This window comes from Callorhinus ursinus, unplaced genomic scaffold (genome assembly GCF_003265705.2).
Source record: "Callorhinus ursinus isolate GAN/ISIS: 27379988/994484 unplaced genomic scaffold, GSC_fseal_2.0 scaffold30, whole genome shotgun sequence".
Taxonomy (NCBI): Eukaryota; Metazoa; Chordata; class Mammalia; order Carnivora; family Otariidae; genus Callorhinus; species Callorhinus ursinus.
The window spans coordinates 12073265-12145353 of record NW_027397092.1 but is presented as its reverse complement, the minus strand read 5'-3'; the positions used below and the strand labels follow the sequence as shown (position 1 = coordinate 12145353).

At 39.6% G+C, this 72089-nt stretch overlaps 1 protein-coding gene and 1 long non-coding RNA gene across 5 annotated transcripts; one reads left to right on the top strand and one right to left on the bottom strand.

Moving 5' to 3' along the window:
• Positions 1 to 12733: 12733 nt before the first annotated feature.
• Positions 12734 to 66937, bottom strand: PRRC1 (proline rich coiled-coil 1). 4 transcript variants are annotated; one of them, XM_025860900.2, is made up of 9 exons: positions 66797 to 66937; positions 62327 to 62449; positions 61299 to 61688; positions 59007 to 59167; positions 55859 to 55961; positions 52135 to 52298; positions 45995 to 46098; positions 28250 to 28352; positions 12734 to 16004 (listed from the first exon to the last, which is right to left on the bottom strand). In XM_025860900.2, exons 2-9 carry the CDS (start codon positions 62427 to 62429, stop codon positions 15795 to 15797), a joined length of 1338 nt encoding a protein of 445 aa, XP_025716685.1. In that variant the 5' UTR covers positions 62430 to 62449; positions 66797 to 66937; the 3' UTR covers positions 12734 to 15794. The 4 variants fall into 4 exon arrangements, with proteins under 4 accessions (XP_025716685.1, XP_073734714.1, XP_025716686.1 ...); XM_073878613.1 differs by lacking the exon at positions 12734 to 16004 and adding an exon at positions 16027 to 16315; XM_025860901.2 differs by lacking the exon at positions 12734 to 16004 and adding an exon at positions 24393 to 25200.
• On the top strand, positions 24321 to 30194 carry LOC141370285 (uncharacterized). The gene is made up of 3 exons (XR_012374192.1): positions 24321 to 24419; positions 25139 to 25214; positions 30153 to 30194. It is a non-coding gene; the product is annotated as an uncharacterized lncRNA (long non-coding RNA).
• Positions 66938 to 72089: the final 5152 nt, after the last annotated feature.

The window sequence follows — 72089 nt, the reverse complement described above, 5'->3', positions numbered from 1 at the left end:
CTTTAGCATTTCTTATAAGGTGGGTCAGGTAGTGATGAATTCCTTGAACATGTGTTTTTTCAGGGAAGTCTTTCTCTCTCTCTCTCTCTCCTCATTTCTGAGGGACTGCTTTGCCAGGTATAGACTTCTTGTTTGACAGGTTCCTGTTTCAATATTTGGAATATATCATCACATTCTCTCTTGGTCTGAAATGTTTCTCTTAGAAATCTAATAATCTTATGGGAGTTCCCTTGTAAGTAATTTCTCTCTTTTCTCCTGATGCTTTCAAAATTCTTTGTCTTTGAACAATTTAATTATATTGTGTCTTCGTACAGCCCTATTCAGTTCAATCTCTTTAGGGTCCTTTGGCCTCATGAATTGGATGTCCATTTCTCTCCCAAGTTTGGGGAAGTTTTCAGCCATTATTGCTTAAATATGCTTTAAAGTTCTTTTTTTTTTTAATCTCTATACCCAACATGGGGCTCAAACTCACGACCCTGAGGTGAGATCAAGAGTTGTGTCCTCTACCAACAAAGCCAGCCAGGCACCTCTTTAAATATACTTGCTGTCCTATTCTCTTTCTCTTTTCCTTCTGGAATTCACATAATCACAATATTATTTCTTTTGATGGTATCCTATTATTCCTGTAGGTTTTCTTCAATCTTTTTCATTTTCTCTTTCTAATTTTTTTTGTTCCACTGACTGACTAATACCAGATTTCTTGTTTTCAAGGTCACTGATTGTTTCTACTAAATGGTTGAGTCTGTTTTTGAAGCTCTCTTTTGAATGTTTCAGTTCAGTCATTGTATTTTTCAGCTTTAGGATTTCTGTGTTCTTTGTATATTCTTATAGTTCACTGAAATACTTTAAGAGAATTATTAAGAATTCTATGTTGGACAGTTTATAGTTCTCCCTTTCTTTAGAGTCAAGTCAGCTATTGGAGCTTTATTAGTTTCCTTTGATGGTGTCATGTTTACCACATTTTTTTAAGATTCTAGATTTTTTTACATTAGTATCTGCACATTTAAGTAAGTGGCCTCCTTTATTAGACTTTATAGGTTGGCTTTGGCAGAGACTGTTTTTTACCAATCAGCTCAAGTTGGGTGTCTAGACGTGTCTGCTGCTAATGGCTTTGGGCAAGCAGGGTTTGCTCTCAGGGTCTATTTTTAAACAAGGTTGCTGCCAATGCTCTGAAGTCAGGAAGAAAGGACATGCTGCTGGCTCAAAGGAGTTGGGTAGGGCTACTGACTACATGAGGTTATAGAAGGAGCTATGAATTTTCCCAGGTTTTCTTGTCAGGCTTACCAGACAGGAAGACTAGATACTATATTCAGGGGTAGATGGGGTTATGAATTAGCTTCTCTGCTTTGGAGGAGTAGCAGGATGCAACCCAGGCCCTGCACAGCTTATTGTTTGCTGATACTAATCAGACAAGACTGTGTGTTGAAGTCCCTGGCCAGACAGGACCAACAGTTCTGCTACGCAAATGGGAAAAGCCACAGGCTATGCTCTATATTCAAGTATCACTGTAAGCAGGGCTGTTGGATGCACCGCATAGCCTACCATACGCTTCGGTTAGGTTTTCTGGTAGGGTGGCCTGAAAGCTATATTGAGCAATGGCAGGGATATAAATTAGTTTTTCTACCAAGGTGCAGTAGGAGAACCAGCTCCAAGGCAGGTAAGGCTCATATATATAGATATAGATAGATAGATAGATATAGATAGATATATAGATAGATATAGATAGATATCTATCTATATCTATCTATCTATCTATATCTATCTATATATATATAGTTGTGTCCATTTCTCTGTCCATATAAATACATGTATATGTATATATATATATAGTTAGTTATATATATATAGTTATATAACTATGTAACTTTCCAGTTGTTCCTACCAGGCTTCTTATCAGGTGGGGCTGGGATCTTGACTCATCAGTGGCTGGAGCAATGACTGCTCCCCTACACGGACAAGGGAACACCAGGATGTAGGCCTGGGAAATTCCTCTTAGGAGGATCCAAAATAGGCAGACCTGCACCCCAAAGAGTTCCCTGGTCTGGGTGTACTATGGCTTGGTTCTGATCATGAGCAAAACTACTGGTTGGGACTACTACTTGGGTTCTACAGGTAGGAAGTTAGTTGACCAAGATCTGAGTTATGGTAAGCTTCTCCTTCTCCATCACAATCAGATTTCTGGTGGTGAAGCCCTGCAGACACTCCTGCAATCTCCATGGGGTGAGACCTGAGAGGAGACTCCCAAGAAACAACACTGGGGGGGGGCCTGGAGGCCCAAATAGGGCTCTCTTTGCCCCCTGGATGAACCCTAGCTTCAGGGAAGACCTCAAGGCATGTGTTCCTGTGCCAGCCTAGGGGAAGGACAATGCAGTCAGCATGTAGCCTCTCCTCTTGCCCTGCTAATGCTATTTTTCTGGGTTTCTTTAGTGCAGAGGGGTGCTTCACTCTCACCCTCAAGTTTTAGAGTTCTCTCAGTGGTGTCTTACTCAAGAATAGTTGTTAATTGTGTGTGTGTGTGTGTGTGTGTGTGTGTGTGTGAGAGAGAGAGAGAGAGAGAGAGAGAGTGGGAGTGAAATAAAGCATGTCCAGTGTCACTATCTTGGTTGTTCTTTGTTGTCTTTATTGATAGTAACCATTCTAACAGGTACAAAGTGATACATCATTTTGATTTTAATTTACTTCTCCCTGATCATGAGTAACGTTGAACACCTTTTCATGTTCTTTGAACATCTGTGTTCCTTGGAAAAATGCACATCCAGATCCTCTGCCCTATTTTAATGGGATTTTTTGTCCTTTTGCTATTGAGTTGTATGAATTCTTTCTGTATTTTGGATATTAACCCCTTATTAGATAAATAATTTGCAAATATTTTTCTCCCATGCTATAGGTTGCCTTTTCATTTTGTTGATGGTTTCCTTTGCTGTGCAGAAGCTTTTTAGCTTGATAAAGTCTCACTTGTTTAGTTTTGCTTTTTCTGTCTTGCTTTTGGTGTCAAATCCAAAAAATAATTGGCAAGACCAAAGTTAAGCAGTTTATTGACAATTTTCTTCTAGGAGTTTTATGATTTCAGGTCTTGAAATCTTTAACCCATCTTGAGTTAGTTTTTGTGTATGGTATAAGATAGTGGTTCAGTTTTATTCTTTTCCATGTGGCTGTCCAGTTTTCCCAACACCATTTTTTGAAGAAGCTATCATTTCTTCATTGTATATTCTTGTCTCCTTTATCCTAAAATAATTGATCATATATGTGTGAGTTTATTTCTGGGCTTTCTACTCTATTACATTGATCTACATGTTTTTTCATACCTTTGTGATACTTTTTTTTTATAAAATTTTTTTTAAAGATTTTATTTATTTGAGAGAGAGAGAATGAGAGATAGAGAGCATGAGAGGGAAGAGGGTCAGAGGGAGAAGCAGACTCCCCGCTGAGCAGGGAGCCCGATGCGGGACTCGATCCCGGGACTCCAGGATCATGACCTGAGCCAAAGGCAGTCGCTTAACCAACTGAGCCACCCAGGCGCCCCTGCGATACTTTTTTGATTACTAGATCTGTAATACATTTTGAAATCAGGAAATGTGATGCCTTTAGCTTTGATCTTCCTTCTCAAGATTGTTTTGACTGTTAGGGGTCTTTTGTGGTTCCATAAGAATTTTGATTTTCTATTCTCTTTTTATGAATGCTATTGGAATTTGGATAGGAATTGCATTCAGTCTGTAGTTTGCTTTGGGTACTATGTGTATTTTAACAATATTGATTGTTCAGTTCATGAGCATGAAATATTTTCCTATTTGTATTTTCTTTAATTTACCATATCAGTATCTTATAGCTTTGCATGTACAAGTCTTTTAACCCCTTAGTAAAATTTGTTGCTAAGGTATTTCATTCTTTTTGATGCAGTTATAAATGGGATTGTTTTCTTAATTTCTCTGATAGTTTATTATTACTGTATAGAGATGCAACAGATTTTTGTGTATTGATTTTGAATCCTGCAACTTTCTGAATTTGTCAATTAGTTCTAACAGGTTTTGATGAAGTCTTTAGGATTTTCTATATAGAATATCATGTCATCTGCAAATACTGCCATACTGCCAGTTTTCATTCTTTCTTTTTGATTTGGATGCAATTTATTTCTTGTCAATTGCTCTGGCCAGGACTTCTAATACCATCTTGAATAAAAGTGGTAAGAATGGGTACCTTGCAGTTTCCTATTCTTAGAGGGAAACCTGTCAGCTTTTCACCATTAATATGATGCTAACTGAATTTGTTATGGACTTTACTTTGTATATGGACTTTATTAGGTTGAGGTACATTCCCCCTGTACCCAATTTGTTGAGTGTTTTATCATACACGTATATTGAAATTTGTCAGGTTCTTTTTCTGCACCTGCTGAGCTGACCATATAATTTTATCTTTCATTTTGTTAATGTGGTACATCACATTCATTTGTGAATGGTGAATTATCTTTGCATTTGTGGAATGAATTCCACTTGATCATGGTGTATGATCTTTTTAATGTACTATTAAATTCAGTATGCTTATATTTTGTTCTCTTTTTTACATTTTTTTTTTGAGAGGGAGGTGAGAAGGAGAACAGAAGGAGAGGGAGAGAGAATCCTAAGCAGGCTCCATGCCCAGCAGGAAGCCCAACACGGGGCTTGATCTCACAACCCTGACTGAGATCATGACCTGAGCTGAAATCAAGAGTCAGACACTTAACTGATTTAACCACCCAGGCGCCCCTGTTCTCTCTCTCTCTCTCTCTCTCTTTAGATTTTTAATTTTTATAATAATCTCCACACCCCGTGTGGGGCTCAAACTCAGGACCCTGAGATCAAGAATTCATGCTCCTCCAACTGAGCCAGATAGGCACACCAGTATGCTTATATTTTGTTGAAGATTTTTGCATCTATATTCATCAGGGATATTGGCCTGTAGTTTATTTTCTTGTGGTATTCTTGTCTGGTTTTATTATCAAGATAATGCTGGCCTCATAGAAAGGTTTTGGAAGTAGTCCCTCTTCTTCAATTTTTAGAAAGAGTTTGAGAAGAATTAATATTAATTTTGCTTAAATCTTTGATGGAATTCACCAGTCAAGCCATCTGATGGTCTTTGGATTCTTAGAAGACTATTGATCACTGATTTAATCTCCTTACACTGCTCATATTTCCTAGTCCTGATTCATTCTCAGTAGCTTGCATGTTTTTCAGAATCTGTTTCTCCTATGTTGTTCAGTTTGTTTTATAGTATAGTATAGTAGTGTCTTATGATCCTTTGTATTTCCCTGCTATTGGTTGTAGCATCTCCTCTTTCATTTCTGATTTTATTTGACTCTTTTATTTTTCTTGACGAATCTACATAAGGGATTGTCAGCTTAAAAAAAACAAAAGCTCTTAGTTTCATTGATCTTCTCTATTTTTTGTCCTTATTTCATTAATCTGGTCTTTGTTAGAACCTTGCTTCTACTAACTTCAGTCTTCATTTCTTTTTTCCAGTTTGATGGAGGCATAAAATAGAGCTCTTTGTTTATTTGAGAGCTTTCTTGTCTTTGATGTAGGCATTATTGTTATGACCTTACATCCTAGAACTGCTTTTGCTTTACCCCATGAGTATTGATATGTTGGTATGTATTTTCATTTGTCTCAAGTTACTTTTTATTTTATTTCTTCTTTGACCCATTGGATATGCAGGACCATGTTGTTGAATCTCTACATATTTGTGAATTATCAAGTTTCCTTATAATTGACCTAAGCTGTTACAATCAGGGGCACCAGGATGGTACAGTCGGTTGGGGCATCAGACTCAGTTTTGGCTTGGATTGTGATCTCGGGGTCATGGGACTGAACCCTGCTTGAGGTTCTGTGCTCAGCGCACAGTCTACTTGGGACTCTCTCCCTCTCCTTCCTCTGCTCCTCCCCACCACACAAGTGCTCTCTTTCAAATAAATAAATCTTTAAAAAAGTTTTAAACTGTTACAACCAGAAAAGCTACTTGTTATGATTTCAGTCTCATTAAATGTATTAACACTTTTTTGTTGTCTAATATATGATATATCCTGGAGAATGTTTCATGTGCACTGCTTTTAGGTGGAATGTTTTGTGAACACCTATTAAGTTCATCTTACCTAATATTTCACTTAATCCAGTATTTCCTTATTGGTTTTCAGTCTGGATAATCTGCCACTGATGAGAGTAAATTATTGAAGTTCCCTACTATTTATTCGTCCCTTTTGGTTTGTTAATGTTTGCCTATCTATTTAAGTACTCCTAATTAATTTGGGGTGCATCCTCTTATTTGATCACTTTATTACTGTATAATGATCTTGTCTCTTAATATAATCTTTGTATTAAAGTCTCTTTCCCTGATATAAATATAGCTATATCTGCTTTGTTCTGCTTTCCACTGGCACAGAATGTCTTTTTCTATCCCTTTGCTTTCAGTCTGTGTGTCCTCATAGCTGAAGAGAGTCTCTTATAGGCAGCATATACTTATGTCTTTTTTTTTTTTAATTCATTCAGCCACTCTTTTAATTGGAGAAGTTAGCCCATTTATTTATTTTTTGCTTGAGAGAGACAGACAGCACAAGCAGGGGGAGGGGCAGAGGGAGAAGGTGAGGAAGAAGCAGATTCTCCATTGAGCATGGAGCCAACATGGGGCTTGATCCCAGGACCCCGAGATCATGACTGGAGCAGAATCAGACACTCAACCAACTAAGCCACCCAGGTGCCCCTACTTTTTTCTTAAAATATCTTTGATTTTTAAGTAATTTCAATTTCAGGGGCTTAACATACAACCCTGAGATCAAGAGTCCCATGTTCCACTGATTGAGCCAGCCAGTCACCCCTAGTCCATTAACTTCTAAAGTAATTATTGATAGGTATGGACTTAATGCTATTTTGTTAATGATTTTCTGTCAGTTTTATAATACCTTTGTTTTTATATTCTTTTCTTGCTCTTCTTTTGTGATTTGATGATTTTCCACAGTGATGTGCTTAGATTCCTTTCAGTTTATCTGTTGTGTATCTACTATAGATTTTGGGGATTTTTTATTTACGTATAATTAACATACAGTGATGTATTAGTTTCAGGTGTGCAACATAGTGATTTGACAGTTCTATAAATTACTCAGTGCTCACCACGATAAGCACTGTCACCATACAACATTATTACAATATTGTCTGTATTCCTTATGCAATATTTTTATCTTTGGGACTTATTTTAAAACAGGAAATCTGTACCTTTTACAATCCATGAGTATGGAATATCTATTTATTTGTATTGCCTTAAATTAATTTCATCAGTGTTTTATAGTTTTCAGAGTATAGGTCTTTTACATCTTTGGCTAAGTTTATTCCTATTTTACTTGATGCAACTGTAAATGGAATTGTTTTCTTAAATTCTTTTTCTGTTACTCCATTATAGTGTGTAGAAACAACAGATTTCTGTGTATTGAGTATCCTACAACTTCACTGAATTCATTTGTCAATTATAATGGTTATTTTGTTTTGTTTGGTGTAGTCTTTGGAGTTTTCTATGTATAGTATTGTTATCCACAAATAGGGACAGTTTTACTTCTTCCTTAACAATTTGGATGCCTTTTATTTATTTTTCCTGGTCTGATTGTTGTGGCTAAGACTTCCAGTACTATGTTGAATAAAAGATTGGACATCCTTGTCTTTTTCTTGATTTTAGGGGAAAAGTCTGGTTTTCAAAATCAAGTATGATGTTAGCTATGGGTTTGTCATATATGGCCTTTATTATGTTGAAGTATGTTCCCTCTTAATGCACTTTGTTGAAAGTTTTTATTGTGAATGGATGTCTTACTTTGTCAAATGCTTTTTCTCCATCTATTGAGAGGATCATAAGATTTTTATCCTTTCTCTTGTTAACGTGATGTATCATATTGATTTGATTTGTAGATATTGACTCACCCTTGAATGCATGGAATAAATCCCATTTGATTGTGGTAATATTTACATTTGTTCTATCTTCTCAGTGAATTGATCCATTTATCATTATATTGTGCCATTTGTCTAAATTACAGTCTTTCTTTAAAGTCTATTTTCTCTGATACAAGTAGAGCTTCCCTGATTTTTTTGTTTGTTTGTTTGTTTACCATTTGCTTGAAATACCTTTTCTCATTCCTTTATTCTCAGTCTATGTCTCTTTAAGGCTAGAGTGAGTCTCTTACTTGAAGGCAACACATCATTGGATCTTGTTAATTTTTTTCCCCATAGAGCCATTCTTTGTTTTAGAGAATATAATCCATTTACATTTTAAGTAATTATTGATACTTATTGATAATTATTTGGTATTTGATAATTTTGTCCGTTATTTTCTGGGTGTTTTGAAGATCCATTGTCCATTGTTTCATATCCTCTCTTGTGTTTTGATGTCTTTTGGTATCAGTATGTTTTGAACTGTTTGTAATGTTGTTTTGTGTACTCTAGATTTTTCTCTTGAAGTTACCATGAAGCTTACAAAAAATATCTGAAAATTATATTTTAAACTAAAAATCAACTCAAATAGCATTCTTAAACTTTATGCTTTTCCCACTCCCATTTTAAGTTACTGATGTTATAGTTTGCATATTTTAAAATATTTTATATCTAGTAACAGAATAGTGCATAGTTATTTTTACTATGTTTTAAAACTTTTAAACTAGAAGTATAAGTGCATTATGTACCAACATTCCGTATTACAGAATCTAACTTTCACTGTATGTTTACCAGTGCCAGTGAGTTTTATGCTACCTTCTTTTGTTTTATTTTATGATGTTAATTGGCTTCTTTTTATTTCCACTCAAAGAACTTCCATTAGCATTTCTTGTAAGGTAGATGTAGATGAACTCCCTCAGCTTTTGTTGACTCAGGAAAGTCTTCATTTCTCCTCTATTTCTGAAGAACAGCTTTCCAGGATATAGAATTCTTGGTTGAGTTTTTTCTTTCAATATTTTGAATATATCATCCCATTGTCTCCTGCCTGGAACATTTCTGTTGAGAAATGGATAGTCTTTGGGGGGTTCCTGTGCATGTAACTTTCCTCTTTTCTCTTGATACCTTCAAAGTTATTTATCTCTGACTTTTCACAATTTAATGATAATATGTCTCTGTGCAGCCCTATTTGGGCTCAACCTACTTTGCGTCCTTTGGCTCTTATGTATCTGGATTTCTTTTTCTCTCCCCAGGTTTTGGGAAGTTTTCAGCCATTTTTTGCTTAAACATACTTTGTCACTTACTCTTTCTCTTCTTCTAGAATTCCCATGATGGTGGGTAATATTTCTTTTGATAGTGTCCCATTAATAGTAGGCTTTGTGTGTGTGTGTGTGTGTGTGTGTGTATAAAAATATATATATATATATATATATAATTTTTTTCCTGACTGTAGAATTTCTTATGTTTCTTTCAGTCACAAATTATTTCTTCATGGTCAAATCTACTTTTGAAGCTCTTTTTTGAATTCTTCAATTCAGTCGTCATACTGTTCAGCTCTAGGAATTGTTTGGATTTTTGTTGTTGATAGTTTCTTTCTAAGTGGAACTTGCCATTTTGTGCATGCATTTTTCAAATTTCATTAAGTTGTGTGTTCTTGTTGCTCACTAAACATTTTTAAAAGGATTATTCTGGAAAACAACAGTGGGGGCAAAAAGAAAAAGGTAATTCAGAATTTTTGTCTGATAATTGATAGATCTCCATTTCTTTAGGGTCAGTTATTGGAGCTTCAGGTTTTCTTTGGTGCTTCCTGTTATCTTATTTTTAATGATCCTGGGTTCCTTATTTTGATATTTGCACATTCAAGTAAGTGGTTCCTTCTCCATACTTCACAGGTTTGAGTAGGCCTAGACTTAAGTTCTTCAGCAGTAAGCTCAATATGGCTTTCTGGAAATATCTGCTAGGAACATCCTTGGGGTGGTAGGGCTTGCTATCAGGGTCTAATTTGGGTTGAGGCACCTGTCCAAGCTCTGCGGCTAAGGTGGGGTGTGGCTGTCTGAGAATAGTTGGGTTAAACTGCTGGTTTGATTCCTTGCCCAAGTCAAGTGGTAGTACGGGCTCCACAAGTTGCCAGTTCTCTGGTCAGGCATACTAGACGGTTGGGACTGGGTACTATACTCAGCAGCTGGTGGAACTACGAATAGCTTCCATGCCCAGGCAGGACAGCAGGCCGGAGCCCAGGACATGCATAACTCATTGACTGGGGACCTGAATCAAGTGAAAGTGTACACTGAATTTCCTGGCCAAACAAGGCCGCTGGTTTTTTTCTATAAATGGGTAAAGTCATGGGCTATTGGATGGGCTACCCAGCTTCCCATGGCTAACTTCTCTGGGAAGGCAGGCTGAGGCTTTATTTAGCAATGAGTGAGGCTGTGAATTAGTTTCCCTGTCCTGGCAGAGAGGAAGAACCAGCTCCAAGGCTGGTAAAGCTTTGTCTTCTCTCAAACCAACCCATTTCTCAAATTTCCTAGCTAAACAGGGTTACCAGCCTTGCTCTGCAGACTATCAGCTCTGCCTTCCAGGTGCTCTGCTCAAGAATTGATGGGGTACATAGCTGTCCAGGTGTTTGAGTCTGGCTTTCTGGTTTGGTGGTGTTGGGAGTTTTACTTAATGGTGAGTAGGGTATGAATTAGCTCCTCTGACTGGTAAAGCAGGGGAACCCTCCACACCTGGCACTGGCTTCAATTTGTGGATGATCAGCTTTGCCTGCCATTCTCTCTGCACAAGCATTGCCAGGCTATGCAGCTTCCAGGGGTTCCTGCCGGCCTTTCTGGTCAGATGGGGCTAGGAGTTACACTCAGCAGAGGGCTGGGCTCTGGTTCAGCTACCCTGCCTGGGTGGGGGCAGTCCAGGATCCAGGGCTGGGGAGGCTATTGATTGGAGGACCCAAAGCAGGCAGACCTACACTGTGCTGAATTCCCGAGTCAGACTGTGCCACACACTTGGTTCTGCAGATTAGCAAATTGCTGATCGGGACCACTGCTTGGGTGCTGCAGGTAGGAAATCGGATGCATGATGGTCAAGTCCTGCAGATTTGCCTGCAATTCCTCGGAATCGAGACTACAGTGGGGGCTCCCAAGAAGCAACCCATAATGCTGGGGTAGCTAGATGTCCACCCCGGGATTTCTTTTCCCTGTGGGGGAACCAGAGGCTCAGAGGGGGATCTGTCAGTGGTGCTGTGCCAGCCTTGGCGGGAGGGGCAATATAGGCAAGCGGCTAGCTGGGCCTCTTCCCCTTCTCACGCCGTCTTTCTAGGTCTCTGTGGAGCAGGGCTGCTTCAGCCTCACCCCCTCGTTCTACGATTCTCTCAGTGGTATCTCTCCATGAATAGTTGCTAGTTGCTCTTCCTGCGAGGGAGAGTGAAGTCAGGAGCGACCTATGCTGCTATCTGGGTGATGTCACTCTCTATAAAGTATCTTAGGACGTGAAGAATGAGTCAGGAATGGTATCACAGCAGTGGTTCTCAAAAGCGTGGCCCCTGGAGCAGGAGGACTCAAAATATTAAAATATATTTTACAAGGTATGTGGTCAGTATCTTGCTTGAAGACTAGTTAGACAGTAACAACATTTCTGGCTCTAATCCTAAAAATGATACTCAAATGTAAACCTAGTTTCTGGTTTCTTAAATTTGGGAGAATATTCAGTGACCACAAATATATTCTTATACCAGAAGCAAAGCCCAGAGCAGCAATTAAAACTAAAATGAAAAATACGGAGTCAGAAGTGTTCCTTAAACATAATGTAAAACTGAAAGTATACCAGGGCAAAGTCTCAAGCTGTTGTTCGAATTAAGTTTAGAATTCAACAAATATTTACAGGATTAGCTATGTACCCCTAAGTTCGTGAAGCATGTATGTAGGACGTTTCATAAGCGAATGGTCTGGGAAGTGACAGCCTCCACTTCAGTCATGTGCCTGTAACTCAGTCGCTGGGATGATACTGAGTAAGTAGCTGATCCTGTTTCAGTTACTGCACCTATAAAAAGTTTCTACTCCAGTACCTAACCAGCACTACGCATTTCTGACTTGTTAGTTCCTTTTTCCTACTGCTTTAAATTCTTTGTATGTATTCATGACAAGGATAATTTCAAAAATTTCCTTTATGTGGAAAGTTCTTAGACCTTGATATTGGTCTTGCTAATTTTGTTTCTCTTGCCTAAACTTTTTTCTCCTCCTCCAGTTGATTCTAAAACAAAGTATAAATTTAACAGGGCCTCTCCTGAGTCCCGAATTGGTATTTTTCTAGTGTACTGAAAACAATGTTGTTTTCCTTTGGCGAACAAACAAACAAGACACTCAAATGAACATTTCACGGTCTTTTGTAAAGTACCCCCTTGCCTACCAAATCAAAACAAAAATCTCTGCCCTGAGATCACAGGCTCAGAAGAGCAAATATAATAAGCTTTTCTTTTTTATTTTAAAGAAGATATGTGTGGAAGCTAAGGGTAAATTAAAGCCCCCAGTCAAGACATCTCCTCAGGAACACAGGCCCTAACTTCTTGCCCATCACCTCCATCTCCAGAGTAGTCGCTACCCTAAATATCCTGAGTTCTCTGAACAGGAAGTTAGCGATTCTGGTATATTTGAATTGTTACCACTGCACTTGAAAGATGTGTTTTAAGTTGCTATTCTGTAAGAATTGTTGGCAGCCAGGAGCCCAGTGAGACAATGAAAGTAATGTAGATCCTTCTAACAGAATATTAATATGACTTAGCATTTAAAAAATCACTTTACAACTTTGGGAAATAAAATGAGGTATTATTTATTTATGACATATTTACATACTTACAAAACTGTTCTTATCCAATATATCATCCTGCAGAGTTTCTTAAGAATGAACATCATATTCTGGGAGTAAAAACCCACGTTTCTTAGTAATTTTTGCATAACCCAACATCTTGTGGATCACAAAATACCATCAATTTGGCTTCAGAGAACAAATATCTGTTGAGAATTTTTTGTAGTCAAGGAACAAAGTAAATTCAACCACATAAAGTAATTAAGTTGACCCTGAGTGTATCGCTAATTTGCATAATTTTTGAATACATGCATATCATACTTTCCTTAAACTTACCAGTATACTACCATTTGGTTTAAATTCAGTCATCTCGATTTTCTACCTCATTAATCCTTAAGATAAAAAGGAACAAAGAATGGGGAAGTAATTAAGAGACAAGGAGGAGAAAACTAGAACTGCCTGAAGCTTTCCAACTGTGGCACAGCCCTGGTCCAGGCTTATTAGCCGAAGGGTTTTGAATGGAGTCATCGGAGTTCCTTCTGTCACCTAAGGTTGACATTACATTTCTCTTGCTGCTCATTTTTCCTGGTGGCCTTCACACTGCTTAATTAAAACAAAAAAGTGTACCAGCAGAGAAAATTCACGGAGTGATTCCTGGAGCATTTCAGAGGAACAAAGTATCGCAGACCCAACCACAAGACAGTGCTGAAGAACTGTGTTAGAGACCCGTTTTCCTGCGAAGCTTGAGGGACCAAAAGAGCAAAGAGCCCCGAGTCTGACCGTCCCTCAGAAATGCTAGTGTCGGGAGGGAATGGAGCAGGAAGGGCAAAGAACCAGGGGCGGCTGGGTGACTGGTGAGGGGAAATGTGGCCTCGGACCAAGGGCTCGCATATATCTCGGGCCCACGCTCACCACGGGCCTGCCCGGCTCGAGCCGCCAGGGTGCGTACGAAGTGATGAGTGACTTTTCTTGCCCCTCATACGACAAAGAAATCTAAAGATGAAAAAATAAGCATGAGGTGGGGAAAACAGAGTGTGTGGAGTCAGTCATGCTTGGATGACTTTCAACGGTAACTGGGGGTCAAAAGTGGATCCTGGGTTTATCTTTTTCATGTGCCTTTCCCTAATTCTCCTCACCCCCTCACACTGTTCCAAAGAGCAGAAGGTTCAGCGGATGAACAGGGCTGGGAAAATTACCTGGCTTCACCCAAGCTACAGAATAACTGAAGAATTTGAGGACTGTGGGAAAACTGTCCTCTAAGGGGATGTCCATTGTTTGTGATTCTGTGAAAACAGCCTTCAGAAACATAAACTATCTGAGACTTGGTAAAATAAAAAGAAAAACATTTTTTTTAGGATCGCTAAGATTCCCTATAACGGGAGGGAAAGTGACATATCTGCACCTGCATATTCCAAGTACGGGCATCCTTCATCCCTAATTGTGATTTGTCACCAGGCCAATGCCATGATAAAATCCTGTTAGAAAAGTGTAGCTTTTTTAAAATAAAGGATAAAAGCAAGTGGTACAGAAAGGCCTCTCTTTTTTATTAATCAGATGGAGAAAACATAAAGTGTTGCACAAATAGCAAGAAAAGAGGGGAGAAAAGCATTCTAGCCCTATTATGCCGCAGCAACTGGTTACATGTCTTTTCTCTCCTTACTTTTAATGACAAACAAGTCTTAATTTCACCAAGCAATCATACAGTGCCTGGAAATGAACATATAGTTGTGAAAATAATGCTTCTCATCCTTGGGTAAAAAAGCAAAAATCAAGTAAGTACCCAAAGTAATACAAAGCAAACATTACCTGTAGTGACAGTGTGGGGTAAGAGCTTCAATACCCTTTATAAGATTGTGCTACTTAATTTACAGCCAACGAACTGTATAGACGAGTAAATAAAAATTATATTACATTTGTGTAAGAAACTATCTTCAAAAAGTTATAGGAACTTGCATACATAGAGTCCAAAGTATAAGACAAACTATTTAAATTTTGATTTATATAAATCCAAAAATGCTAAAATATATTATTTGGGATTAGCGGGGGAAGCTTTCACTAAATACAAACATGATGGACTAGATAAACCAGTTGAATATTAAAACAGTTTCACTGAAAATTTCCATAAAGAGTAAAGGCAGAATGGCACCAAGTTAGAAAAGCAGTGTTTAAGGCAAACTAAATATTAAGTAACCTTAACTAAAAGAAGAGGCATACAATTCCATAAATAACAATTCCTCTGAAAAATTTCTCTACGACACTTGAGAATATATGAGTGGAGGCAGAAATAATGGCCGTTGTCAGAGTTCACTTGGAAATACTGAATAGTATTATATAAAAATAACCGAAATGCTTCTGATTTAAAATACCTTCAAATCATGGGCCACTTAGTTGTCATATAGCAAGGGAAAATAAAACATACTACTGCAATGCTTCAGAGTCTAAATCTGTGAAATGCCAAAGCTTACTTTAAAAAAAAAAACTTTTTTTTTTTAGATTATGTGTGTACGTACATGATAACCAAAAAAACCCAAAAAAACAAAAACACATTTGGCCCATGTAAAAAGTATGCATAGAAATGTGCGCCATCTCTCTGCAAGTACGTGTCTGAGGGTCAGCTATTGAACACACAGCTCAACGTCAGACCTGAGATGACCTGCGCACACAAAAAGCATCAAAGACTGAGAAGACAGAAATCATGAAATAAACAATGACATGTTCTTAAACGAGTCGTATCTTCTTAAACAAAATAATCAAGTACATATCATTAAGTTAAATGTAGCACGTGAATTTGCACCTTACAAATTTGGTGTATCAAACTGTCCTATAAAAATATTTATATATTTTGTTTTCTAAGAACTGTGGTACGTGAAATGACACAATCACGGCAAGGATCTGCTTCTTTGCAGCTCCTGGAATGACACCGTGCCTTTCTAGGAAAGATCAAGTGCAGCCTACAGGCAAATTCTCAAGACTGCTGCATCCACTGGAGCTCTCCACCTGGGGATGGGACAAAGTCTTTACCGCCAAGTTCCAAGCGAAGTGGTGTCTGGGCCCTGGGTGAGTCTTCCGTCACACGGTCCTGGGGGGCAGGCGCTGTTTGTACATGCCAGCAATGGCTTTGGCCGCACTATAGATCATCTGCCGGCGAGACATGCCGGTGAATGTCAGGTGCCAGTCGGTCCGCGTCACGTTCACTAAGCTCTTTTCCAGGACTTCACCCACTGTCACCAGAAGGCCTGACCACCTCAGACTGTAGTCCTGGGGAGTGAGGCTTTGAGCCTGGGGAAAAATCAAACTGGGTATGATTTATAGTGCACTGAAAAAAATGACTGGAACTAGCTCTAAGTGACATCCCAACGTCTCTTTATTACTTTTAGTATAGATGATGACAAACCCCAAGAAACAAGAGCTATGCGGGCAGCTCTATGATGTGACAAGGCTACAGAAGAATCAGAACACTACTGCACACACCTCCTCTGTTCAGTGTCCACAGTAAACTCATTTTGTTCAGTGTCCTCTCAGTCTTCATCTGATGATGCCATCTGACAGTGCTCTGTGTCCAAGGGTTTAGGTTCCAGTCCGAGTCCCTGCTGCTTCAGGTTAAGAGGGAGAGGAGTGCTGAGAGCACGCCCCTCCACCGCTAACCCTTCCCATCCTTTTCCACGGGCCCTCCCTCATCAGTGTGTTCTTCTGAGCCTTCCCATCACCTGAAATGTTCACCGACATCTTTTTTTTTAATTTTATGTTACATTAGTCACCCTATATTACATCATTAGTTTTTGATGTAGGGTTCCACGATTCATTGTTTGCGTATAACACCCAGTGCTCCACGCAGAACGTGCCCTCTTTAATACCCATCACCAGGCTGACCCCTCCCCCACCCCCCTCCCCTCTAGAACCCTCAGTTTGTTTCTCAGAGTCCATCGTCTCTCATGGTTCATCTCTCCCTCCGATTTCCCCCCCTTCATTTTTCCCTTCCTTCTCCTAATGTCCTCCAAGCCATTCCTTATGTTCCACAAATAAGTGAAACCATATGATAATTGACTTTCCCTGCTTGACTTATTTCACTTAGCATCATCTCCTCCAGTCCCATCCATGTGGATGTAAAAGTCGGGTGTTCATCCTTTCTGATGGCTGAGTCATATTCCACTGTATATATGGACCACATCTTCTTTATCCATTCATCTGTTGAAGGGCATCTTGGCTCTTTCCACAGTTGGACTATTGTGGACATTGCTGCTGTGAACACTGGGGTGCATATGGCCCTTCTTTTCACTACATCTGTGTCTTTGGGGTAAATACTCAGGAGGGCAATTGCTTGGTCATAGGGTAGCTCTATTTTTAATTTATGAGGAACCTCCACACTGTTTTCCAAAGTGGCTGTACCAACTTGCATTCCCACCAACAGCGTAAGGGGGTTCCCCTTTCTCCACAACCTCTCCAACATTTGTTGTTTCTTTCCTTGTCCATTTTTGCCATTCTAACTGTGTAAGGTGGTATCTCAATGTGGTTTTGATTTGAATTTCCCTGATGGCTAATGATGATGAACATTTTTTCATGTGTCTGTTAGCCATTTGTATGTCTTCTTCAGAGAAGTGTCTTTTCATATCTTCTGCCCAATTTTTGACTTTTTTTTTTTTTAAGATTTTATTTATTTATTTCACAGAGAGAGACATAGCGAGAGCAGGAACACAAGCAGGGGGAGTGGGAGATGGAGAAGCAGGCTTCCCGCAGAGCAGGGAGCCTGATGTGGGACTCGATCCCAGGACCCTGGGATCATGACCTGAGCCAAAGGCAGACGCTTAATGACTGAGCCACCCAGGGGCCCCTTGATTATTTGTTTTTTGGGTGTTGAGTGTGAGAAGTTCTTTATAGATCTTGGATACCAGCCCTTTATCTACAGTGTCATTTGCAAATATCTTCTCCCATTCTGTGGGTTGCTTGTTTTGTTGACTGTTTCCTTTGTTGTGCAGAAGCTTTTTATCTCGATGAAGTCCCAAAAGTTCATTTCTGCTTTTGTCTCACTAGCTTTTGGAGACGTATCTTGAAAGAAGTTGCTGTGGGCAATGTCAAAGAGGTTACTGCCTATGTTCTCCTCTAGGATTTTGATGGACTCCTGTCTCACATTGAGGTCTTTCAACCATTTTGAGTGTATCTTTGTGTGTGGTGTTAGAGAATGGTCGAGTTTCATTCTTCTGCATGTGGCTGTCCAATTTTCCCAGCACCATTTATTGAAGAGACTGTCTTTTTCCCATTGCATGTTTTTTCCTGCTTTGTCGAAGATTATTTGACCAGAGAGTTGAGGGTCCATATCTGGGTTCTCTATTCTGTTCCATTGGTCTGTATGTCTGTTTTTGTGCCAGTACCATGCTGTCTTGGTGATCACCGCTTTGTAATATAGCTTGAAATCGGGCAACATGTTGCCCCCAGCTTTGTTTTTCTTTTTCAACATTTCCTTGGCGATTCGGGGTCTTTTCTGATTCCATACAAGTTTTAGGATTGTTTGTTCCAGCACTTTGAAAAATGTCATTGGAATTTTGATCGGCATGGCGTTGAAGGTGTGGATTGCTCTGGGTAGCATAGACATTTTAACAACGTTTATTCTTCCAATCCATGAGCATGGAATGTTTTTCCATCCTTTTGTGTCTTCTTCAATTTCTTTCGTGAGTGTTCTGTAGTTCCTAGGGTATAGATCCTTTACCTCTTTGGTTAGGTTTATTCCAAGGTATCTTATGGTTTTTGGTGCTATTGTAAATGGAATCATTTCTCTAATTTCTCTTTCTACAGTTGCGTCGTTAGTGTGTAAGAAAGCAACTGATTTCTGTGCATTGATTTTGTATCTTGCCACATTACTGAATTGCTGTATGAGTTCTAGTAATTTGGGGTGGGGGAGTCTTCTGGGTTTTCCACATAAAGTATCATGTCGTCTGTGAAAAGAGAGTTTGACTTCTTTTTTGCCAATTTGAATACCCTTTATTTCTTTTTGTTGTCTGATTGCTGTTGCTAGGACTTCTAGTACTATGTTGAACAACAGTGGTGAGAGTGGGCATCCTTGACGTGTTCCTGATCTTAAGGGAAAAGCTTTCAGCTTTTCCCCATTGTTAATATTTGCTGTCGGTTTTTCATAGATGGATTTTATGAACTTAGGAATGTTCCCTCTATCCCTATACTCTGAAGAGTTTTAATCAGGAAAGGATGTTGTATTTTGTCAAATGCTTTTTCTGCATCAAATGAAAGGACTCTTCTCCCTCCTCTTATTAATGTGTTCTATCACACTGACTGATTTGCGAATGTTGAACCACCCTCACATCCCGGGGATAAATCCCACTTGGTCGTTTTGGATGATCCTTTTAATGTATTGTTGGATCCTATTAGCTAGGATTTTGTTGAGGATTTTGGAATCCATATTCATCAGGGATGTCGGTCAGAAATTCTCTTTTTTGATGGGGTCTTTGCCTGGTTTGGGGATTAAGGTAATGCTGGCCTCACAGAATGAGTTTGGAAGTTTTCCTTCTGTTTCAATTTTTTGAAACAGCTTCAGGAGAATAGGTATTATTTCTTCTTTGAATGTTTGGTAGAATTCCTCAGGGAATCCATCAGGCCCTGGACTCTTGTTTTTTTTTTTTTTTGGAGGTTTTTGATCACTGCTTCAATCTCGTTACTGCTTATTGGCCTATTCAGGTTGTCAATTTCTTCCTGTTTCAGTCTTGGCAGCTTATAGGTTTCCAGGAAGGCCTCCATTTCATCCAGATTGCTCAGTTTATTGGCATATAGTTGTTGATGATAATTTCTAATAACTGTTTCTATTTCCTTGGTGTTAGTCGTGATCTCTCCCCTTTCATTCACAATTTTATTAATTTGGGTCCTTTCTCCTTTCTTTTGGATAAGTCTGGCCAGTGGTTTATCGGTCTTATTAATTCTTTCAAAGAACCAACTTCTAGTTTCATTGATCTGATCTACTGTGTTTCTGGTTTCTAATTCATTGATCTCTGCTCTAATTTTAATTATTTCTCTTCTAATGCGTGGCTTAGGCATTGTTGCTTGTTCTCTAGTTCTTTAAGGTGTAGAGTTAGTTGGTGAATTTGGGATTTTTCCATTTTTTTTGAGTGAGGCTTGGATGGCTATGTATTTCCCCCTTAGGACCGCCTTTGCAGTATCCCATAGGTTTTGGACCGATGTGGTTTCATTCTCATTGATTTCCATAAATTGTTTAAGTTCTTCTTTGTTTCCTGGTGGACCCATTCTTGAGCAGAGTGGTCTTTAGCTTCCAAGTGTTTGAATTTCTGCCAAATTTTTTCTTGTGATTGAGTTCCAGTTTTAAAGCACTGTGGTCTGAGAATATGCAGGGAATAATCTCAATCTTTTGGTATAGGTTGAGACCAGATTTGTGACCCAGTATGCCGTCTATTCTGGAGAAAGTTCCATGTGCGCTCGAGAAGAATGAATATTCTGTTGTTTTAGGGTGGAATGTTCTGTATATATCTATGAGGTCCATCTGGTCCAGTGTATCATTCAAAGCTCTTGTTTCCTTGTTGATTTTCTGCTTCGATGATCTGTCCATTGCTGAGAGTGGAGTATTGAGGTCTCCTACAATTAACGTATTGTTATAGATGGCTGCTCCCACGTTGGGGGCATAGATATTTACAATTGTTAGATCTTCTTGTTGGATAGATCCTTTAAGAATCATACAGTGTCCTTGTCTCTAATTACAGACTTTAGTTTAAAATCTAATTTGTCTGATATAAGAATTGCTACCCCAGCTTTCTTTTGAGGCCCATTGGCATGGAAGATGGATCTCCATCCCTTCACTTTCAGTCTGGATGTATCTTTAGGTTCAAAATGAGTCTCTCGTAGGCAGCATATGGATGGGTCCTGTCTTTTCATCCAATCTGCAACCCCGTGCCATTTTATGGGAGCATTTAGGCCATTCACGTTGAGAGTGATTATTGAAAGACAGGAATTAATTGTCACCATGTTGCCTGTGAAGACGTTGTTTTTATAGACTGTCTCTAAATTTCTGTTGTATATCACTCTTGGGGTCTTTCTCCTTTTATAGAACGCCCCCCCCCTTAATATTCCTTGCAGGGCCGGCTTAGTGGTCACATATTCTTTCAGTTTCTGCCAGTCGTGGAAGCTCTGCATCTCGCCATCCATTCTAAATCACAGCCTTGCTGGATAAAGTATTCTTGGCTGCATGTTCTTCTCATTTAGTACCCTGAATATGTCTTGCCAGGCCCTTCTGGCTTGCCAGGTCTCTGTGGATAGGTTTGACGTTATTCTGATGTTCCTCCCTCTGTAGGTAAATCTCTTCCGCCTAACTGCCCTTAAGATGGTTTCCTTGGTTCTAAGATTTGCAAGTTTTACTATTACATGCCGGGGTGTTGGCCTGTTTTCCTTGATCTTGGGAGGGGTCCTCTCTGCCTCGAGGACGCGAATGTTTGTTTCATTCCCCAGATTAGGGAAGTTCTCAGCTACGATTTGCTCAAATACATCTTCTAGTCCTCTCTCTCTCTCTCCACTCCCTCCGGGATTCCAATTATTCTGACATTGGAACGCTTCATGGTGTCACTTATTTCTCTGATTCTATTTTCATGGATTCTGAGTTGTTTTTCCCTGGCCTCCTCTTTTCCCTTTTTATCTATTATTGTCTTCCAGGTCGCTTCGTTCTTCTGCCTCACTTACCCTAGCTGTTAGATTATCTAGATTGGACTGGATCTCACTGATAGCATTTTTAAGTTCTACCAATTCAGCTTTCATTTCTGCCCTTAGAAACTCTATGTTGCTATTAACTGATTTCTCCATTCTAGCCATTGTCTTCACAATTGCTACCCTGAATTCCACCTCTGACATCTTGGTTAGATCTGCATCCGTTTGTAAATCTGCAGCGTAAGTCATAATCTCTGAGTCCTTTCTATTTTGGGGGTTCCTCCTCCTAGTCATTCTGTTGATGGGTGGTTGAGGGAATGTATAGAGTCCCAATTATTGACCAGAACCCAAGCAAGATGCACCTGTTTTCTAGGGACCTTAGAGTTGCTGGCCTCTTGTTTTCCCAGCCTGTCTTCTGGGGGAGGGGCCTGCCATGCTGTTACTCAGGCAACCCTGTTTGGGCGGAGTTGCCCTGCCCCCCTGTGGAGGGGGATGGGCTCAGTGGGAATCAGTTTTGGGGGCTTTTGTTCTCCGGCAGCTTTGCCTGGCGGCTTTCCGCGTCTCTTCTGTGAGTCAGAGCAGAAGAGACTGTTTCCAACCCTCTGCCTCAGGGCAGAGAGATCGCAGTCTGTTCTTCAGTGAGCTCTCCAGGCCACATTGTCTCTGTTTCTGTCCATGCTGCTATAAACTGCAGCGTCCCGGGCTGTGCACCCCTCCGCAGCGCTCCCAGTCCTGCCTCCAGGTTGGGGCACGTCTCTGCCCTTTGTGCTTCTAAAACCACCAGCCGCCCCCAGTTTGCATGCGCGACACCCCCCCCCGCCCCGCTCTGGGTTTCTGCCCTGGGGGCTGCCCTAAAGTCCTTGCCCCGCCGCTAAAGGTCTGCAAGTCTGTGCCCCGTCCCCAGCACGCGAGGCTGTCGCTCACCGGCGGTGTAGGATCCCCACGGCCAGGCACCCTCCCACTGCCGTTTATCCGATGTCTGCCCACGGAATCACAGCTCCCTGCTCTGTACCTCAAAACCAACCGCCTGTGATACTCTGTAGAGATCCAGATCTTCTTACATCTCGGGCTGGTTTCGTGGGTGCTCAGAGTGGTCTGGAAGATATCCAGCTCAATTCTGGGGACCAGTTGAAATAGGGTCCCCTACTCCTCCATCTTTCCTCTCCCCCTTCATGGACATCTTTACCTATACACTGTCTACTTCATTAGGTGTCTGAGGTTCTAATGTTTGATCAGTTGATTTTTGTGTTGATTTTCCAGCACATATATATTCTAATCAGCTAACAGTTAACAGCATGGTAGCTATTTCTAGCAAACACATTTCAATTCTATTGAAATCCTTTTTTCTCCTTTAATATGTTCATGTTTGAACTGCGTAAATTGGTGAGCTATTGCTTGAACCATCAGGCCGTTTCTGGGATAAACCAATCTTGGCCAGGCTGTTCTGTTCGTGATATTGTGATTTACAATTAAAAATACATACAACTGACCCTTGAACAATGTAGAGGTTAGGGAGAGTGACCACCTGGTGTAGTTGAAAATCCACACTATAACTTCTGACTCCCCCAAAACTTAATTACTAATAGCCTGCTGCTGACCAAAAGCCTTAGCGATAAGTCAATTAACACCCCCTTCGTATATGTATTATATACCATATTCTTAAAGTCAGCGAAGCTACAGAAAAAATGTTAGGAAAATCAAAGAGAGAAACTCAACTCTGCGACAGGAAGAGAGGCTGCAAGTTGATTAAATAACCAATGATGAATGACTGAATCAATCGTGACTATACAATGAAGCCTCCAAAAAAACCCAAAAGGATGGAGTTGGGAGAGCTTCTGGGTTGGTGAACATGTGGAGGTTCAGGCAGAGTGGCAGGCTAGGACAGACACGGAAGTTCTGCACCCTTTCCTGGGACCCTGCCCTCCGCATCTCTTCCATCTGGCTGTTCCCAAGTTCTAGCTTTTCATAATAAGCAACCTAGGGAGTAGAGAGCCTTCCTGAGGAGGAGGGGGTTGTCAGAACCAGTCTGTAGAACCAGTTTATCACCTGGACTTGTCACTGGCATCTGCGATGGGGAGGGGGCAGTCTTGTAGGATGGAGTCCTTATTCTGTGGGATTGGATACTATCTCCAGGTGTAGAGTCAGAATTGAGATGAAATGTCTGACACCAGCTGGTATCCTAAAATTCCTTGGTGGTGTGGAAAAACCCCTCCCACACATAGGAATTGGGTCCGAAACCTCAATAGTTGGTGTCAGAAGAGGTATTTGGCTAGACCAGCCCTGGCTCATTGAAAGGTGTAGCTTAGGAAGAGCAGGGAGGAAAGGATGAGGGCTGAAGAACCTTGGGTTGCTGGGTGGTCACTGCTGGAATGGAGCAGCATCAGGGCTGCACTCTGTCACTAAAGGTAAAGTTAACAATGGAAATTAGAGATGGAGCCATCTCTTGGAAAGTTGGTTTACTGAATACATAAAGAAATGCACACTATTAAGAAAAAGGCAAAACAGTCCAACACTTGGTTGTTGTTATCTACCATAGCTAAAGTAAAAGTAAAAGACAATGCTGGTATGCTAGCAGGGACTAATTTTCTGGGCCATTGCCCCATGTGGAGCTTAACTGAGGAGTATGGCAAAAATCCAAGTGTGCCTGGCGACCTCTACTGGGGCTTGGGAGTAGAATATTTCCATCTGGGGGGCATTTACTAGTAAACATTATTAAAACTACCCCTTTTCACTGAAGGACATAAAATGATTTTGAGATGTGAAATACCCAATACTGAAGGACATAAAATGATTTTGAGATGTGAAATACCCATACCCATAATGTCTAGGATGCTGTTGGAGAAACATCCTAACAGGGATGGCAGTGGTTTATGTAGAGGGTCATGATGCCTAGGGAGACAATCATGAACAAGGCATCTCGTTTTCTCTAGGACTCACTTTGAGGCCATGGGAAAAGCTGTAAGAACCAACTGCCATGTAGACAGTGCCCTGTGAACAACTCTCAACAACGCAGAGCTAGCTGCTCGGTTTGTGGACAGCAATTCCAAGGTGAGCGGACAACAGTGTATCTGGAAGGCCACCACCCTGATGGAGAAAGGTTAAAAATAATCAGCTCTGCATGCTGAAATGCACCCTATTTTCTCAGCAGTGACAGAGAAAATGCCCCATGTTTCGGTTTTTACTGACTCAGAGGCAGCGGCCAATGGTGTGGCCACACGGTGAGGCAGGAAGGTGTAATGGGAACATAACGTATTTAAACGATGCCCCTATGGGGTACAGGCCTCTGGAAATCACTCTGAGAATGTGAGGGTACAGGGAAGTAGGAGACGGTCCCATTGGCACTTCCGGGGTTGGAAGGGGAGCGGGACGGACAGGCCAATATCCCTGCCTGAGGTGGCCACCTGGCGCCACAATAAAAGAACCCAAATAGAAGGTGATATTGTACCAATTTGGATGGCTGAGCATCCTATCTTCAGAGCAAGGAATACACCTGACAGCTCATTCTACTCTGACAGAGAATGGAACCGGGCAGTTGAAAGCCTGGTGGTCTAAAGTGGGGCCGAGAAAGGCATGAAGCTGCTGGCTTACATGACTTCAGGAGCGTGACACACAGCATGAGTGGGATGAAAAGGAGTGTCCCCACTGGACACACCCCTCTGTTTTCCTGTGGATCTGGGGCAGGGGGTGGCCAAGGATGATGGTAATGACTGTGCAATTCTGGCAAAGGGAGGAGGCTGCTGATAAAGTGACTTTTTTTCCTTCCCCAGATCACGTCAACTTTTCATTCCCATGTGATGTTGCAAATCCAGATGTGGGAAACGGATGATTCCTAAGCAAGAAATGGTAAGTCTGTTTTTAACCTTTATGTTACACTTCCTAAGGGCCTGAGGGGCAGGATGTGCCTCTCTCTCTGGCAGAACTGGGGCCACAGCGCAGGTGGCAACACGGCCTGTGGCGGAGCTGGTTCACTACAGGCGTGCGTCCTTCCATCGCACCTTGCTTGAGTGGGCTTTGCAGAGACTGCATTTTTTACAGAGACCTGTGTCAACAGAGTTGCTACACACCTCTCCAACAGCATTTGTTCACTTCTGGTCATATCCAGGTTATTCTCAGAATATTTCAAACTTTTTCCTTATTACAGTGATCTGTGATTGGTAATTACAACTTGCTGAAAGCTCAGATGATGGTTAGAATTTTTAGCAATAACATTTTTTAATTAAAATGTGAACTTTTTAAAATATGCTATTTCAGATTTAACAGACTATAGTATAGTATAAACATAACATATATGCACTGAGAAACCGAAAAACACACTTGCCATACTTCATTGTGATACTGGCCTGATCTCCGCGGTTGGACCCAAACCTGCAGGGTCTGAGCTGTGCCTGCAGTTCGGCCAGAAGTGGACTGAGTGGGGAGGCACTTGCAGTCTAGACTAGTAGTGCTGCCTCCGACAAGACCAACATAGACTAAAAGTAACGTGCGTCCAACAGGTAGAAAGTTTGGGTATAGACTGAAAACAGGATAACCTGTAGCTGTGGGTAAAGGATTGAATTAATGGGTTATATAATGAGGGAAATGAAATGTTATGCTAACACCTCAAAAGAGACTCAGGATAAGAGATGACACAGTCTCTTTGCTCAATTACTCCACCTGTGTACAAGGGTGAAGCCATATTACTGATCCCACTCCTGTTTTAGGAACCTGACAAAATAGAACAGAAGGCTACAAACCTGAGTGGCCTTTCCCTGGGACACATTCTGACAGGATGTGATGACAGTCTGGATAATTATCAATTACTGACTTAATGTGCAAGTTATCTTTTGACCTTTATGATTATTCTGATTATTCTGCTATAAGGAATCTGTTTGAAGACCAGGCCTGGTGTGTAATGCTATGGTTTATAATAAGGAATACATATTTGATCCTGGACCCCAGTTTGTGGCACAGTACTCCTAACAACCTTGTAATTTTTTAAGCAGGAAGACAAAGGTGTCTTTTGTTAGAGATGACATCCTTAAGGATGAGTGCCAAGGAAGGCCACCATGTGATTAGAGGGCTAGAACTTTCTGTCTCATTCTCCCCCACAAGTCAGGGAGGGGTGTGCAAGAGAGGGTCTGGAGGTTGACCCAGTCAACAAATGCCACTGATTCAATCATGCCTATGTAACAAAGTCTCCATAAATCCCCAAAAGGATGGGGGATGGGTTTGGGAGAGCGTCTGAGTTAATGAACATGACAGATTTGCAAATAACGAAGGGGTCAGAGGGCATGGAAGCTCTGTCTCCCCTCCCCATACCTTGCCCTTTGCATCTCTTCCAATTGGCTATTATGAGCTACTCTAGCAAATTAATTGAACCCAAGGAGAGAGGGTCATGAGGACTTCTGGTTTATAGCCAAACAGCTAACAACCTGAACTTATGATGTCTGAAGTGGGTGGCAGGGGAGACAGTCTTATACCTGTAGGATCGGATGCTATCTGTAGGTTAGGGTTAGAGATCCTACAGGTGTAAGACTGTTGAAATGCAGGACACCCAGCCAGTGTTGGAAAATTGCTTGGTGGCATTGGGGGGGGCAACCCCCCATATTATAATTGGTTCTAGAACGCTTTGTAATGTTCTTGTAATACAATTTATAATTTTATCTATTAATTGTAGTATTAATTTTGACATTTAGGTCTGAAGTGATAGTATATTGTAATTTTTTGGGGGGGTAGTTTAGGCTAGTCTCATAAAATAAAATGGAAAACTTTGTCACTATTTTCAGAATGGAAGAAACTGACAGTATTTGCTCTCTCTGAAGTCAAAAAGTCAGTTTCATGTGGTTCATTCAACCTAATATTTGAATCAACTATGGCAATTTTTATTTTCCTAGAAAATCAGCCACTTCATCTAATTTCTTGATTTAACAGTCTGTATAGTATTCACTGAAAATCACCTTCATATTGGGATGAGTTTAATGTTACCATCTATAAATTTCTCTGAACTTTTGAAAGGAAATTAATTAAGTAAAAGGTTCAGTAAAATTTAAAAATTCTTTGGCCTCATGAAAACTGTAAAGCCCTAAGAGAGCCACTGGTTGCTTTCAGGGATTCTATAAACATAAAAGCCAAATTTATACTTGAGAACATTCATGCATTTTCTTGGGAGAGAATCCAATAGCTTTTATCAGATTCTCAAATGCCTAAGACCCAAATCACTTTAAGAGACAGTTTTGAAATGACATTTAAGAACAAATGTGATGAAAATTTTATGAAATGGAAGGAAAACGTCAACAAAATGCCCTTTTACATGGAGTACTAAGTCTCCCACGTAAACCAATATTTACATTCTATTTTGTTCAAGAAAGGACGAAAGGTAAGGAACCAATCATTATACATCATGCTTCCATTCTTCTAAAATCTATGTGACAGGTAAACTAAGAGTTATGCTTTCAACAAACCTAAAGACATGTGCTTTTCACGTAAGGTTTCTAAACAGGTTTCCACTTGTTAACAAAAGACGAACAAATAGACAAAAGACAAAAGATACGGAAGTAATGGGGGAACCAAAATGGTAGATAATGAAAAGTAAACAGACCACTAGCAGAAGATGTAAATCGTTTTTCTGCTCTTACAGTAGTGAACAGAATCATGAAAACAAGAGGAAAATAGTGATTAAGCCTGTCACATATTACCTTTTCAAAGACAGCTGGAAAAGAAAAGGAGGAAGGTACTCAACAACATGAAAGAAATTGGAAACTGAAAAGCAAAGAGAAAAGGCTAAAAGTGAAAAGAAGCTGCAAAATCAAGAATATGTAAGGCCTATCTCACACAAACTTGTATTCTGAAAACAGTATTTCAAGTTTCTCTGGAGTATGATGTAGAAGGAGAAAACGAACCTGCTGTACAAATTCCAAAGGCACGGGTGTGGCCTGTGTAAAGGTCTCTAGGTGAATGCCATGGACGGGGTCCTCCACTATCAAACAGCCAATGTCAAACCACCTGCAACAGAATGATGAGGACTGAGTTGTTTACGTGCCAAATAAAGGTTACGGTGACCAAACAACAACTAGTATCATTCAGATAAAACATTAGAGTTCAAAAAGGAAGTGTTTTTTCTAATCAGTTTTCAAGAGGATAATCCATAAAAAGTATATATAAAATGACCTGCTGGCTTAATTCCAAGAGGAGGGAGGACAACAAAGAAAAAGCACCTGAAACTTATCCACGTAAAGTTTTCCTCCCTGAGACTAAGGGAGGATGGAAAGAGGAGGATTCAAAAAAGCAACAGACAGTCACTCATCTGAATATGCAAATACTTGATCATGGGTAACTTTTTAAAAATGTCACTTGCTAAAATACAGGAAATTTTATTTTACCATCTCTATGGTTACTATGTAGCCCACTTGCAAAGTTACTAGCAAATTAAATAAGCTCATTCAGAGGAAATAACAAATCTTTATTCCTGATAATCTGTCTTTGAAAACACTTCATGAAATCAAGAAAACTTTCTTCCATTTAAAGTTACTCACAAATTATAAAAATACATTTTATAATTGCCTTAAGTCATCTGTAACGCCACCAGCATTTTAGATAACCAGAATTATGCAACCACCAGATGCCATGAAATCATGAGTTTGGATAACAAGAGGATATATAGAGCAAAAAAGTTCAGTCTATTTTTAAAAATATGTAGATCTAATGAAATGTGATAAAATACGAAATGAATTAGGTAACTTCTATTTACATATTCAAAGAAAGAGCAAAGTAAAATATAGAATAACAGTTTTGCTGAGAATTAAAGTAAATGTCTGTAGTATTCCTATCCTAAAACTTGGTTTCAAATAAACAACATTAAATAAGGACATGAATTTTATTTGGCATACTAATCAGTCAGATGCAGATAGTAGAGAACAATCGTGGTGATTAAGCTGTCAGGCATGGACTTCCTGAAAAGCAGACTCACGGAAGGTAAAAGTTCCTTCTGTGATGCTGGTGAATACACATTAGAAGAACTCGAAGGTCCTCCTTGTTATCTGAAATTGTCGTGCTCTTGGCCATATGAACTGGAATATCCCATTTAGTAGCTACAACCGCAACCACGGTCATGCCCAAGAAAACCTCTACCATTTCTCTCACTAGTGCTGCTGGCTGGGGAAACACTGGGCTCGGCTCTCCTCTCCTCGTTACTGTCCTTCAACTCCACGCGCACGCCCCACCCCACCCCACATTCATGGACAGTCACTAAGGCTCTGTCTCCCTCCCTTTCCCTCTCCAAGCAGCTGCTGAAAGAACTCTTGCCGGATCCTACAGGGGTCACTTTTTTAGTCAAAGTGACTAAAAGGCTTAGTCTTTTAGTCTAAAGGGCTTAAGAACTGTGGTTCCAAGATGCTTGGATTTCATTTACCAGCAAAAATCTCGTAACAGAACGTGGGAACTGCCACTCTGTTTTACAAAAGATAGACCATCTACCACCATCGGTCAATTCTCAGGAAAAAAAGGACATTTTAACACACCATGCACACAACCTAAGATTTTTCAACTTGGGTTAACCTGAGAATAAGGATAGTCCATGCTTACACAGGCTTTTGTCCAGGTAAGGTACACGTCATGTTAGTTCTTCTCATACAGCAGGATCTGAGGCAGAATTCAAAGACAGGCAGGTCTGTCCTAGCTCTATTCTGTTAGGGCTAAACCCATTTTGGGATCTCTTCTTTTGAATGCCTGGCTCTTCCTGGATTAGTTTCTTCTCCGTAGTAAGCATGCTTTTGACTTGATCTTCTGTGCACTTACGTCCCACAGGACCACGGCAGACAGAGGAGCCAAAGCAGGAACGATCAAGAGGTATGGATTCTGGCTTTGCTCTCCATTCACACGTCCTCACTCTTGCTCCTCTGTACCCTCCCGCCACAGCCCTTCCATTCTCTCCTCTCTAATCCGCACTAGACACCAGGCATGTCCTAATACTAGGGTTTACCCCTGAACAATGTGGAGGTTTGGGGTTGCTGTGACCCCCTGGTGCAGTTAAAAATCTAACTTTTGACTCTCCAAAAACTTCTAACAGCCTACTTTTAACCAGAATTCTTACTGATAACAGTCTATTAATACATATTTTGTATGTAACATATATAATATACTGTATTCTTACAATAAAGTGAGCTAGAGAAAAGAAAACCACAGGAAGAAAAATACATTTTTAGTACTGAACTGTACCAGAAAAACCCAGGTAAGTGGATCTGTGCAGTTCAAATCCATAATTTTCAAGAGTCAACTGTTTTTTACTATCCCTAATCTTCCTAATATGCTACTGTACTTGTCAGAAGGCATTTGGTAGGAAAAATACCACATACCACATCTAGGTATGATGGGACAGCTGATGGCAGACCAATGCTCCCCCAGTGAAAACCTGGATGAGGTACACAGTTCCTGCACCTAAAGGTGTCAAAGAGCCAATTGGGGCAGGAGGACAAAATGGAGCAACACTGGGGATGGGGAAAGGCTTTCGAAGTGAGGTGAAGACCTTCAGCTGGACCTGAGTGCCACCCAGCCTGAACTCAGCAACTAGACGAGAAGTGAAGGGAAACCCACCACTAACACCTCCCTAAAGGTAGGGAAATGGTTAGAATTTTCTCTGGGGTTGGAGGTGCTCAGGAGCACCATGATGTACGTTCCCTTTCCACCCTGACAATACAGACAGGAGCAGAGTCAGGCATTCTAGCCGGCCGGCTACTTAGTGATCCCTGTGCCCCCAGTGCGCACACACCAGCTCAAGTCAGCCCGCCATGGCAGCCCAAGCACTGGGCACAGCGGGACATGCCAAGGCTCATTTATACACATCGACGGCACAGGGAACATCCCTACGAAAGGTCACCCTTTCAAGACTGGGAGAGGTAAGTGTTTTACCTAAATCACAAAGTCAAAATGAGGAGACAGGAATATGCTTAAATGAAACACAGATTCAGTCTACTGGATAGAGTGCATAAATTCAGAAAATATAAAAAAGAGCCAATCAGAGTTAAATACAATGAGTGAAATGACAAATACACTGGAAGGAAGCAGCAGCAGAGGAGAGGACATGGCAGAGCAGTGATCTGGAAGACAGGGTATCATAAAGCAGCCAAGCCGAAGAACAAAAAGAAAACCAAATGAAGATAGGTCACATGGTCTCTGGGACAACCTTAACCACACTATACATATACTCGCATTATAGGGGTCCCAGAAAAGAGAGAGAAAGGAGCTAAAAATTTCCCTAACCCACGGAAGCAAACAGAGATCCAGGTCCGAGAATCACACCCCAAAGTAAGATGAACCCAAGGAGGTCCACACCAGGAAACATAAACAAAATATCAAAAATTAAAGAGAGGATCTTAAAGCCATCAAGAAGGAAGCACCTAGTTATAGACAATACAAGGGAAACCCCATAAAGCTACCAGCAGATTTCTTAACACAAATTTTGCAGAACAGAAGGGACTGGAATGATCTAGTCAAACTAGAGGAAAAAACCTACAATCAGGAATACTCTACCTGATGAAGAGGTAAGTAATTGATCACCGCTAAACCAACCTTTTAAGAAATGTTAAAAAGACTTTTCTAAGAAAAGAAAAGGCCATGCCTAGAGGTGAAAACTAGAAAAGGAAAAAATTTCACAGGTAAAAGCAAACACACAGTAAAGGAAGTAGATCAATCACACAGCTATTATGAACATTAAAAGGCAAAAGTAGTAAAATCAGGGGGGCGGAGCAAGATGGTGGAGGAGGAGGAGACCTGGATTTCGTCTGGTCTCAGGAATTCAGCTGAATAGGGATCAAACCATTCTGAACACCTACGAACTCAACAGGAGATCGAAGAGTACCAACAACTCTGAACAGAGAAGCGACCACTTACTGGAAGGTAGGACGTGCGGAGAAGTGAATCCGAGGCGATATTCGGGAGGATAGACGGCGGGGGAGGGGCCTCCGCCGGCCGCTTCTCGCAAGTGATAGAGCCGCGGAGCACAAAATCGGAACTTTTAGAAGTCGGCTCGGCTGAGGGACGTCGCTCCAGTGGCTAAGCGGGGGGTGGAACCCTCGCGGGACAGTGTGGTCTCAGGACCCTCGGGGTCACAGAAAGACCGGGGGTGCCTGAGTGCGCCAGAGCTCCCAGGTATCAGAGCGGGGAAGCCGGCTGCAGAGACGGAGCTGAGGCGCGGGCTCTCAGCTCGGGGTTGCCATAAACTGTGATCCGTGGCCCAGTTGGACCACTGCTCCCCCAGCAGGGACCCAACAAGCGGCAGAGGTGGGGACACTCCCCTTCCTTCCCGGGGAGGAGCAGCGCGGGAACGCACCGCAGGGATCTGCTGGGTTTGGAGACTCCACACGGGGTCGGGTGCCAGACATAGAAACGCTCGGTCACAGGCCGGGTGAGCATGGAGTGCGGCCGGAGACCGGGGACACGGGAGTGATTGCTTTTCTCTGGGGGCGCACTGAGGAGCGGGGCCCCGAGTTCTCGGCTCCTCCGGGTGCAGATTGGGAGGCCACCACTTTCACCCTGGTCCTCCAAGGCTGTACCGAGAGCTTGCAGGGAACAAAAGCTCCTGAGAGCAAACCCGAGCAGCTTGCTTAGCCCGGACCGACAAGGGCGGGGCAATTCCGCCTCCGGCAAAGACATTTGGGAACCACGGCAACAGGCCCCTCCCCCAGAAGATCAGCACGAACAGCCAGCAAACCAAGACCAAGTTTACCGATCAAGGAGAACGGGAGAACTCCAGCGCTAGGGGAATACTGCACATAGAATTCATGGCTTTTTTTTACCATGATTCATTAGTTCATCAAAGTTAATTTTTGTTAACTGTTTTTTAATTTTTCTTTTTCCCTTTTTCAACCAACATCTTATCAATCCCTTTTTAAAAAAAAAAAACTTTATTTTTCATTTTCAGAGTCATATTTTATCCCTTCATAGTAGTTACCCTTATTTTTGGCATATATATATAAGTTGTTCTCTCTTTAAAATTTTGAGATACAGTTTCTTCTAACAGATTAAAATATACCCTAAATCACTAGTGTATGGCTTTGTTCTAGTCTCCTGCCTGATCACATTCTCTCCCTTTTTCCTTTTTTTTTTCTTAAATCTTTTTTCAAACAACTTCTTATCAAGTCCTTTTATAAAATCTTTTATAATTTTCATCTTTAGTCATCTTCCATCCCTTCATTGTATCAACCCTTATTTTATACATATATGTCTTTCTTCCTTTAAAATTTTAGGAGGCACTTTTTTCTAACAGACCAAAATACTCCCAAAATCTAGTTGTGGCACTGATCTATGCACCAGCCTAATCATATTTGATCATATTCTGCTTTTTTTGTATTGGTCTGTTTTTGTTTTTATCTTTTTTTTTCTTTTTTTTTTTTCCTCTTTCTTTTTTCTTTCCCTTTCTTTTCCCCTGGTTTCAGGTCTTTTCTGATGTGTATACAGTATATTTGCTGGGGACGTTGTAAACCTGTTAGCATTCTGTTCTCTCATTCATCTGTTCTCCTCTGGACAAAATGACAAGACGAAAAAAATCACCTCAGCAAAAAGAACAAGAGGTAATACCGTCAGCCAGGGACCTACTCAATATGGACATTAGTACGATGTAGGACCTAGAGTTCAGAATCATGACTTTAAAGATACTAGCTGGGCTTGAAAAAAGCGTGGAAGTTATTAGAGAAACCCTTTCTGGAGAAATAAAAGAATTAAAATCTAACCAAGTCGAAATCAAAAAGGCTATTGATGAGGTGCAATCAAAAATGGGGGCACTAAATGCTAGGATAAATGAGGCAGAAGAGAGAATCAGCGATATAGAAGACCAAATGATGGAAAATAAAGAGACTGAGAAAAAGAGAGAGAAACAACTACAGGATCACGAGGGCAGAATTCGAGAGATAAGTGATACGATAAGAGGAAACAACATTAGAATAATTGGGCTCCCAGAAGAAGAAGAAAGAGAGAGAGGGGCAGAAGGTATATTGGAGGAAATAATAGCAGAGAATTTCCCTAATGTGAGGAAGGAAACAGGCAAAAAAATCCAGGAGGCACAGAGAACCCCTCTCAAAATCAATAATAATAGGTCAACACCCCGACATCTAATAGTGAAACTTACGAGTCTCAGAGACAAAGAGAAAATCCTGAAAGAAGCTAGGGAGAAGAGATATGTAACCTACAATGGTAGAAACATTAGACTGGCAACAGACCTATCCACAGAGACCTGGCAGGCCAGAAAGGACTGGCAAGATATCTTCAGAGCACTAAACAAGAAAAATATGCAGCCAAGAATACTATATCCAGCTAGGCTGTCACTGAAAATAGAAGGAGAGATAAAAAGCTTCCAGAACAAACAAAAACTAAAGGAATTTGCAAACACGAAACCAGCCCTCCAAGAAATATTGAAAGGGGTCCTCTAAGCAAAGAGACAGCCTAAAAGCAGCAAAGATCAGAAAGGAACACAGACAACAAACAGTTAACAGTCACCTTACAGGCAATACAATGGCACTAAATTCATACCTTTCAATAGTTACCCTGAATGTAAATGGGCTAAATGCCCCAATCAAAAGACACAGGCTATCAGATTGGATTAAAAAACAAGACCCATCCATATGCTGTCTGCAAGAGACTCATTTTAGACCCAAAGACACCCCCAGATTGAAAGTGAGGGGGTGGAAAACCATTTACCATGCTAATGGACACCAAAAGAAAGCTGGGGTGGCAATCCTTATATCAGACAAACTAGATTTTAAAACAAAGACTGTAATAAGAGATGAGGAAAGGGCACCTGGGTGGCTCAGATGGTTAAGCCTCTGCCTTCAGCTGAGGTCATGATCCCAGAGTCCTGGGATCGAGTCCCGCATCAGGCTCCCTGCTCCTTGGGAGCCTGCGTCTCCCTCTGCTTCTCTCTCTCTCTCTGTCTCTCATGAATAAATAAATAAAAATCTTAAAAAAAAATAAAGATTTAAAAAAAAAAAAAAGATGAGGAAGGACACTATATCCTACTTAAAGGGTCTATCCAACAAGAAGATCTAACAATTGTAAATATCTATGCCCCGAACATGGGAGCAGCCAATTATATAAGGCAATTAATAACAAAAGCAAAGAAACACATTGACAACAATACAATAATAGTGGGGGACTTTAACACCCCCTGACTGAAAGGGACAGATCATCTAAGCAAAAGATCAACAAGGAAATAAAGACTTTAAATGACACACTGGACCAAATGGACTTCACAGACATATTCAGAACATTCCATCCCAAAGCAACGGAATACACATTCTTCTCTAGTGCCCATGGAACATTCTCCAGAATTGATCACACCCTAGGTCACAAATCAGGCCTCAACCGGTACCAAAAGATTGGGATCATTCCCTGCATATTTTCAGACCACAGTGCTTTGAAACCAGAACTCAATCACAAGAGGAAAGTCGGAAAGAACTCAAATACATGGAGGTTAAAGAGCATCCTACTAAAGAATGAATGGGTCAACCAGGAAATTAAAGAAGAATTAAAAAAAATTCATGGAAACCAATGAAAATGGAAACACAACTGTTCAAAATCTTTGGGATACAGCAAAGGCAGTCCTGAGAGGAAAGTATATAGCAATACAAGCCTTTCTCAAGAAACAAGAAAGGTCTCAAATACACAACCTAACCCTACACCTAAAGGAGCTGGAGAAAGAACAGCAAATAAAGCCTAAACCCAGCAGGAGAAGAGAAATAATAAAGATCAGAGCAGAAATCAATGAACTAGAAACCAAAAGAACAGTAGAACAGATCAACGAAACTAGGAGCTGGTTCTTTGAAAGAATTAACAAGATGGATAAACCCCTGGCCAGACTGATCAAAAAGAAAAGAGAAATGACCCAAATCAACAAAATCATGAATGAAAGAGGAGAGATCACAACCAACAACAAAGAAATACAAACAATTATAAGAACATACTATGAGCAACTCTATGCCAGCAAATTAGATAACCTGGAAGAAATGGGTGCATTCCTAGAGATGTATCAACTACCAAAATGGAACCAGGAAGAAATGGAAAACCTGAACAGACCTATAACCACTAAGGAAATTCTCCCAAGAAACAAAAGCCCAGGGACAGATGGCTTCCCAGGGGAATTCTATCAGACATTTAAAGAAAAATTAATACCTATTCTCCTGAAACTGTTCCAAAAAATAGAAATGGAAGGAACACTTCCGAACTCATTTTATGAGGCCAGCATTACCTTGATCCCAAAACCAGACAAAGACCTCACCAAAAAGGAGAATTACAGACCAATATCCTTGATGAACATGGATGCAAAAATTCTCACCAAAATACTAGCCAATAGGATCCAACAGTACATTAAAAGGATTATTCACCACGACCAAGTGGGATTTATCCCTGGGCTGCAAGGCTGGTTCAACACCCGCAAATCAATCAACGTGATACAATACATTAACAAAAGAAAGAACAAGAATCATATGATCCTCTCCATAGATGCAGAAAAAGCATTTGACAAAGTACAGCATCCTTTCTTGATCAAAACTCTTCAGAGTATAGGGTTAGAGGATACATACCTCAATATCATAAAAGCCATCTATGAAAAACCTACAGCGAATATCATTCTCAATGGGGAAAGGCTGAGAGCTTTTCCCCTAAGGTCAGGAACGTGGCAGGGATGTCCACTCTCACCATTGCTATTCAACATAGTATTAGAAGTCCTAGCCACAGCAACCAGAAAACAAAAAGAAATCAAAGGCATCCAAATCGGCAAAGAGGAAGTCAAACTCTCACTCTTTGCAAATGATATGATACTTTATGTGGAAAACCCAAAAGACTCCACCCCAAAACTGCTAGAACTCATACAGGAATTCAGTCAAATAGCAGGATATAAAATCAATGCACAGAAATCAGTGGCATTCCTATACACCAACAACAAGACAGAAGAGAGACAAATCAAGGAGTCGATCCCATTTACAATTGCACCCAAAACCATTAGATACCTAGGAATAAATTTAACCAAAGAGGCAAAGGATCTGTACTCAGAAAACTATAAAATACTCAGGAAAGAAATTGAAGAAGACACAAAGAAATGGAAAAATGTTCCATGCTCATGGACTGGGAGAACCAACATTGTGAAGATATCAATGCTACCTAGAGCAATCTACACATTCAATGAAATCCCCATCAAAATACCATCCACTTTTTTCAAAGAAATGGAACAAGTAATCCTAAAATTTGTATGGAACCAGAAGAGACCCCGAATAGCCAGAGGAATATTGAAAAAGAAAAGCAAAGCTGGCGGCATCACAATTCCGGACTTCCAGCTCTATTACAAAGCTGTCATCATCAAGACAGTATGGTCCTGGCACAAAAATAGACACAAAGATCAATGGAATAGAATCGAGAGCCCAGAAACGGACCCTCAACTCTATGGTCAACTTATCTTTGACAAAGCAGGAAAGAATGTCCAATGGAAAAAAGACAGTCTCTTCAACAAATGGTGTTGGGAAAATTGGACAGCCACATGCAGAAGAATGAAACTGGACCATTTCCTTACACCACACACAAAAATAGACTCCAAATGGTTGAAAGAACTAAACGTGAGACAGGAGTGCATCAAAATCCTAAAGGAGAACACAGGTAGCAACCTCTTCGACCTCAGCCACAGCAACTTCTTCCTAGAAACATCGCCAAAGGCACGGGAAGCCAGGGCAAAAATGAACTATTGGGATTTCATCAAGATAAAAAGCTTTTGCACAGCCAAAGAAACAGTCCACAAAACCAAAAGACAACCGACAGATTGGGAGAAAATATTTGCAAATGACATATCAGATAAAGGGCTAGTATCCAAAACCTATAAAGAACTTATCAAACTCAACACCCAAAGAACAAATAATCCAATCAAGCAATGGGCAGAAGACATGAACAGACATTTTTCCAAAGAAGACATCCAAATGGCCAACAGGCACATGAAAAAGTGCTCAACATCGCTCAGCATCAGGGAAATCCAAATCAAAACCTCAATGAGATACCACCTCACACCCGTCAGAATGGCTAAAATTAACAAGTCAGGGAACGATAGATGTTGGCGGGGATGTGGAGAAAGGGGAACCCTCCTACACTGTTGGTGGGAATGCAAACTGGTGCAACCACTCTGGAAAACAGTATGGAGGTTCCTCAAACAGTTGAAATTAGAGCTACCATTCGATCCAGCAATTGCACTACTGGGTATTTACCACAAAGATACAAATGTAGGGACCCGAAGGGGTACGTGCACCCCAATGTTTATAGCAGCAATGTCCACAACAGCCAAACTGTGGAAAGAGCCAAGATGTCCACCGACAGATGAATGGATAAAGAAGATGTGGTATATATACACAATGGAAGATTATGCAGCCATCAAAAGGAATGAGATCTTGCCATTTGCAACGACATGGATGGAACTGGAGGGTGTTATACTTAGTGAAATAAGTCAATCAGAGAAAGACATGTATCATATGACCTCACTGATATGAGGAATTCTTAATCTCAGGAAACAAACTGAGTGTTACTGGAGTGGTTGGGGGTGGGAGGGAGGGGTGGCTGGGTGATAGACATTGGGGAGGGTATGTGCTACGGTGAGCGCTGTGAATTGTACAAGACTGTTGAATCACAGATCTGTACTTCTGAAACAAATAACACAACATATTTTAAGAAAAAAGAAAAAGAAGAAGATAACAGGAGAGGAAAAATGAAGGGGAGTAAGTCAGAGGGGGAGACGAACCATGAGAGATGATGGACTCTGAAAAACAAACTGAGGGTTCTAGAGGGGAGGAGGGTAGGGGGATGGGTTAGCCTGGTGATGGGTATTAAAGAGGGCACATTCTGCATGGAGCACTGGGTGTTATGAACAAACAATGAATCATGGAACACTACATCAAAAACTAATGATGTAATATATGGTGATTAACATAATAAAAAATTTAAAAAAAATAAAATAAAAACAAAATTAGTAAAATCAATCATATCTACACTAATTAAGAGATCCAGAGATTCACAAAATAAAAAGATACAAAATATGACATCATATACATAAAAGAGGAATGAGTAAAGTGCTTTCTAAATGTGTCTGAACTTAACAGATCAACTTCATAGACTACATAACTTAAAATGTTGTATAGGAATCTCATGATAACTACAAACCCAAAGCCTATTATAAATACACAAAAAATAAAACTACAACATAATACTACAGAAAGCCATCAGTCACAATAAAAGAGAAGGGAACATGGCAGAACTACAGAAACTACAAAACAATGAAATGGTGGTGAAGTCTGCACCTATCAGTAATTACTTCAAATGTAAATGTCTAAATGCTCCAATCAAAAGACATAGGGTGACTGGATAAAAAACAAGACCCATCTACATGCAGCCTAAAGGAGACTCACTTTATACCTACAGACACACGGAGACTTTTAAGTGAAGGGGTGGAAAAAGGTATTTCATGCAAATGGAAGCAAAAAAAACCAAAAACTGGGAAGCATGACATGTATCAGGGCAAACAGATTTTGAAACAAAGACTGTAATAAAAGACGAAGAAGGCATTACATAATAGTAATGGGATCAATCCAACAAGAGAGTAGAATAATGGCAATTATCTGTGTACCCAACACTGGAACATCTAAATATGCAAAACAAGTATTAGCAGATCTCAAGGGAGAAAGTGACAGTAAAACAATAACACTAAGGGATTTTACCCCTCCCCCACTTATATCAATGATCATCCACACAGAAAATCAGTAAGAAAATGGCAGCTTCCAACCAGAAGGATTTATTAACACATCTACATACAACATTCCTTCCAAAACCAACTGAAGACATTCTTTTCAACAGCAAATGGAATGTTCCCAGGATAAATCATATGTTAGGCCAAAAACAAGTCTCAATAAATGTCAGAGAATAAAATCCTATCAAGCACCCTTTCCTACCATAAGGCTATCAAACTGGAAATCAATTACAAGGGAAAAAAAACTAGGAAAAACAGGAACACATGGAGGCCAAACAATATGCTACTTACTAAACCAAAGGGTCAACATAGAAATCAAAGAGGAACTGAAAAAATCCTTGGAAACAATTGAAAATGGAAACCCAATGGCTGAAAATCTTTGGGACACAGCAAAAAGCCTACCTCAACTAAAAAGTTCCACCTTATAACCTAACGGACCTAGGAAAAGAACTAAGCTCAAAGATCATACAAGGAAAAAAATAATAAAGATCAGAGTGGAAAGAAAAACCAAAAAAAAAAAAAAAAAAAAGTCAAGAGCTACTTCTTTGAAACCATAAACAAAATCAACCTTTAGCCAGACTAATCAAGAAAAAAAAGTCAAAAAATTTTAGAGATACTTGTGACTACTATGAAAAATTATATGCCACCAAACTAGACAACCTGGAAGAAATATATACATTCCAAAAAACATACAAGACTGAATCAGGAAGAAACAGAAAATGTGAACAGATTATTTACTAGTAACAAAACTAAGTAATCCAAAAGCCCCCAACAAACAAAATCCAGGACCAGGCAGTTTCACAAGAGAATTCTGAGTTATTTAGAGGTCTATCCAGAAAAACAGAAAAGGAAGGAAAACTTCCAAATTCCAAATTCATTCCACAAGGCCAGCATTACCCTGATAGCAAAATTAGACAAGAACACTACAAAAAAGAAAGTTATAGGCCAATATCCCTGATGAACACAGATGCAAAAATCCTCAAAACATTAGCAAACCAAATTCAACAATACATTAAAATAATCACAACAACTGAGTGGGACTTATTCCAGGGATGCAAGACTGGTTCAACATTTGCAAATCAATGTGATATATCACATTAACAAAACCTGGGATAAAAACCGTATGATCATTTCAGTAATTGCAGAAAGAGCACTTGATAAAATTCAACATCCGTTCATGATAAGAATTCCCAATAAAGTGGGTTTAGAGGGAACACACTCAACATAATAAAGACCATACATGACAAACCCACAGGTAACATCATAATGGTGAAAAACTAAAAGATTTTCCCCTAAGACTGAGACAAAGATGTCCACTCTGACCACTTTTATTCAACAGAGCACTAAGTTCTAGCCACAGAAACCAGACAAGAAAAAATAAATAAAAGGCAACCAAATTGGGTAAGGAAAAAGTCAAACCATCAATAATGAAAGAGAATATGATACTATGTATAGGAAAACTTAAAGACGCCACCAAAAAACTAAACTAATAAACTCAGTGAAGTTGCAAGATATAAAATCAACACATGGAAATCTGGTATATCTCTGTATACTAATAACAAAGTAGCAGAAAGAGAAATTAAGAAAACAGTCCCATTTACAAGTGCATCAAATGAATAAAATACCTAGGAATATATTTAGCAAAGAAGGTGAAAGATGCCGTACTCTTAAAACTGTAAGACAATGAAGAAAAAGGGAAGGTGACACAAATGGAAAGATATTCCATGCTTACGTAGTAAAATCAATAGCATTAAAATGTCCACAGTACCCAAAACAATCTACAGATTCAATGCATCCCTATCAAAATACTGGTAGTATTCTTCACAGAACTAGAGCAAATAATACCAAAATACGTATAAAGCCACAAAAGACCTTGAACAGCCAAAGCAATCTGGAGAAAGCAGCTTGTCACCCTACCATTCAAAGCTCTTCACACATCTGTCTCCAAACCACTTCTTGATTTCCTAAATCCAACAAATGATCAGCAAAGCTAATGTAACCACTGACCCCAGAATCCTCTTCATCATCTTCAAGCTTTTCTTCCACTCAGAATGTCCTATTCCTGCCACTTATCCAAATTTTACCTACTCTTCACAATCCCGCACAAGTCCCAATCACTCACGAATCTCATCTGACGCTACCTCTACACTCAGTTATTTTTCCTCGAATTGTATATAACATTTCCTATCAGCAAAAAATTACACATTATTTTATGCACTTAAAACTGTTCATCTGTGTACATATTTTCTCCCAACTGGCCAACAGTATAACCTCAGAGTTGGAGAACGTTTTTAATATACTATAGCCATAAAGTACCAGGCACAATGCTACTCAATACTAAATAAACAAAAAATGTAACAAAACCAAATGTGATTACAAAAGAGACCAATTTCAACAGCTGGGAAGCTCTTTCAGTATAAATAAATTCAGCATGTTAAAAATAATTTCTTCCATAAAAAAGCCATCTAAAGTACAAAGCCCTTCAAGACCATAACAAATCCTATTCTCTGAATATTCTCCAAACTAAGTAGATAAGCATCATTGCTAGATTTCAAACCTGGTGACTGCCACCAGGCCCTGTTGCACATACCTTCCATTATGCCGAGTAACTGTGTGAATGACTATGTTGGTTACTGGTGATCAATTACCTCTAAGCCAATACAGAATTGTATCCTCTCAAATTTAGTGCTATCATATTCAATGATTGTACACACAATCTTACAATGCAGGCATTACTATCTCCAGTTTATAATTAAAAAGGAGAAACCTGGGTAGAAATGTGAGCTGAGCTTTAGAGATCACACAGCTAGTTAAATGACATAGCTAGACCAGAATATAATTTTCTCTAAAATAGGATACATTTTTTTACTAGGTATTCAGTGTCAGCCCCCCAGGACCGATTGTATTTTGCTCATAAGACAAACAAAAGGGTAAGCCTCTTACTGAATAATTATATGCCACCAAACTAGACAACCTAGAATACATGGCTACATTTCTAGAAACATACTACCTACCAAGACTGAATCATGAAGAAATCGAAAATCTGAACAGATCGATTTCTAGTGAGGAAATTCTTGTTAGTAATCAAAAACTTCCCAACAAACAAAAGTCAGGACCAGACACCTTCACTGGTGAACTCTACCACACATTTAAAGAAAAATTACTACCAATGCTTCTCAAAGTCTTCCAAAACAATAAGATAAGGGACATTTCCAAACTCATTTTACAAGGCCAGCATTACAGCATATTAAAATCAGACAAGGACACAACAGAAAAGAGAATCAAAGGCCAATTTCCATGAGAAACATATAAGTAAAAATTTTCAACAGAATATTAAACCAAATTCAACAATATATTAAAAGGATCATACACATGATTTAGGATTTATTCTACAGAGATGTAGAGATGTTTCCACATCCACATATCAATGTGATACAACACATTAACAAAATCAAGGGCAAAAATCATACGATCATCTCAACAGATGCAGAAAAAGCACGTGATAAAATTCAACACAACTGTTAATGATAAAAACTCTCCAAACAGGTTCAGAAGGAATGTACTCACAATAGTAAAGGCCACATATGACAAGCCCATAGCTAGTATCATATGCAACAATGAAAAGCTGAAAGTGTTTCCCCTAAGATCAGGAACAAGACAAGGATGCCCATTCTTTCCACTTCCATTATTCAATATGGTATTGAAAATCCTTACCAGAGCAATTAATTAAGCAAGGAAAGCAAATAAAAGCCATCCAAATTGGAAAGGAAGAAGGAAAACCGTTGCCTATTTTCAGATGATGCTACATACAGGAAAACACTAAAAACTAAAAAAAAAAAAAAAAAAAAAGTTAGAACTCATAAATGAATTCAGTAAAGTTGCAGAATAAAAAATCAATATGCCAAAATCTGTTGCAATATCTATATACTAATAAACTATCAAAAAGAAAAAAATGAAACAATACCACTTACAAACGCATCCAAAAGAACAAAACACTGAGGAATAGATTTAACTAAGAAGGTGAAAGATCTCTACTCTGAAAACTATGAGACATTGATGAAAAAAACTGAAAACTCAAATATATGGAAAAATATTCCAGACTCAGGGATTGGAAGAATTAAAATTGTTAAAATGGCCACACTATTCATAAAGCAATCTACAGATTCAATGCAATTTCTATCAAAATTTCAACAGCAGGGCGCCTGGGTGGCTCAGTCATTAAGCGGCTGCCTTCGGCTCAGGTCATGATCCCAGGGTCCTGGGATCGAGCTCCGCATCGGGCTCCCTGCTCAGTGGGAAGCCTGCTTCTCCCTCTCCCACTCCCCCTGCTTGTGTTCCCTCTCTCGTTGTCTCTCTGTCAAATAAATAAATAAAATCTTAAAAAAAAAAATTCCAACGGCATTTTTCACAGAAATAGAACAACCCTAAAGTTTGTATGGAACCATAAGACCCTGAATAGCCAAAGCCATCTTGAGAAAGCAGCAGCATCACTCTTTGATTTCAATCTATATTACAAAGCTATGCTCATCAAAATAGTATGGTATTGGCCTAATAACAGACACAAAGATCAATCCAACAGAATAGCGAGCTGAGGGATAAACCCACACATATATGGTCAATTAAAGGAGCCAGGAATATACAATGGGAAGAGAGCCTGTACAATAAATGGTGTTGGGGAAATTGGACTACTTACACCATACACAAAAAAAAACTCGAATGGATTCAAGACTTGAACTTAAGACTGGAAACCATAAAACTCCTAGAGGACAAGAGGGAGTAAGCTGCTTGGTATCAGTCTTGGTGATCATTTTTTGGATTTGACACCAAAAGCAAAGGCAACAAAAGCAAAAATCAGTAAGTAAGACTACATCAAACTAAAAAGGTTCTACACAGCAAAAGAAACCCATCAACAAAATGAAAAGGCAACCTACTAAAGGGGAAAAAACATTAACAAATCACATTCCTCATAAGGTGTTTAACATCTAAAATAGATTAAAAAACTCAAAGAACTCAAGAAAAAACAATCCAATTAAAAAATGGGCAGAGGCTCTGAATAGTTTCCCAAAGACATACAGATGACCAACATGTACATGAAAAGATGCTCAACCTCACTCATCATCAGGGATATGCAAATCAAAACCATAACGGGACATCACCTTACACCTGTTAGGATGGCTATTACCAAAAAGTCAAAAAAGTAAGTATTGGAAAAGATATGGAGATAAAGCAAGCCCTTGATGAGAATGTCAACTGGTACAAAACAATATGGAGGTTCCTCAAAAAATTAAATGAGCCATATTGATCCAGCAATTCCACTTCTGTGTATTTATCTGAGGGAAATGAGAACACTACCTTGAAGAGATATATGCACCCCCCCCCAATCCATGTTCATTGCAGCATTATTTACAATAACTAAGACACGGAAACAATCTAAGTATCCGTCAATGGAAGAATGAATAAAGAAAATGTGGTGTGTACACACGTATACACACACACACACACACACACACACACAATTATTCAGCCGTGGAAAAAGAAGAAAATCTTGCCATTTGCAACAATATGAGTGGACCTTCAGGGCATTATACTAAGGGAAATAAGTCCCAGAAAAATACTGTATGATCCCACTTTTACACAGAATAAAAAAATATGAACTCACAGATACAAAGAACAGACTGATGTTTGGAAGGGTGGTGGGTGGGTGGGGCAAGTAAAACGAGTGAAGGGGGTTGTTAAAAGAAACTTTCAGTTATAAAGTCAGTCATGAGGATAAAATGTACAGCACAGTGACTACACTTTATACTGTACTGTATATCTGAAAATTGCTAAGAGTCATTACAAGAAAACCAACTTGTAATTATGTTAAAAAAAAAAAAAAGCCTCTTACTTGTCAGGTAGCAATTCTGCAATGAAGTTTTCTACTGACACAGCAGTCTGCTTTTCATGGATCACTCCAGTTCGACGCAAGCTGTCTATCCGTTCCTGGGCACCCTGAATGACAACCATGTAGGTTAGAAACCATTTCTAATTATTCAGTATTAAATATACTAATATGGTTATACAAGTAATAAATATATTTACACACGAACACCTATATACCCATTGTAAACATTCGAACAGTGCAGAAGTATAAAGAGTAAACAGTGCAAAAGTCCAATCATGTTCCCCTCAGTATTAACAGTTTATAGAGCATATTCCAAGTTATTCCCACATACACTATTATTTTGGTTGCTACTACGAAATGGATTTTTTTTATATTAATGTTCTACTTGGTTATTACTAATAAAATGAAACTATGTACTTCTTAATGTTGATCTGCCAAGGGGATATCTTACTGATAAAAATCTTTTTTCAGTCCTAGTAGTTTTTAATTAATATTTCCTTGAGGTATCTAGGTAGGCAATCGTATCAAAGTGAATGTTTTTTTCCTCTTGCTTCTGACTTCATTTAAATATAGCCTTAAAATATGCACCAAAATGGCAGCTGATTTATATTTAACTGCAAATGTATACATTGCACCAAAACTTATTTACCATTTATGCAACAAAACTGAGGGGCTGAGAACACTGTATAGATAACTCAAAATCATCAATACATTTCTTATGGTAGAAAACTACAAGTTTTTAGTAAAGTTGCTATTTACTACTTTATCTGAATCACTTCATAAACAGTGATCATAAGAGAAGTGACAGTAAGTGTTCAAAAAGCAAGACAAAATGCATTCTGTTTTTGAATAAAACTACCATGGATAATACATTAGCGTACTTTTCCTATGGACAGCAGAGAGAAGTAGTGAATGAGAAAAAGTGGTCAATTCTCATCAAATGAAAAATTTAAAAGCTAGGACACTTCTAAAGACAACTAGACTTACTTCAGAGACAACAGAAATAAAGAAGAGAAGGTGACCAGTGCATGAAAATGGGTAAACCAATTTAAGACACTGGCTTATAAAAGATTAAGGATGAAAGAAGGTATGCATTAAGCTATACTAATATCGACTGTATTTTTGCTCATTCTTATCTCTCTAGTACCACGCACAACTGTCTAACCCTAGAGACATTCAGTAAGAAAATACTACATGAAAAAACGAAGAAGGGAAGAAATAAGGGCCTTCTTAAAAATTTTTATTACTCATGTTAAGAATCTGAATGATGTAAATCTACTGACAGTGAATGAGGAGGCAGCTGATGAATTTGAAAGAAAACGTAACAGGTAAGATGTTATACTGGATAATGTAAATTTGCCTAAATCATTTTCCTCCCAAGAGGAAATCAGTTATGGTTGAATTTTGATTATGAGTAAGTTTAAATAAATGTTAATTCAGTAAAAACTATTAGGGAGTTAGTGGGATATTTAAGAGATTCATCCCTAACTCTTTGAAGATATCTAAGCTAAGCACTACAACAAAATATTCCTAGATTTGTTTCCAGGAAACTAAGTTGGTTCATTTTTTTACTATACTACAACATAGGACCTTATATTTCATAAGGAAAACGAAGAGGGGGTTATAATGTGCCTCTTCTCCTCTGATGTTAATTAAGTGTGGCATCTTTTGGAATCACAAAAATAGACACTTTAAGATCAGCCCCTACCAATGTTTTGAGAATAAAATTTTAACTTTATTTTCAGAAGTGTAAGGAATCAAGAATCAGGTAGTTTTGAGGCCACACTGAAGTAATTATCTCAAACAGAAGATACAGAAAGGCCCCCAGAGCTTATCCTGTACTCTAAGAGTTTATACTAAGCGATTTGGTTTAATCAAAATTCCATGCTTCTTCTTACCTGCATATAAATATTACCTACATCTTTGGTAAAGTAAGTTGTTTTTTTTAAGATTTTATTTATTTATTTGAGAGAGAGAGCACGAGAGGGAAGAGGGTCAGAGGGAGAAGCAGACCCCCTGCTGAGCAGGAAGCCCGATGTGGGACTCACTCCTGGGACTCCAGGATCATGACCTGAGCCGAAGGCAGTCGCTCAACCAACTGAGCCACCCAGGCGCCCAAAGTAAGTTATAAATCAGTGGTCATAACTATGACTGGCTCTGCAATGAAATTAATGGTTGGCACATAAGTTTCAGAAGCTCCCTAATGTTACTTATGGCAGATTTATTTCTTTAAACCTAAGTTTTCCTTCAGTCATTTACTTCAAATAAAGTCTGATGGGGAGTAAAACATCTGGGTTCAAATTTTAATATTCTAGGATTCTACATTACTTTTCTTCTCATTAGCTCCCTCTACTGCTTCTGAAAAAAACAGCTGATAAATTTGTAAATGATTTTCCCATGCATGCATCAGTTTCAGTGAATTTTGATTTTAAGCTTTTATTAAAAATTATAGAAAAGAAACCCAAATATTTGAATTTGAAGGGCAAAAACCAACAGCAAAAATGAATCTGTCAAACACTAATAAAACCACCACATAAACTGAAGTATTAATATTACCTAGAAGATGAGGTTTTTCTTTTAGAAAAAAATCTCAATCAGCCTTTTAAGAACAGCACCTAATGATTTTAAGTATCTTCTATGTAATAATATTTAATGTAACAAAATATTTAAGACACGTTTTAAAAACCATGAAAATTTTGAGTTATATTCCAAATATCACATGGTGATTTATCCTCAAAAATTAATGACCTATCAACTGACAACTCTGTCTGGTCCCTTTTCAGTTTTGATGGGAACAAACAACTGGAAACCACATGACTTGCAAAAGGGTTTTACCCAGTCATTATGTTATTTGTATTCCCAACATCAAAAACAATTTTGAATTGTCCCTTCAGATGACACTCAGGAGTCTTTTATATTCGGAGGCAGTGTATCACATGACTATTTGGTGGGTAAGAGGTATGTTTCATTTCCCAAAGGGAGAGAATAGGGCTTCCTAAGAGGGAGATGGGAAAGGAGAACAAGTTGCCTTAATCACAGGTACATATTCAGGCAGAAAATTTTTAGGCAAGAGTATACATATGGAAGCTGAAGAAGCTGGGTTCCCTAAAACTCTCTGGGTCTCCTTAGATCTTGTAAAATCTTTGTGTATCAACAGAGGTTCTTCTAGACCTGTTTGAAGACCACTGTTTGATTGTGGAGGTTCGATCAAGGTACTGTAACAGGTGGGTCGCTGGAGTGCTATTAAGTGAAAAATCTTTATTCTTCTAGTGAAACTGATAGGGTGTTAAACCAAAATTGAAAGCAGATCCTACAATGAAAATGTTTTCTGTATTAGACTGCTAACTTGAGGAAATAAATGATTAATTTTAAAAACATACCCTTACACTTTTAATTCTGATGTTTACAGTTTAGACATTTTGATAAAACTGCTAGATATTCATTCTAAAGGACATCTAAGAGTTCACATCTGTGAACCAAACCAAAATTCCTGCTCTTAAGGACCTTAATTCTTGTGGGAAAACACTATAAAACACAATGACAGAGTGTAGGAGAAGGTGCTGAGTACTACAGGAAAGAAAACAGAGGCACAGAAGGGTGATCTTGGTACACAAATGTGGAATGCAGTACTAAACAGGCAGTCAGGACAGGGCGCGCCGTGCAAGGAAGATTGAAGACTTAAAGAAGGTTTAAGAGAGCCAACCAAGTACACATTTGAGGGAGAATGTCCCCGAGAGAAGAAAGAGCTAGTGCAAAGGCTAAGCGAAGGCATGCCAGTCAAGCAGGAAGAGCTAGAAGGGAGCCAACGTGCCTGGCGCAAGTGAGCAAGGGGAAGACCAGCCGGAGAGGCAGCCAGACAGGGAACAAGCGCCATGTCAGCCAGACTGTGTGGGGCCGTGGAAGCCACCGTCAGGAATGTGGGTTTACAACGGGTAAAATATAAAGTGCTGAAACACAAGTGACACGCTCTGACCTGTGACCTGAAAGGATCACCTGGCTACTCCATTCAGAAGGACCTAGAGGGCCATAAGGTTACCCTATCAGACAACCCTAAAATCGGAGGGCCTAGTAGAAGGCAATGGCAAGGTTCCACCAAGACAGTGCAGTGGCGGTGGGCATGTGAGAAGCAGTCAGATGCTGGACACACTGTGAACAAGTGTGGAGGACAAACAAGATTTCTTAATGAACTGGACATAGGTAAAGAGAGGAGTCAAGGGTGACTCCAAGGTTTCTCACCTGAGAAAACGGAAGGAGAGTTCTGCCATCAATGAACGTAGATGGACAAGGCCAGAGGAGCAGGCTTGGAGGAAATTAAAGTAGATGGATGCTAAACATGGTTAAGTTTGAGCCATTCAAGTTAAGGGGTTGAGAAGGCAACTTTTACATAAATCTAGTTGACATGAGAGGCCTGTGCTGGAGATAGAAACTTGAAACTGTCCAGACACAGATGGTATTTAAAGCCACCAGACACTATCAACTCACGAGGGAGGCAATGTAAGGACAAGATCATTAGGGGGAACCAGCAAAGGAGGCACAGGGGAGTGAGCAAACAGTGAAGCAAGGAAAAAAACAAAAGTATGGCACTTCAGAAGTCAAGTGAAAGACACATTAAAGAATAATAACTGTCTCAAAAGCCAGTGACAAGCAAAACAAGATGGGAAACACTGCTGGCCTGCACAGCATTCTCTGGGGAGTCAGGCTAAGCACCTGACTGGGCCGGGTGTAAGAGAATATGAAGGAAACAATTAGAGATAAAATGTTGGCAATTCTTTGGAGGAGTTTTGCTGCAAAAAGCAGCAAAAAAATTAAGGTGGTAGATGATGAGAAGAGGAGGTTAAAAAAAATCTGTTCAAAATTTCTTTCATTTGCTTTAAGTGGGAGAAATATTTGTATGCTGATGACCTGTTCACTGTTCACTTGTTCTTGCGTGTCTATATGCTGGTGGTAAAAAAATGTATGAGAGGACAGGGTTCTTGGAACTTTAACCTTCACTGGCTTGAGGGGCCAGACCTAGTTCACCGGGAATGGAACTGGTTTCACGCAGATGTGTGACAAGTTTTTTAATAGGAACAGGCCAGAAGATAAACTGTAATATTGAAGTGGTGGTGTATGTGGGTTGTATGAAATTTCTCTTTAAAATAAGTTACCCTATCATCTGTCCCTGTCATGGAGGATCTATTATCTATAGGCTTGATCAGAAGATCCTCTTCTCTCACTATGGAAAAACTAAGGAAGCCTCTTCCTATTGATGTTATTATTGATAATATTTAACAGGTCTCTATTAAAAGAGACCTTGGCAAACTCTGGTATTATAGAGGTGTTATACATACCCGTAAGGTGCCAGGCAGTCAGGTCCTTAAGGCAAGGGAATTAAAAGGATGGAGAAGGGTAAGAATCAAAGCAAGGGAAAGCTTTCCGGATGAATGCTGAGTCCCTTCACCAAGTACAAGAGAAAAGGAGAAGGTCAATCTAGAACCTGCCTACTGGAACCCCATTACTACTCTGGAAACTTTCAAATATGTTAGAGTCCCCAAAACCATGAAGAAATATGTAAGTGTAAAGTATTATTAATAGTGATAGTAACAAAAAGCTTAGAAAATTCTAATGGTACTGTAATTTCAGTACAAAAAAAATTTTTTTTTTTTAAAGATTTTATTTATTTGAGAGAGAGAATGAGACAGAGAGCACATGAGAGGGGGGAGGGTCAGAGGGAGAAGCAGACTCCCTGCTGAGCAGGGAGCCTGATGTGGGACTCAATCCAGGGACTCCAGGACCATGACCTGAGCCGAAGGCAGTCGCTTAACCAACTGAGCCACCCAGGCGCCCTCAGTACAAAATTTTTAAATTCAGTAGGACTTAAAGGTTAGCACTAGATTAAGATTTCTTTTAGGACTAACTACTCTCTCTGTGTTCTCTGCAAGTGTTTCCTCCCCTGCCCAAGCATCAAAACCTACCCTGAGTTTCTTTAAATTAAAACTCCACTGTATCTTCATTACACAACAGTTGTCTAAATAAAAACCGAGATGATCAATACCTCAGAATGTAAAAACCCATTAGCTCCATAAAGAGCAAAAGATTATCAGAATTATGAAAAAATTAACCGCCAGTTTCTTTATGCTGAAAAATGGTGTTGTATTACTCACTTTTAATCCAGCCGCATAGCCCACTGGCTGTGGGGCAATATTGGACTGTCCAGCTTCCCCGATGACCACAGCTAAGCCAAAGACCTCCTGGAAAGCATCTCGGACGGCAGCAACTTTTACTTCTTTATTTGAGGTCACTACAATATCCAGTTCACCTCCAGATTCTACAAAGATCAGAAGAAAATTTCAATTCCAAATTAATATAATGAAATTCTCATAAGCAATACCATATGCTAACATTTTATTACACAATGATTACGGACCTCACAAAATACAGCAAGATACAGATGATGAACTTTTTTATAGGCTGAGGAAACTAAGATTGATAAGGCCTTGCCGAAGGTAACACAGCTACTTACTTAGCAATGATGTCGGGACTCAAACCTAGGTCTGTCACATACCAGAATCTTCTTTTCACTACACAGCTGATCCATCACACACGTTTTCATCTCCTCATCTAACAGCATCTTATTCCAAGTGCTTAGACCCAAACTACCACTTTTCCTGACTTAAAAATGAGCACTTAATGCATTATCTGAGGGAGTCTCATCTGCAAGCAGAAGATAGCACATATCTTCTAATGGTTCTGAGTATCCAATCTGCCACAGACAGAACGCAACAGTTTTCTTTCTATGGACTACTGTTCCGGAATGTATTAGTAGCCCCACCTTAAAACAGCATTTTGTGGTCAAACAAGCTTGGGAAATACTTTACACACTTCTTTCTTAGAAATTCACAATGAACATTAACATCAAGATTCTGAGAAAAGCAAAAGTTAAAATTCCTGACTTTAACCCAGTACTTTCCATACTTAATGTGTTCATGGAATATGTTAACATCTAATAACCACTCCCAAAAAGTTTTCCATTGATGTCAATTTGGGAAATAATGTTCCAACAGCTATGAAAAAAAGTTTCATTTTCTACTATATCACTCTATTAATTTCACAGGATCTCATTTTCTAGTAAGGTTAAACTTTGGATAAAACATTGCATTTTTTTAAGGCTGCAAATCAAAATGGTTTTTCTGCTGTTGGTCAATAAAGACACACATCCATTATACACAAACTTCTAATACCATGGGGATGCTGGAGTTCCTAGGCCTTCAACTATTAAGCTATCACAGAAATGAACTATGTGGCTTGTGAAATACAAGTTACACATTGAGGATACACTAGAGAAAATGAAAATGAAGACTGTTATTGATGATTACAAGTAATCTGTCAGAGTTGTAAAGAAGCCTGCACTAAATGAGGACTGCCATGAAATGTGTTTATCTAGAAAACAGTTTAAATGTGGGAGTCAACTTTATCATACAACCACATCATTAAAAGAAAAAAAACAGCAGATGCCACAAATGGGATATTTAGTTATAAATTATACAACTATTACTGTCCTAATATGCAAGCATATAAGGAAATGGAAATACCAACATATATAAAACTTGAAATTTAAAAAGGCTAAGATGTGAAATATTTTTTAAAACCTTTTTATTTTCAATTATTTTTAAAACCTATGTACCATGTAGACAAAGTAATTTGATCAAATACACCTAATTTTTAAAAAAATCTTTATCTAACATTTCGTGACATACTGAGTTCAAAGACCTAGTTCTAAGCATAGTGTATTTTGCTACTTAGTATTAATGGCTATCACTAGTAAATAGATTTATCCAGAAAGCTGTTTGTATGGTAAACCATTTTGCCCCAGAAACAATGCTATGCTTTTCCCTAATATGTTGTGGAACAGCTGATAGTATCTTAAAAATACACGGGCTTTTTATCAAGTATCTTTTTTCCTAATAGGATGATCTATAGATCCCATCTTTACTAGAATTTCGTAAGTTACGAAAACCTAAAAGCCACTGACTCCCATAGGAGAGAAGAGAATACACTTTTTACTCATTTTTTCCTCCTTGTGGGACACGTCTCTTGACCCTGAGTACCGTTCCACTGCACTTCAGCTCAAAAGACTTTTTCAGCCTTTTTGTAATAAGTAGTGCCACCTTTAATGATGATGGGAAAAGTAATTCTAAGAACATAGGAAGCTAAACTGTGTTAAAATGCATTTCTAACAGTTCTTGTGCTTTCTTGATACATGTGAAACTGTTATAGTGATTTCTAGAATATTTCTGTAAAAATACCTTAAGCTTTAATTCAAGTTTTGTTACATCAGAATAGTTTTGCTTTTGCTGCCTGTCAATAAGGTGTCAACTTTTTCACATCAGTTTTAATTGCTTTTTATAGCTAACTGATTAAGACTATATATTGTTATGATTTCGCTAATAGACATTTCATTTTCTATCTTCCCCTATAACCCCATCCCCTTCGTCTTTTGCCTTTTTCTCGATGTCAGGCTGACTACTGGCCTGAGAATAAGCCTTGGGTTTGAGTCCTGACTTCATTAGCTCTGTTACCTTGGGGAAGTGAATGAACTTGTTTCTTCACAGTAAAGTATCTGCCACCTCACAGGGCTTGTTCTAAGGATTAAGTAACTGCTTTCACAGTCTAACACAGTACCCGTTAAAGTAGCAAGGACTCCAAAAATACTAATCCCTTTCTTTCCCTCATTCAAAATACAAGCTTGTGAAGAAAAGAATATATACGACACATTAATTATGTCAAATTCAATTACTATGAACATGATAAAGCCATATCTAGGGCAGGGTCCAGTTTCTAAATCCTCTGGTAGTTATGAACACAAAAAACAATTCAGATGACTTAATACTTGATTCAATTTTATACTTTCAGGGAAGCAAAGTGGCTAAGTGCAAAAACAAACTGAATATGGGCCCAGTCTAGCTCCACCAAGCTGTGTGGCCTAGGATAATCATCTCTCTGAACCCAGGGGTTCCTCACCTCAAACTTGAGAAAAATACTTACCGTGCAGAGTTCCTAAGTACTGCCTGGCAGAGCAAGAACTTAGTAAATGGTACTTTTTACTAAGGTCTTATTCTTTGACATTTACTAAACTGTAAACCACCAACAGCATCAAGACTCCTGAAAGCTACTGACTTTTTATTGCTACTGAAAATCTCTGTTCTAGTACCTCTATTCTAGTGCACAGCTTTGGCTTCCAAGTTGTTATCTTTAACAGAATGACTAATAATTGCTCATTGATCCTGCTAAGCAATTGTTTCTTCACACACTGGGACACGTACATTTAAAATAAAATGGCAGAAGGCATGTATGTCTATGTCATCTGTCCGGAGAATTCTTGGGAAGGAGGATTCAAAGGTGGTTAAAATAGCTTCCCCACCAAACTTACTAATCAGATATTATTATAAATAGATTAACTTCCTCTAAAAATATTATTCCCAGGTTAAGCATAATCACACTTAATTAAAACAGATAACTGGACAATTATCAAAATCAAATATAAACAAAGCATCATCTCAAGTGTCCTTAGTGAATAAAGTAAAATACATACAAAGCAACACTAACTGTATTTATAATTGAAATGTATTACTTACAACTGAAGTATACTAATTAGTATACTAATGCATATTGGTTTTACTCCTCCCAAAGTTCATTCTGTGGAGTTTTCAAAATTTATTTGTGACTAAGAGAAAGATAAATTAATAATACCAACACTAAGACTTACCATCAACTTACAACATAAAAGGACTTCCACTGATTACAAGACTATGGAATCACAGTGAGAGGCTGACAAAGGCAAATACTTTAAAAACATACAGCAGATGCTGCTCCATCTTAAGTACATACTGATATACGGAGCCATGCCAGGGTCCAGCGTTGTAATCATGCTTTCTACTGAATGTTTTGTTTTATCAAGCACAGATTTCACCATAGGATTTCCGGCCACACCCTGCACAAGACAAATTAACATATAAATGCCCATTCTAAGCAAAGAACACCTGATGGTGAGAGAAAACTTTTTTAAAGTTTCTGATACATCGCAGACCTGTAATTTGTTAAAATGTAAGAAAAACAAGGCTACAGCAATGTCAAATTGCTCTTAAGTTTTCAAAATGCTCACTCTCACCTTCTCTCCTCATAGACCCATGCAGTCAGTCTGCAGATCACACTGTGAGGAGCACTGACCTGGGAAGTAGGTATGCACACACATTATGTGTGTTCATTTTATGGATGTATATATTTATATGTATCCATTTTATACATGTATACATACGCATTTTATTTCTCTGTGTATTTTATTTTTTTATTTTTTTTAAAGATTTTATTTATTTATTTGAGACAGAGAGAATGAGAGAGAGAGAGAGCACAAGAGGGGGGAGGGTCAGAGGGAGAAGCAGACGCTCTGCTAAACAGGGAGCCCGATGTGGGACTCGATCCCGGGACCCCAGGATCATGACCTGAGCTGAAGGCAGTCGCTTAACCAACTGAGCCACCCAGACGCCCTTTCTCTGTGTATTTCAATTTCATTTCACATCTACTTATTTCTATGAAAGACCAGGTAAAACTTATCCATCAAGGTCCCAAATAAAAACTGTAATTAGTCGTCTCCAAAGACTCATACCTGGTTCCTTAAGAAAAAAATAAAAATATTAATATTTCTCATCCTTATTCCCCAGAAGTTATCTATTAATATATATTACTCTATCTTCTACTAATGTTTCTTTTTTCCTACTTCATATTTGTTAACTCCCAAATTCTCTTTTAACGCAGATCTATTCCTCTGAATTCTTAAAACCACACCATTAAACAGAAGGAATCAGGTCTGAGTCTTCCCTTAACATGCTATATTTCTCCAGTGGTAAAAAGGACTTCAAGGGAGCCGTGCCCCGTGAGATGGCCTCTGGCTAACAGGACCACCATTCCACCTCTTCCAACCTACCAATGAACCAAGGTGAGTCAGAAAAAAGCGGAGTCCGTAACGCCGGTATTTAAAACTGTCAACCAGGGTGCCTGGGTGGCTCAGTTGGTTAAGTGACTGCCTTCAGCTCAGGTCATGATCCTGGAGTCCCGGGAGCGAGTCCCGCATCGGGCTCCCTGCTCGGCGGGGAGTCTGCTTCTCCCTCTGACCCTCTCCCCTCTCATGCTCTCTCTCTCTCTCATTCTCTCTCTCAAATAAATAAATAAAATCTTTAAAAAAAAATAAAAATAAAAAAAATAAAACTGTCAACCAATCTTACGCGGGATATTAGAAGAATGATTTATAAGACATGTAGAGTTGAGCTGGGTACAAGTGCTAACGGACACACTGACACATGCTCTTAACCAGAGAAATAAGGAATAATCCCTGTATGAAGAAAACTTTAAAAAGTACAGAAGGATTAAAAAAAAAGGAATCTTAGAGAAATACCATCTTTGTGAAACATAAAGCTCAAATGTAGTAAATTAGTTAGCCACCTACCAATTTAAAAATATTTAATATATAATTAAGTTGTAGCCAAACCCTCAGAATATTGGGAGGAATGTGACAGAGTAATCCCAAAATTCATTAAGAGAAATAAACAGAAAAGACCAGTAAAGAAAAATTCTAAGTAAAGAGAAACTGGCAAACTTATAAAACTAAATACTGATATATCATTATGAACGCAGAGACTTGGAACTGACCTTTCTTTCTTTACTCATCAATGCATATTCCCCATCCCCACCTGAGCAGAGTAGACTTTCAATAAGTATTAGTATAATAATAAACAGAGTTAACAATAACTAAAATAGTAGGGCACTACTGCAGGGACAGGCCAAACAGCAGAACAGAACACAGAGTCCAGAAACTGACGTTAACACACAACTGCATAACTCCAATAAAGATGACATATCAAAACACTGCGATATGATGCTGGAACAGCTGGGTAAGTGGCTGGAAGAAAATTAAGTTTGACTTCTACCTTATGTAATAAAGTTAAGTGTCAGAAACATTAAATTGGTACGTATTAAAAAAAAATGAAACCATAGAAGAAATCACAGAACATTTACCACATACTGTGGTGGGAAAAGGCCATTCCTAACATAAAAAAATGGAAAGAAAAAAAAGACTGAAAAAAAGACTACTGAAAATTTAGAAGCTTTTGTGTCACAAAAGGGTAATAAAATTTAAATGTATGATAAAAGAGAAAACGTCAATAAATGACAGCGTGTAATAAAATATTACTACATGAGGAGCTCTTACAAATTCATTTAGAAAGGAAAATCATCCCAATTCAGAAAGGGGCAAAGAACACGACTAGAGACTTCACAAAGAAAAAATACAAACGACAAAAAAATCATATGAAGAAATGTTCAGATTTAGTAACCAAAAAAAGCAAATTAAAACGAGGTTATGTTTTTTTGACTATCAAATTAGAAAACGTTCTATTTCAAATTCATAATCAGTGCTGGCAAGTGAAAAATGCTGGGACAGGCTATTTTGGTATAACCCTCCTGGAGAGTCTTTTTTATCAGTAATTTTTAAAATGTTCACTCTGACATTCATCAGGAATTAACCTCAATAAAACAGAGATGGGCATAAAGATCTGCATACAAGAGTGCTCATCATAGTTGTATTTGTAAGAATTACTATTAGAGGACGCTAAAGTACATTAGTAAAATATGGGAAATAAATGCCCCATGGCATGGAGGGCAAAAACAGCCATAAAGAAAAAAAAATTTTTTGAAGAATATTTATGACTGGGAAGATGTTCCTGATATATGCTAGACAAAGACAAACAAAAGATACAAAATAGTGTCCACATGTTACTACCCCATTTTGACTTATCAAAAAAATTACACCTACACAGATATGCACATAAAAAAGACTGAGGAGAACTATAGAAAAGTAGTAGTAAGAACAAAAAGAATTATTTTTTCATTATACCATTCTATATTTTCAAAATCATTGGAATGACCATCTAATAGTTTCAAAATTAAAAAGTTCCGTATAACTTTCAAACTAAATACCCCTTACCTTAATAAAACCCCAGAGTCCACCAGCAGATGCCTCATCCTGACCTCTACCAACTCGAGGATCTTCTTGCTCCTCTGGAAAAGTAATGGCTGATGTGGTTCCCGGTCCCTGGGCCAGAGATGTCAAACTGGCTTGCTGAGTAATGGGAGTCGGCAACATACCTAGTAAATGGCAAAAATTTCTAATATATGTAATTTATTTCATAAACTATTTTCTATAAAAAGATACACTTTAGGAGATGAGTAGCTCAAAATAGCTTTAGTAACGTAAATATATACTCAGGCATTTCAAGACTGAATTATGCACTCCAAGAATCACCTAAACCTTCATAAAATACAAATGAAACAAAATTCTGAAGAAATTTCTTGCCCTTTTTGTAGGCTTTTTAACCAAACATTCTGAAAATGGACAAAATATCAAAAAGTACTTCCTGTTGGTCCTATTTAGCACCTGGATGTGGGCAACTGTAATTCTAATCCCTCTGATGCATAAAAATAATTGATGTGAGCACCCAAGCCCATCATGTAACAATTAGTACTTATTTCATATGCCCTACTTTGACTCAAAAAATAAAATTCACATATTCAAAGACAGAGACATAATGCTTGTACTATGCAAAATATTTTATTTGTAAAAGTAGATTAGCAAAGTTAGATAATAAAAATCGGAACAAAGTTGCTTCTTTTCCTAAAATGAGAAGTAACAGGCAAAAGATGACGAGGATGAAGTTTTTTTTTTTTAAGATTTTATTTATTTATTCATGAGAGACAGAGGGGGAGAGAGAGAGAGAGAGAGAGAAGCAGAGGGAGAAGCAGGCTCCCAAGGAGCAGGGAGCCCGATGTGGGACTCGATCCCAGGACCCTGGGATCATGACCTGAGCCAAAGGCAGACACTCAACCATCTGAGCCACCCAGGCGCCTGAGGATGAAGTTTTGATACTAGTGTCCAACAACCATTCCAGGAAAGCCAAGAAGGTAGGTGTAACCGACTTAGAAAAGATGGCCCATTACCATAAACTTAAGGCACACATGAGCTTTTATTTGGTTTTAAATTTTTACCTGGCTAAATAAAACTACTCCCTACTCCCTGGACCATTCTTGTCCAGATAACCTTTTAAGTAAAGCTTTAAAAAAAGACTCTCAAATATCACCCTGGTGTCTCTCTATTAAGTATACAAAATATTAAAACAAGTATTTGGAATTTTATCTGACACTACATACACTATACATACTCTACATTTTACAACACACAAAATTTATCATTTACTAGTAACATCAGCTTTATTTTGATAATATAAATGACAAAACACGAGAACAGAAAACTCCAGAGATCAAAGACATGAGTTAAAGGTAATGTAGCAAAAAAGAAAAAAAGTTAAAAAAAAAAAGTAATGCAGAAATACTGAAACACTCAAACAGTACTGATGAGAAAGTGAAATGGTGCAACTGCTTTGGAAAACAGTCTAGCAGTTTCTTGAAAGTGAACAATTCCATGCTAGTTATATACCCAAGAGACATGAAAATATGTCCTCACAAAAACCTGTACACAAATGTTCATAAAAGCAGTATGTGTAATACCAAAAAGTAGAAACAACACAACAGTTCATCAATGGATGAGATGAATCAACAAAATTGGAAGGAAAATCCATACTATGGAATACGGAGCCATAAAAAAGAATACAGTCCCATGCTACAGCGTGGATGACCTTAAAAATATACCGAGGGGACCCCGGGGGGCTCAGTCGGTTAAGCGTCTGCCTTCGGCTCAGGTCATGATCCCAGGGTCCTGGGATGGAGCCCTGCATCGGGCTCCCTGCTCAGTGGGGAGTCTGCTTCTCCCTCTCCTCCCTCTGCCCCTCCCCACACTCATGTGTTCACTCACTCACTCTCTCAAATAAATAAAATCTTCAAAAAAAAAAAAAAATACTAACTGAAAGAAGCTTGTCACAAAAGACTATATATGGTATGATTCCATTTATATGAAAGATCCAAAATAGGTATATTCAGAGACATAAAACAGTTGAATGATTGTTTGGGGCTGTGAACATCGGGAGCAAGTAGGGAGTGACTAACAGGTAGAGGGCTTCTTTTTGGGGATGATTAAAAGGTTCTATAACTGATGAGAGTGATGATGGCACAACTCTGTAAATACCGTGACAACTACTGAATCGTATACTTTAAAGGGGTAAATTGTATGATACGTAAATTATTTACCAATAAAGCAGTTACTAAAAAATGTATTTAAACATTAGCTGTAGTCATTTATTTCAAAGTATCAGTAAGAGAGAATTACCTGTTACCGGAGGTGCAGAGAATGATGGCATCAGGGGCGTCTGGGGAGCTCTTCCTGCGTGTCCCCTTGTAATGTCGTAAGCTGCCCCAACGGAAAATCCCGACGTGGGAGGACCGGAAGAGGGTGCAGATAAAAGAGTGCTTGGGGCAGACGATGTAGCCGGGAAGTGGGACAGAGGAGGATTACTGAAGGCAGCAGCAGGTGGTGGAGAGACAGGAGGTGGGATGGAAGTAGCAAGGGCTGGAACAGAAGGGACCGGTGAAGGTGGCACGAAGGGCAAGGGTGCCGAGGGCCTCACAGGAGGGAGGGACGGCTGAGGGGTGGAGTACGCGTGTGGCGGCAAGGACTGTATGGACGACACATTCGGAGAAGAGAAAGAACTGGTTGCAGCTAGAAGATGGGGAGGAAAAAAACCCACAAAATCGGAAATGCTTTTCACTTAGTTTTCAAAGTATCTCATTACTTTTTTATTGCAAAATTTAAAAATTTAATAGACCATAACCCAATAACTATTTTTTAATGTGTTATTTAAAATATACAACACATACGACTAAGTGCAAATGACTTTCGACTCCCGTAAGTAAAAGCAGCAGTTACATAAAATTAAGTTATAGTCCTGTTCGTAAGCAGATCTTTTTGTTTTCATTCATTTTGCTATTTTTTAAGAAAATAGAGCTGTTTTTCACGCCTGCTGCCTTCAGCATAAAAACCTACACAGTGACTCAAAAATTTTGGTCAGAAGGTTAATCATCACAAAGTCTTCGAACACAAGACAAAACTAACATATACTTTTTAGGGTATTTTTGTCCTAAGAAGATGATTTACAGTCAGTATGAATATAGAGAACAAAAGTTTACCCAAAGCAAAATATACTTTTAGGCTTAAATAAAAAAGGTCACTTCCCTTCATCCTGGCAAAAGATCAGAGATGTTTTCATCTATGTATTTTTTCTTTTAATTGACTCTGAGAAAAGTTAACAGTGTCGCTCCTACCCTCCAGACACAGGAGGTGCTGGCACCGCCACATACCTAAAGGCAGAGGGGTGGAAGCCACAGCGGCTGCGGCCAGTCCCGCAGGGTGCGGTGGAGGGGTCCCCGGGGGGGTTGTCTCTATTCCGCTCTCTTCCATCATTTTTCTTCAGTTACGGTTTACTGTAAAAATAGAAAAATGTAACATATATTGCACAGTAATCAAGTGTATTTTTAAAGAACAATTTTAGAAAGAAATCATCAAGACACAGAGGTCTAAACGATTTATAATACCACTTATTTCTGGGTAAAGGATCTGTCAAAATTCCTAGGAAAACATTGTCTGTGACAATGTTTAATATGCACGTAATATGCACATAACATTTTCATACACATACTTTTATAATTGGGAAATAATTTTATGTTAACTATTTGTAAATTTCAAACAGTAACTCACTAATATAATTTTCTGCCACATGAATATACTTAGACTTTTGTCTACATTCCAGTTACTATTACATTTCAAATAAAAATAGATTAAGTTTTTTTTTTTTTTTTACTTCTTCTTTCCCCGTTAAACATTATATATATGGGCTATTTCTGTTAACATGAAAAAAAAAACTGAAATGTGCTCAATTCCCAGTGTCCCTAGTTCACATTTAAAATCATACTTAGTAATGGCTAAATGATATGTCTCATTTTTTAGAAATGTTAACTTCAGCAAAAATGTTATATGGTAACTAAACAGCAGAGTCCTAAGATAAAAATGGATTATAAAATGTGGGAAAACGTCCTTAAAAATTACAAACTTTCAAGTGTGTCTCAAGTATAGAATCAAAACTTCTAAATAAAACTTCTGGTTTTGACTTTGATGTGTTTAGTCATTTAACAAATACTCAGTGAAAGTCACTTGCTTGATAAGCACTGTACTGGTGCCTCTGGACATACAATGTAAGCAAAAACAAACAGGAAACTTACAGTCCAGTACAGGAGAGGATCAAGTAATACCACTAATGTACAATGAACCGTAGCCTTAATTATGTGCTCTGAGGGTAAGAACACCATCCTATTTGAGAAGAATACGATTTTCAGTTGAGTGCGGAAAGGAAGTCACATATAAACAGAGATCTGAAAGATGTACAGAATTTAATTAGGCAAGGAAAAAGAAGTCAATAGGGAAGATTTCAGAAAAAGTGAATATAGGCTATGTATACCAGCCCTGTAAGGCAGAGCGGTCAAGACACATTCAAGAAAACCCATGTGGCAAGGAACAGGAAAAAAAGAATGAAGACTGGAGACACAGTCTTCACAACAGTCTTATAAACCACGTCAAGGAGTTGGGTTTTTTAAGAACAGAAAGGCACCATACAGCTTTCAAGCTGGGGATGACATATTTGTCTTTTAACTTTTTTGAAGAAATTTTAGATTCGTAAAAAGATGCAAAAATAGACCAGAGTTCCTGAGTATCCTACACCCAGCTTCTCCCACCAACAGCATCTTACCTAACTGCAGTAGGGTGATCACACCCAGGAAATTAACACTGGTGCAATACTAGTAACTAATGATTTTATCTGGATTTTCACCTGTTTCTACGTGTGTATGTTTCTGTGTGTGTGTAGTTCTATAAAGTTTCATCATATACAAAGACTCATATAACCAACACCACAATCAGGATTCAGAACGGTCCCATCACCCTAAAGAAACTCTTTCATGGTGCCCCTCTGTCACAGCCTCCCACTAACCGCAAGCTGTGACAACGGACTATTCTCTATCATTTTCTCATTTAATGAATGTTACCTAAATAGAATCATACAGCATATAACATTTTAAGATCGGCTTTTTTTTTCAGTCTATACAATGCTGAGACCTATCCAAGTTGTTGGATGTATCACATTTTTTTTTAATTGCTGAATAGTATTCCATTTTATTGATGTGCCACAGTTTACTGGTCTGGTGAAGGGCATTTAGGCTAATTCCAGCTTTTGGCAAGTCATATTTGTGTTCTGAAAACATTCCTTTGACCACAGTATGCAGGTTGGGACATAGGGCAGTCAGAATAAATGCAGAGAGACTATTAAGAAGGATAGAGGTAATTCATACAGGAACTGAGAACTCCCAAGACAAGTGCCTCTCAAGTGCCGGAGGGGAGGAGAGTGATCTTGCCTCCCAGGGGTCACTGGGCAACGTCTGAGACATTTCTGGTTGTCAGAACTAGAGTGACTACCGGTACCTAGTAGGTAAAGACTAGGAATACCACTAAAAATTGCACAATTTACAGAAAAACCCTCACAAGAAAGAATTATCTGGCCCCACATAGCAATAGTGCCAAGAGTGAGCAGCTTTGCCCCAGACTAGTGTGATGACAGGGGAGAGAGGGAAGAATGAGTAGATTCAAAAACTGGATATGGGGCATGACTTGCACAACTAACTGTATAGATGGCTATGCATTCACTAAGACAGGGAATATGGGAAAAGGTCAAGATGTCTGATGTCTTCTTTTTTGGGAAGGGGTATCATGCACTGTTTAAAATTGGACATACTGAGTTTAAGCTCCTTGAAACACCCAAATAGAGATACTGACGTGGTCTGCGGTTTAGCAGTAAGTGTAGGTTTCTTCAGTTTACTGACAAGTCTCTAAAGTCATGTTCTGGGATAAGGTTATCTAAGAAGAGAACACCACGTGAAAAAGAAAAGATGACCCAACTGATCCTTGAAAAAGTGCCTGGCAAAAGATGAGCTTGCAGAGAAGAGTGAGATGACCAAAAAGGGGAAAACCAGGAGAATGTGGTGTCCAAAAGCCAAAGAAGTTCCAAGGTGGGAATGGGCAGCAGGGTCAAATGCTGCAGAAATGCCAAAATAGGGTGATATCTGAAAAAATGCAGTCGATTTTCCAAAGTGAAGATATGAACACAGTGAGAGCAGTTTCCATGCAAAGAGCAGGGCTAGAAGCCAGTTTCCCCTGGACTGAGTAGGGGGGAGGTGAGGTAGAAATACACAACACTTTCAAAGAGTTTAGTTGTGAACGCAGAGGAAACATCTATGGCATTTAAATAGAGACCAGGGATCAGGGAGGCACCATCTTTTCACTCAGTACCTCTACACCAAAAGGAGATAACCTGGAACACAAACAGGGGACTTCTGGGGACCTCACTGCTTCCTGCCAAAGCTACCTCTTTTCATCTCCCCATTTTCCTCCTTACAGATGCTACCAAATCCTTACACTGGCCACTGGAAGTCACATTTAAAGATAATCTTGATCCCTAAAATTAATGAATGTGTTGGCAAAATAGCCTGTGCAATAAAAACAACTTATAACCTGCAATAAAGGGTCAGTTTCTTTCAGTCTTTTAAAAAGACACACTAGGAAATGGCTTAATTGACGTTATCAGGCAAATTTTGTGTGCATAAACATTATGCCTTCTTACTGAAGGAAAGCTACTGTGATAACAGTGAAGTGTCAGCTGGTAAAGGTTTTAGTGCATACCGCTCGCAGCATAAAAAGTGTTACTAACGTATCAACATTAAAGAAAGTGACGAAAATGGCTTAGAAAATTGAGTCCTCAGGCTCTGGCTGACCCTCCTCTTCCAACTTGCTTCCATTATGGTTTTTCTGGTACAAAGTAAATGGCTACTTATGAGAATACAATAAAGAAATGGAATAATGCAGCTTTGATCAAAGTAAAAGCATTAAAAGCAATTATTATTGGTGTTCTAACAGATAACGAACGCCAAAGCAGGATGTGAGTTTAGTCTCTACATTCTCAGCTCTGATCCCAAAATAAACTTCCATAAATGTTAACTGAATGAAATAGTGGCGTAAAGGAAAAAGACCGGAACGCCAAAATGTCATGCTGGCAAGCAAGTACATGGTGTCACTCAAAAATACCTACTCTGAATGGCAGAAATGGTTATAAATTTTGCCAATCTAGGACAGGACCGATCTTGCAAATTTGCCGGAAACCGGTCCCAAGAACGAACAAAGAGCAGAATGCAAAAGCTGGGGGAACCCAGGGAAAAATAAGCTACTTCCCACGGCCGTTCCCGGTGTGTGGACCCAGGAGTCGGGAGAAGGCGGGAACAGCCGAAATCCCGTGCCAGGAGATAGCGGCCTCCCCGCAAGCTCTGCCACGTCTCCAGGCCGGGCCGGGCCGGGCTAAGGTCAGCGGGCGCCAGCCGCCCGTCCCTCTCCGACCGCCAGCGCGCTGGAAGGCGGAGCCAAACGGCCAGGGGCGCCGGTCTGGGTCCGCGCCCCGGAGCAACGGGCCGGAACCAGACCCACGACCCGCACCCACAGCGCTAAGCGCGGCAGGGACTGCTCGTCTGGCCAAGGGCCCCCGTGCCCCGGCCGCACCATGCACGCTCACACAGCCCGCGCGCGGGACTCGACGAGTGCGGGCCTCCGACGCGACCCTGACCGTCCCGCGGCGCCGGCCGGCCAGCCCGCCCACCTGGCAGGGACTGCGCCCGTTGGCGCCCGCATCCCATCGCGCCGCCCGCCAGCACCCGCGTCGCTGCCAGGCTGCCGCTCACCTGGAGGCCCGAGGGAGTGTCTGCGTGGGAGCTGCAAGGTGCGGGACAGAGAGCTCGGGGTGCTAAGACTACGGCTCCGAGAAGACCACGAAGATGCCGGCAGGAGCTCACCGCCGCGCGTCCCCGCCTCCAAAATGGCCACCGGAGGCGCACGCCCCTGCGGCTGCCACGTCGACCGCGCGCCGCCCCGCCCCGCCCCGCCCCGCCCCGCCCCGCGCCTCGCCCCGCCCCGCCCCCTGGGAGCCTTGTCGCGCCCCGCCCCTCCCGGGAACGCAGGTTAAACTCGTCTGAGTACTTGTGACCTGAAGTCCTGGGCCCCGGCCCCTTCAGGAACGTTTCCAGTAGCACGGTCGTGCTTCCCTCTCCACGACCCTACACGCAGGAACGGCACCCTCGTTATCTCCTATCTCCCTAACTCTATCTGTAAGATGAGAATATTATCTACCATCTCTAAGTCAGACACGTAAGAGTCAAAATGAGGAGTATGAAAGCACTTTTTTAAACTGCTGAGTGTTAAACACATGAAAAATTGTTTTTGTTGCTTCCAAATTCCTTTAGGAACCCATTTACAGATTTCACATTAATAGAGCTCTTGGACTTGACAGTTGTGAGCATTCTAAAATGCCTCATTAAAAAGTTGACAGTATTTAACTCTGCCCTGACTTCAGATCTTCCTTTGCAACTACAGTGGGTTGTTTCTTTTGGTGGTGACTCTTAATCCATCCACAGAGAATGTGTGTAGGTAGTTAACTAGGTTACTTTTCTAAAAGCGCTGTTTGGGTGGGGCTGAAAGTAGTTACCATCCCCATCTTTGGTCGACACCCTTAATAGCTATAAGGTTTACTGGTTTCTTCATTCATTCAACAAATATTTATTAGTGGCAGCAATGTACTGAGCATTAATACTGGAAATGTAGAATGAACAAGACAGACAATGTCCTGACACTCACAGGGAGAGAGAGGCTATGAACAGGAAAATAGACTGTTTACGATGGGCACTTTCAGGATAATCAATAAACCGATATGTTATGGACAGTAATTGGCCACTTTGGATAGGATGGATGAGCAAGGCTTCTCTGAGGAGGTGGGATTTGAGCAGAGACCGGTCAGGAAGCAGGCCTGTGGTTATCTGGCTAGAAGGAAGGTCACACAAAGGCTCTAAGGGAGGGTGCTTGGCACCTTTGCAGAACAACAAGGAAACTGAGACTGGGTGGTAAGAAATGAGGTCAGAGAGATAGCAGGGCCAGATCATATCAGCGTTACAGGCCCTGGTAAGACCTTTGGGTTATATTCTGAGAGAAATGGGAAGTGGAAAGTTTTGGGCAGAGGACTGGCAAGATTTGACTTCAGTGTAAAATCACTCTCTGATTGCTGTGACTCTAGCCGACAAAAGGACTAAAACAGGATGGCCAATAATACCACGTTGGTGGCTTGTGTAGCTCACTGGGCAGGAGGAGGTGATGCATGGTCTAGATACATTCTGAAGGTTGAGTTGTCATGATTTACTGATGGATGGAACATGAGCTGTGTCAGTTTCCCAAGACTGCCCAACAAATCACAACTGGTTAGATAAAAATAACAGTCACTTTTCTTCTCTCACAGTTCTAGGGGCCAGAAGTCCAAAATCAAGGGTCAGTGGGAACTCTCCAAAGGCTCTGGGAGAGAATCCTTTCATGTCTCTCTAGTTTCTGGTGGATCCCGATGTTCCTTGGCTTGTACCAGCAAAACTGTAATCTCTAGTTGTCTTCACATGGCCTTCTCCCTAGTATATCTGTGTCTCAAACCTCTCTTGATCTAAGCATACCTATCATTGCATTGAGGGTCCATCCTAAATCCAGAATGGTCTCATTTCAAGATCCCACTTCAAGATCCTTGGGTCTAAACCCACCCAGGTCTAAACCCGACTCCCAAATAAGCTCACAGTCACAACTTCCAGGTAGATGTATCTTTTGGGGAGGCCACTATTCTGCCCACTACATGGGCCATGAGAGACAGGAGTCTAGCAAATAAGCAAGATCATCACTTTGAATTACATTTAAAACATTTCATGTTTTACTTGCCACTTCTCATTTAAACTTCAAAAGAACTTTGTGTGGCAGGTAGTATTATTGTCCCAATATTAGAAATAAGGAAACTAAGGCTCTGAGAATCGTGTATAGATCTGGAACCGAAACCCAGAATTCTTTAGCTGCACCCCAACTGCTTGCCTGCCTTGGGGTAGTAAGAAAATGTGGTCTTAGATGGAGGGCAATGAAGGGCACTGATAGAAAATCACAGCCTAATGGCAGAAAAATGATCTGCTTAGTTTTTTTGGTTACTGCAAACAGACCTCACCAGGTTTTTTCCTTATAGGAAGTCCCTCATATATAATAGAGTCCATTTTTGAGCAATAATGAGGGATTCGGTATTATGGTGGAATTTTGATTTTATCACACACAGGCAAACAGACCTATTTTCCCACATGAGTTGAGGCTTTTTTTCTAGCTTAATTCAAAGTCTTTTCTTAAATATTATCAAAACAATCCATAATATGTATAATATTCATATGAATACTGAAGCATGTATTTTCAGGTGGGAAGGAGAAGAGGCTGGGACCCTGGGCATCTACAGCATTAACCAGGAGTAAAGGCAGAACTGAACCCGGTCAGAAATACCACGGGCTCTGCTGAGAAAATGGTCCACGAGCTGCACAACCACGAAGGACACTTTAGTGGATGTACCAAGAGTACTGGCCAAAACCCAGAGACCAGGAGCCCACACCCATGCAAACAGGATATATAAGTTCTTTCAGCAACTAGGAAGGAGAAGTGTTGACCCAAACATTTCATGGGACATACTTGTACTGAACAATTATTCATTGTTTATCTGGAATTCAAATTTAGAAGGCAAGCAAGGTGTGACTTAGAGTCTGCAAGGCAATGCAGTGGAGTTTAGGACATAAGTCTTGGTACCAGCCAACCTGGATTTGAATCCTGGCTCTAGTACCTGCTAGGTCAACAGCTAGCCTTGGGCATGTCACTTAAACTCTGCCTTGATTTCTTCACCTATATAATGAGAACTTATATTAATACTGACCTTGTAGTTTTTTGCTTGGGGTTAAATGACTTCGTACGTGTAAAGTGCTGACAACTGTGAACAGTGCCCCACACAGTGTTCTCTCTGTGTTAGTTTGCGTTCCTTCACTTATAAATTGTCTCCGTATTCACCTGACAGTGACTTTTAAATCAAAAAGAATTTTATATAGGTGAGGTTGAGTTGTAAATTCCAAAGAAAAGTTTTATCTGCTTGTTTGTTGTCAACTAAAATTTTCCTTTAGTTATAAATAGAGTGGCTCTCAATTTGGCCAGGACACCCCCAATTTCTGACTGCTGCCCTAATAGAATTATTAAAAGTTCCCACCTTTTGTTCTCCAGAGTGTTCCAGTTTAGGCAGTATGTCTTATGGTCATTCTAGTTACAGATATATTGAGAAGTTACTCTTCTTTAAAAAGAGAAGTTTCTCTTCTTGCACAAGTGGGTTACAGTGTCAACGTTTCAATACCGGCCTCTCAGCCATACACATGTAATGGTTGTTACCAGAGTCCATTTCTATTTGCTACAAAGAAGAACTAACTTCTCTTTCTAAAATATATATTTATAAAAACATTCGAGGACTCCGCATTGCCTGAATGATAAAATTTTAAAAATCCAACTTACCTTTACTTACTAGATACTTTACTCTTTCTGATTCTTCCTCCATATTCCCCAGCCACCAGCTGCACACATCTGCCCCCTCCAGAAACCATATAGAACGCTTAGCTTCTATCAGTCCCTCTGCCTGAAATGCTTCCCCGCCCACCCCGCTTCTACCTTCGACTAATAGATATACCTCATCTTTTAAGGATCTGCTCAAAGTTTTCTTCCATCATAAAACCTTTCACACTGCATCTTTGTTGGTTGTGCATGTCTATAGCCCATCTTTGTTTAGGAGCTCCTTGATGGTAATAACTTTGTTTGTAGAATCCCAATACATCCACATTTTTACACAGAGTACTCTGTGAACATTTTATTGAATTGATTTGAATTTCCGACGAGGACCGATATATAGTATACACCCTGCAAAAAGTCTTCATAATGCTTTTTCTCCTCTACATATGATTTTACAAAAAAAAAATAATCTTGTAGGAAACAGAACACTTGTGTCTCCTTTGGAAAATTAGAAAATTCACTTTGAACAAGGAACCCTGCAACCAAAATGAGTTCTCTGCCCAAGGAAACACTGTTAATATGCAATAACATATTACAAAGGATTTAAAATTCTTTTCCAGACTTTCACATTTTTACGAAGTTAAAAGTTTGCATAACTTCAATCCACAGTTCCCAGTACAAAATAACTCCTAAATATTTGTATCTTGTGGGAGTGTTTCTCTAGTCTTTGAATTCATAGAACACTTCACTTTTTGCCTGTAGGTTTTCCATCGCTTTAGAAAAGAATAGGGACCATAACACAGATGTTCTTACAAGCACCTTCATTTTCAAACAATGGTTAAAGCTGACAAGTTGCATCCATTCCCTTGAGCAATTCAGTATTTCTCTAAGGCTTAGAAGTGAAATTTGGGGAAGAGAGCCTAGGAGAGGAACCGATCCAATCCCTGAAATTCACATGTCATCCCAGCTGCTTGTGTACAGGCATCCGGTGTCCTCCTTCCTGGGGTCCTACAGACCCGCTTCTGAGTAGGTCATCAGGGTAAAGTGGAAAACACACTGGCCTGGGAATCCAATACTATCGCTAGTTAACAATACAACTCTGGGGTTACCTTCTCCGAACTTTCATTTCCTCCCCTGACGAGTGAAGGATAGATAGCTAAGGGATTTCTGCAGGGCATGTTCATTATGGTTGGCTTCCTAACGAGACGAGCAGAGAAAATGCTAAGACATTTGTACTTACCAACAGAGATGGAAAATCCTAGACGAAATCTTAGAACCTGGAATTGAGGACTGGATGAGCAGGGGGATGATATATATTGTGATTAAGGAGGTTTTTTCCCCCCCAGGAATGGAAGGGTGGTTTCACTTCAGAAAAATGTTTAACCTGAGAAAGGGCATCTACGGAATAACACGGCAAATATCATACTTAATGGCAAGATATTAGAAGCATTTTCCCACACTTAGAGTTCCAGGCATAACAACACTCCTGAACTCTACGATTCAGTAGCTTTACTTTGGTGTCTAGTCAGGAGACTAATTAAAACTCTCAATGTTTAAAAACAAAACAACACTGTCCCATCTGCACTTCCCTGGTCAGCAAATGACAAT

Bases quoted from the DNA above. Each gene is read 5' to 3' on its own strand.
- PRRC1 (XM_025860900.2), bottom strand. From the start codon at position 62,429: ATGATGGAAGAGAGCGGAATAGAGACAACCCCCCCGGGGACCCCTCCA. The intron at 61,689-62,326 runs GTATGTGGCGGT...CCCATCTTCTAG, and splicing joins TTCCACCCCTCTGCCTTTAG to CTGCAACCAGTTCTTTCTCT. The intron at 59,168-61,298 runs GTAATTCTCTCT...GCCATTTACTAG, and splicing joins CTCTGCACCTCCGGTAACAG to GTATGTTGCCGACTCCCATT.